The sequence below is a fragment of the Sciurus carolinensis genome, unplaced genomic scaffold (genome assembly GCF_902686445.1).
Source record: "Sciurus carolinensis unplaced genomic scaffold, mSciCar1.2, whole genome shotgun sequence".
Classification (NCBI taxonomy): Eukaryota; Metazoa; Chordata; class Mammalia; order Rodentia; family Sciuridae; genus Sciurus; species Sciurus carolinensis.
Genome location: NW_025920125.1, coordinates 1,711,337 through 1,783,425, shown reverse-complemented (window position 1 = coordinate 1,783,425; position 72,089 = coordinate 1,711,337). Strand labels below are relative to the sequence as shown.

At 40.2% G+C, this 72,089-nt stretch overlaps 1 long non-coding RNA gene and 1 pseudogene across 1 annotated transcript; one reads left to right on the top strand and one right to left on the bottom strand.

Moving 5' to 3' along the window:
- Positions 1-26,974: 26,974 nt before the first annotated feature.
- Positions 26,975-31,229, bottom strand: LOC124973896 (uncharacterized). Its single transcript, XR_007106718.1, has 3 exons — positions 31,098-31,229; positions 30,098-30,152; positions 26,975-27,108 (listed from the first exon to the last, which is right to left on the bottom strand). It is a non-coding gene; the product is annotated as an uncharacterized LOC124973896 (long non-coding RNA).
- Positions 31,230-53,040: 21,811 nt separating this feature from the next.
- LOC124973917 (tRNA methyltransferase 10 homolog A-like) lies at positions 53,041-54,056 on the top strand (annotated as a pseudogene).
- Positions 54,057-72,089: the final 18,033 nt, after the last annotated feature.

Below are 72,089 nucleotides of genomic sequence, written 5' to 3'. Positions count from 1 at the left end.
CACAAAAAATATAGCACTTTAATATTTGTACAAAGGAAAAAAATAATTACAAAGAAGAAAACAATAAAATTACCTAGTTTATGTTTTCATTAGACAGAACTACACACTGAAGTACATACTGACATATTTCATGGCTGTAGTATCCTGGCTGATTTTTTTTGGGGGGGTGCTGGGGATCAAACCCAGGGCCTTGTTCTTTCAAGGCAAGCACTCTACTGACTGAGCTATCTCCCCAGCCCCTCCTGGTTGATTTTAAACACATCATAAAATAAAAGCTATGAAAAGTGATTGATTTCCTTTAGCCTGATGTATAAAACAAGAACAAAAACCTTATGGTAAAATAAGACAAAGGAACTGTGGAATACTTTCAAAGGTTAATAAAAACAGTCATTAATCTGATCACTATATTTATAAGAAAAAAAAATACCCCAAATTTTGTTCCAGGACTATGACTCCCCTTGTACATTTAAAAATGTGAGAGGGTACAGAGTAGGGAAATGACCATTATCAGCTAAATGCGAACAACAAAGGCAGGAGTGGACTCTAAGACCAAAGGAGTCTACCAACACTTCACTTCCAAGAAGTTGTTTCTGGATGGCAGAGGGTGCAAAAACTATGAACGTGTACTTCAGGAAAAGTTTAGAACAGCAATTTGCTGCAGTGATTAAACCAGGGAATACTACAAAGAAAAACTATTCTAATTTCTGTACCATTGTCATCTGATGGATAATGTTCAGCAGATGGCACCAGAGATACTGCAGGAGAGAAGAGTTCTGCTTCCATCTAGGGTACTGTTTGGCAGGTGTCTCCAGCACCAGACTCCTGCTCTGCACCACAGCCACAGCTTCCTCTGCACCCTCCCTCCTGAGACTACAAGTCTGTAGAACACAGGTCCTGCTGAAATACCTTCTAAAAACATGTGTCCCTGGTACCAGAGAGGGTGATGTTCTAGCAAATTTCATCAATACCCTTTTTCTGTTGTCCAATGAGTCATAGACAAGCCCTCTCCAAAGAGGCCTGCATCTCAAACCCTGTGAGGAGTGCTTTCTTGATTACTCAATCATAGCCCTACAAGCACAGGGTGCTCTGGCATCAATTACTATAATTTTTCACAGCTTCTCTTTATTTCTTACTAGGCAACAGCCTGTGATAGTAATTCTTTAAATTAAACATTTTCTGTTCTCATTACTGTCTGACTTCCCTTTCCTCACTGGACCCAGATTATCAGAATCCTGAACACCACCAGAAAGACAGTGGTCAGCAATAAAATGATCTGAAAATAAAATATGATCCTTGATAAGCCAAAGCATTAACACTCCCCTGAATTTGACTTTAACTGCTGCATTACACAAACACTCCCTTCCTTTTGGAGAGAAAAGAGAAGTTTATCTTAGTTTTGTGGAAAACATATAAACAATCATCAACAGGTATCCTCTGTTAAAAAATATTCCATTCTGATCTCAAAGAAGTCACATGCCAAAAGTGACTAAGACTACTGAGGGCAACACCTATCAAAACTGCCATCCTTAAGTTCTTGACCTGGAAATTCACCCCACAGTCAAAGTTTTAGAAAGGAGGATGCTACGGGAATTTCAATTACTGCAAGCACCTTGAATAGTTTGTTAAATGAAGCACAAGATCTTTCCGGTGTCCATGTTTTTCCCCTCTATAACTCTACAATTGATAACACACATAGAAAAGGAAAAAAAAAATCCATTGACAAATTTCTTAAACTTTATCAAATAGGCAAGGTAGGCAGGTTAAATACAGAAAGCCAAAAGGGCAGGGAAATTCCAAAAAAAAAAAAAAAAAAAATTCAAGGGTTGAAATTAGTAAGGATTATTTTTTTTTCTTGTCAGTAATATTTCAAGTTGAAGAGAATAAGACAATTAAAAAGACTTCTGGGGTAAAAAAAAATAATCCCAGGTTTCTAGGAGCACAGGCTGAAAACCAAATATATAAGAAGGCATTAAGGGATTCTTTTAATTTGTTATATCACCTATTCAGCAGAAAAAAAAAATAAAAAAAATTTTGGAACACAGTAACAGTCAATGACAATAAACCACACACTTTTGTTACTGTGATAAAATATAATACAATGAGAACTATGGAACTGTGGTAACTGCCAGAAAGCCTGTGTCACTCAAGAGAATGTTTTTGTTTTGGTGTTGAGCAGAAGGTAATGTTGCAGAGTAACAAAAGTACTCTTAAAGACAGCAAAAGTTTTTTTTTATATGAACACATAAACATTTATTAATGCTTCATGTTTCATACACTCTATACATGTAATTGTATATAATATTTTAGTGCACCTGTCTTTTAACTCTTCCCCTCATGTAAAGTAAGGAATTATGTCTGGTGCCCAATGATATTCCTGTCATCTCTCTCACCTGAGCCTAGAATGAAAATACATTTTTATATTCTTAGAATGAACTCAGACACAGTCCTATTGAGAAAAATGAATACACATAACTTCTTCAAGTAGTAGGCTCTTTCTCAACCAAACTGGAAAGAAATTGATAAGAACTCCAGTTTTGGTTTGCCATAGAGTTATTTACATGACTGTTAATTTTGTCCTTTCCTCCTTCAACATATTACCTCTAAGATTTTAAGACAGATGTGTGTGTGTGTGTGTGTGTGTGTGTGTGTATTTATCTCCTGCTTTACTTGTTGAAACATTAACCTTTAGGCACAAATTGTCTAGTGCATTCAGTGAAGTTTTAGTAAGTTTCTAAATCAACTTTGTAGGGAAAAAGGTCCCCACCATCACTTCAAATTGAGTATATGATGCTGGGCTTGGTGGTGCATGTCTGTTATCCCAGCCATTGAGACTGAGGCAGGAGGATCACATGTTTAAGGTCAGCCTGGGAAATGGTGCCAGACCCTGTCTCAAAATAAAAAAAATAAAATAAAAATGGCCGGGGATGTAGTTCTGTGGTAAAATCCCACTGGGTTCAATTCCCTAATACCAAAACACACAAACAAATTTAGCATATCTGAAACCAAAAACCTCAACATGGCCTCTCTCAACTTTCACACCACCTTTTGTTAATTTCACTGGCCTTTGTGAAAATCCCTTTCTGTCACTATCCTTAACATTTTTTCCTAGATTACTATAATGAAATTCAAGATGATCTGAGTTCTCACACCTTAAAAGGATACCAGATACCTAAACAACCAAATGGTCTCAACATTCTTACCTGTGCTCCTTTTATCGCTGCCTTAACAAACTGATTTCTGGTTTAAAACCACAGTGTATTTTATCTTACAGTTATGTAGGTCAGATGTCTGATATAGGTCTTGTTGGATGGTTAAAAGTAAGGGTGTCACAGCAGGACTCTTTCTTTCTGGAAATACCAGGGAAGACTGTGCCCTTGCACTGCAATATCTGGCTCTGGCTCACAGTTATCCTCCAATTCCAAAGACAGGTAGAAATGGGTCCTTCTCATTCTACTCTCTCTCTCTGGCTCTGTCAAACTTGTTTCCCCTTCCACTTTTAAGGACACGAGTGAGGATACACTTGGCTCATTAGGATAATCCAAATAATCTTTCTACCTTACTGTAAACTGGTTAGCATCCATACTTCATCTGCATCCTTAATTTCTCTTTACCAAAGATCACAAATTCACTTCTGGGGATTAGGACATGAACCTACTGGGGGAAGTAAGGGGCATTATTTACCTACCAGACTACCCAAACCATATTTGTCCTCTACTCTTGAGTGGAACACTGTTCTGCATGGGGAAATCAACACAATTCATCTTAAATAAGTACACTAGCTGACTAAATTCATCCCTACATCTCCCATTTCTCATTCAGGAAACGGGTGAAGAACTAAAATCCTGCAAGCAAGTGTAGTGATAAAGATGCTTTTATTATTGCTTGATGAAACCTGGAATTCATTTTTGCTTATTCATAATGCATGGTCATACTCTTAAAATGGCCTAAAGTCCTCTAGCTGAAATAACAACTGCACCACAGATAAACTGTACAAGACAATGAAAGGCCTGACTCTCAATTTTACTTAAGTACCAACTTGAAACACAACAGACCATCACCTTTTGGTATGATAATTGTCAAACCATGCAAACATACTATTCCCATTTTAAAAACTCTGCATTTCTGATATCTTAGACCACTGTGAGAAATTGTACCTAAATATAAACTTCAAGCTTGAAACTGCTTAGGGTTCATTCTAATTACTGAACTTACTTTTTGGATAGTGAAAAGCTACCACAAGGGTTTATTTAATTCACCAAAATACAGTTCTGCATGAGTAAAGATCCTGTACAAGTCAGTTGTCCACATAGTTTCTTCACTATAGGCATTTACTAGTCTATATGTAGCAGATTCAAAATTCTCAAAATGTTAATGTTTTGAGATTCCCATAAATCTCCCTGGAGGTAAATGCTTTTTTGTATCACTTAAAATAAATGAGAAGATTACCAGACCAAACACACACAAACACACACACACCCAAATATTTAGGAGCAGGACTTTATTTTAATAATATTCCCTATTAACAGAAGGCAATAAAGGGTTAGAAAAGAAACACTGACCTTTACAAATAAACTTTAAAATAACAATGAGAAAAGGCCCAAAATCAAACATATTTGAGATCTGAATTCATATTATTTACCACACTATTGACCAAAAACCTATTGACTTACCTCAATTTTATGAATCAAATTAAATAATAAACATATTCAAATTTAGTATTTTTACAACTGAATATAATTAAGAGTAAAAGGACAGCTGAGCATGGTGGCACACGCCTGTATTTCCAGTGGTTCTGGAGGCTGAGGCAGGAGGATCATAGCTCAAAGGCACCCTCAGCAAAAGTGAAGTGCTAATAAGCAACTCAGTGAGATTCTGCCTTTAAATAAAATACAAAAAAGGGCTGGGGATGTGGCTTAGTGGTTAATTGCCCCTGAAAATCTATCCCCAGCATGAATCCCCTCAAAAACAGTGAAAGGAATGAATGGGCAAATAGCTGGTGTTCAGATTCTAAAGATTAAAACCAACTAATCCAAGTCTTACCATAGTATATTGGTTCTAATTCAAACACTTCTTGGTGGCTCAAAGTTACTATGAAGAATAGTAACAATGATGGTATGTCAGGAACACCTCATGGGATGGGGCTGAGTGGTATGACACTCACCTGGCATGAGTGGCACCATGGGTTAAATCCCCAGCACCAACAAAAAAGAAAGGAACACCTCAGAGATCATAGACACAGTATTAATACTCCAAGTGTTAAAACTCCAAACAAGTAATTTCTCATTTCTTCTTTGTGTGACCAGATGATTCAAATCTCCTCCTTTATTTTATCTAAACTGTATGAAGCCCTATCTGGGTCAGTCGGTTCTGGACTATGGAAAAACTATTTTTCTTGTTATTTGAGGTTACTCCTCTTATTTTTTAACTCCTCCCACTCACTATTTACAATACTGATAAATAAGGTATGGTTGGTCCACAGTGGCCTCTGCTTAAATACATATGGCTCCTTTGTGAGGTCCTTCACTTTCTGCTGCAAAGTAAGTAATCTCATAATCTCTGAAAAAACAGCACAAAAATAACATTGCCTTTAATACTGATTATTAAAGCAAATATAAGAAAGCATATAAAGCTTTGGGGTGTTTCCAGTATATTAGTGCATTTAAATCTTCAAAAAATTTCATATACACTGTATTATTTTCAATGGTATAGCAGGAGAAACACAAATTCAGAGCCAGTCTGAGCAAATTAGCATGACCCTGTCTGAAAAAAAAATAATAATTTAAAAGCAGGGGGCTGGGGATGTAGCTCACTAGGACATCACTTGTTTCAGTCCTCCTCTCTCTTTCTATTTCTCACAATCACACACACATACACAAAAGGGATAACCAAAAAACATGTAGTGAGGCTCAGAAAAACCTACAGCAAAGAATGGTACTCTGCATGATGAGAACTTTGAACTTAGGACACCAGCTAGACTCAAAAGCAAATTCTCTTTCTCTATTTTTTCTCCTATTCCTTTTTTTTATTCCCAAGGCAGGCCACAGAAGCTAGAATTCCTCTTCCCCAAGGTGGGTCATAGAACCTAAAGCTCCTCTCCCTAGGTCAGTCATAACAACCTGGATATTTTACTTTAACCTCCCTTTGCCATTCTGGGTTAAGGCATGTCATAAACAAGTTCTTGGTCCCACCTTGTCTGATAGAAGAAAGTAAAACCCTCAATCCAGAAGGGATCTTACCCTATAATGTGGAAGGACTGTAACAGGGACATAAAAGACAAACCTGAACAAACAGGTTTTCCTGCTTTCCCCTTCAGTCTATTAAATCGTGTCATACCTTTTTGTCTAGTCACACTTCTACACAGTTGTACTATTTTTAACTATAGAAGATCGTACTGTAAAGTCTATTTAAAATAAATTTAAAACATTAACAGTAGACAGCTATACAGTATTAAGGTTTGGACTCTTAAAATAAATGAAAAAAAAATCATACATTTTCACCCCTAATAATAATTTCAGTTCAAACTTTATTCTCCCCTACAGGGAAGGATCACCTATTTTTAAAATTTTTCTTCTTTTCCTTCAGTGCCTCAATAATTATAATAGTAAAACAACAGAACCAACCAAAATGCCCATTAGTAGAAAATATTGTTAAATAAAATACACAATCTAAAACTGTAGTTATATACAGCATACTTTGAGGCTGCAAGTATTTTTAAAAGAATGGAGTGGTTCTTTATGTATTGATATGGAATTTAAGAGATATACATTCAGGTTAAAAATGCAAGTGAAAATCTGCAGTGTGCCTCATCTCTACTTAAATGAAAAGAAAATTAATTCACATTTACTTGTATGTATATAAAGTAATAATTTCTATTAGATTATTTCAGAGATAAGTGGATACCTCCCAGTAGAAACATTAGGAGATTAAGGAAGAGACATCATCAAACTACATATTTCTGTACCACTTAAAATTTGAATCATGTAACTATTTCATCTGTTAATTAAATCAATGAATAATTTAAATGTGCTTAATACCTAAAAGTAGTGTTTATGATTACCTTTATAAAGTAGAGGTCAAGGAGAGTGACTAACTGATTAGCCTTACAAGCTTACTCTACATTGATGCATTTTAGCATTCCAAAAAGCAAACATCTCCCCCATTACTATCACCAATCTATACTAAGTTTATGATCCTTAACAGCAATATATTTTTATTACCAAAGCAAGAATTAAGGATCTAAATTAATACAATATTGACTGTGAAGGCAAGTAAGAGAAAAAACTAATTTCTGCATGATAACCATTAACAATGATAGATGATCAAAATAAATCTGAAATTGTATATGAATTGTTCAGGTATCTAAAAGTGATGTATAATCTTTGTTGGACCTTCCTGATATCACCAAAAGAATGAAACAGCACAGTAAATTGTTTTACTCCATCTTTCATATCTATATAAACACAAAAGAAATTGTGAAGTCAACTTATTAGAATATTGTAGTTCATTAAGAAGATTGCCCACCTCAAGATCATGGAAAATAAATCAAATGCAAATTGTTAATGTTAGAATTTTTATATACAATACCAAGAAATCATATGCATAAATTGATTTTTGAATAAATATTGATACTAATTTATACTCAGCAATCTGAAAACTAATGAACTCATACAGGAGTCTGGTTGCTACAGACACAAAACTCCAATACACTTGCGGTGGGGAATGGGTGTCAAGTAAGTAAAAGACAGAGATGGGGAAACATCCAGCAGCTAAAATCAAACACTACTTAAATGCCAAAGAAAGGGTTAATTTACTGGGGATCATTTCCATACCCATTTACCCATATTTTCTGAGCATCTACTGAGACATACAGAAACAATAAAACACTGTTTCTGCTTTCCAGTATCTTATACTCCAATTATAACTGTTAGAACACTCAAAATGAAATTAAAAATAGAAAGTATCAAAGATCACATAACTATAGAAACAAAAACAGACTTTACTACTACACAGACAGGAAAGGCAGGAGTGGGGCATGACTGTGTATGAGCTAACTTTTTCCATGGAAGAGAGAGATAAGAAAAAAATTCTAAGAAATAAAAATGCACAAAAAGCCAAAAAAGTAAAGTAAAACTTAAAGTTTACTTTCTTTTGAGGTCATATGTTGAAATCTAAGTTTGATCATAAGAAGAACTAAGTTTCAAAAGTGCAGAAAAACAAACACATAGTGGTCAAGAACACATACTTTAAAGGAAGACAGGCTTAAAATTCGATTCTGAGTTCTTCTACCATTAGAAAATCTGTCGAGTTTATGAAATCTCCAACTCTCACCTATGAAGTTGGGATCACAGCAAATACCAACATAAATTAGGATGCAAAGGAGAATAAAGCACTCAGATAATGACTGACATTAATAAACAGCCAATGATTATTTCAGGATTTTTGTCCTATCATCACACAAAGACTATGATGGTCAAGGACACATGTAGACCCTTTAATAGCAGTATGCACAATGAATGGAATGACAAAACCCTAGAGATTAGGAATCTCTGATTTGTACATAATTGCTGAAAGAATGGAAAGAAGCAAGAAGAATCAGGAAGCACAATACAATAAGATGGCAACAACATATTTTTGAGGAGAGAGTGAAATATCCAAGGTGACCTTTTGAGTAACAACAAACCCCACCATCATATGTAACAATAATGCACCAATAAAAACATGGAATAAAAAAGATGACTTTTTGATTTTAAGCCTGAATGACTAATAAAATATCAAGTTCATTAATATAATTGAGGAAATTGAAGGAAAAAGAATAAATTTGCAAAGATACTGATTTGAAATAATGAAAGACAGCCATCCAGTGTTTAGGAAGAAGGATACTAATAAAAAAGAAAAATCTGAAGATTAGGAAAGAAAACGAGACTGGTCATGCAGAATGGGGAGCCTTGGCAAGTGGGAAGAGAGGGATGGCAGAAACCATGGGGTTGGGGATTCACCAGAAGAGAAAACTCAACTCTAAAAATAAAGATGACAACCAAAACCTAGGTAAAAGGTAAAATTTGGAAGGGAAAGAGAACGTGAACAAGGGCCCCAGGAGGATGATTTGGAGGTGTTGACTTCTAGAAGGCATGGAGAAGATAGGACTTCACAGCACTGCACATTCCACAGCTCTTCAATGCTCACTATCACTTCAGATTACAAAATAAACTGACCTATAGTAATATGATTATTGCAGGAAGCTTGTAAGAGTTTGCAATTTACAGAAGTGTTACTTATTCCAACCCAATCCCCAGTAGAACAGAGCTAATACATGATAATGATTTAATTACCTATTTTTCAGTATCTAGAAGCTCAAGGAACTGTAACTCAAGAAAGTTCTTCTGTTCCTTGACATCCATTGGCACATCTAACTCTACCAATTACTCCTCTTGTTAGAAACCACTTTCCCATTCTCTGACAGTGAATTCTCAAACCCTTCCTCTTCTACCAGCAAACTATTATATTTTTAATCTTAACAAAAACAGAATTATCAAGGAACAGAATCTTTATGCCATTGCATGATAGCTACTTAATACAAATCAATTTTTAAATGGCAGTCTAGTACTGTGCCTTAGGGATTTAATAAATTTTGTGTTCATTTCTCTAACAAAGAAAAAAATTCCAGTAGATTTTAAACTCTAGAGAGCAACACTGATGCTTTTTTAAAATTCATAGGACCAAAAATAGTTTATTTGATTCTGAGTACTCATGAGTACCTGCACCGAAAAGAATACTGAGGTCAAACTGGAAAATAAACTTTCAATTCCTTTCCACCAACAATAAGATAGCTCTTAATTTTTGAAAATACTCAAAGCACCAATATTTCCCCAGCCTCATCCCCCTTCATAGCTAAAAGTCAACAGTCTTAAAGTACTGTATAGAGATTTAGCTCTGCTTGAAACAACTATAAAACCCACTAAAAACCAACATAAGCTAAGAGATAATCAGTTGCAGATATGCTACTTAGATATGACTAATTGTCATTGTGAACTGCCAATAAAAGCTTAAATCTTTTACTCTCTGTGGGTTTCTTCTCAAATACATATTGGTCATAATTTATTAACATCAGTATTTTCCTTACTTTTTTAATACTATGCGATTGTCACATCTGTTAAAAACCTAAAACAAATTAAAATAATATATCATGGCACACATCTTACTGATGCATTTTAAGAGACTGTTAAAAGACTAAAAATTAAATAAGCAATTTCTGACTTTCTATACTTTATATGGCCCTCTTTGTGTTCTTTTGAACATATTAGCATATTATAATTTCAAATAAATCAATTAAAAATGCTTAATGAGATTACTCAAGTTTGTAAACAACAGTTGTGAGAGCTACAATTGCAAATTTATCATAGCACAGACCAGTGACTAAAGTAAAACAATCCCTCACTTTTTGGTTAACAGCATAAAAGCAAGTTTAATATTTTAATAATACATTACCAGAAACATCATATAAAAAGATACTATTTTAATTTCTGGTTATTTATCCTTTAGACAATTTTCAGTGCACATTATTATTTGCATCACTATTTTGCCATTTTAAAGAAAGAAAAGTAAGATGAACAATTTTATAAGGTAATCTGTATAAATCATCATATCTGCTTAAAAGGAGGAACAAAAAAATCCAAGTTCTTGGATTAAGTACATGTGAGTATATGCAGACATCATTATTTAAAAAGTAATGGGATCTTGAACAATTTAATCTCTCTGAGCATGTTTACTAATCTATAGAACAGGGAAAATGCTACTTCTTTTGGTGTTATGGGATAGCTACTATTATCAAGAATAAGAACTACAATGCTATGGATGTTTTGGAATCTTTTCAAGCACAGTTCCCACATAAAATGCTACACAATTTAGAGTAAGATTTCAGACTATAAATGCTTAGAAGTACACTGTTTATAATTTTCACAGTTCTGCTTCCCTTGAAATTTCAGGAAACTAGCACCAAGATGAACACAAGAGTACATCTTTAAAAACACAATGTAGCAATCAAACCAACAAAGCCTCCAGCTCTCTGCACACAAAATACAGAATGCAACAGGGATTTGGTTCCTGTCTTAATAGTAAGCAGTGTAGTATCCTTCCACTTCTGGGTTAACTTGCTTTTAAAAATATTTAAACCAGGTGCTTCCCCCACACCATCAGTGGTTTTCTGCTTTGCCTTTCTTTCAAAAATTGGTCACATTATATTCAAGGGATTAAATATTTTCATCTGACCATATGGTAAATTAGAAAAAAATGTACTCAAAAAAATGTAAACACTTTAGTAACCTTCTTTATAAAGTCATCCAGCCACATGTAAACTGACCATTAAGCTTTGTGTAAACAGATTACTCAACCTGGTTCATATAAAAGTATCACATCTGGCCTTAGACATTCTGAAATTTCACCATGTTATGTTTCAAAATACTAGCCTTTTAAAAACAACTGATAATAGAAAATTTATAATCCAAGATCAGCAATAAGAAAAAAAAAAACTTCACAGTTGTGCAGCTTTTAAAAAAAAGAGGCATGTTAATAAAGTAAGGGATATTTGTGGTTATAGTTGGCCAATAAAAGAATATACAATATATGAAAAAAAATATACTACACATGGAAAAAAAAAAACCCTGAATGACAAAAACACTTTAAGTCTTGTTACCCAGTAAAACAGGAAATCTGAGGGGACAGGGGAGAGTCCAGTTGATTCCTTTCTTGGCAGCTTCATTTTTTTCTTAAAGAGCTAACAGTAATTTGAAAAAAAACAACTATTCTTAAAAATGCATTCCTCCCAAATTCTACCCCAAATTCTTCTAATTTGTTTGAAACATAGTTAATATTTTTAAAAAATAAAGACAGGAAATATGGAAACAAGTAATAACTGAAAGGAAAATCCTGAGTTCTACTGCTGGGTCCTCCCTAAGCTGGTGTTTACAGCATCCCAAGCAATAGAACAGGTACAGCACTAATCACCAACAGGAGTACAGTCACTCACACAGCCAGAAAAAGGTAGAAAACATAGCGCCTTCTCTCAATGTTCTGAGTCCCTCCCCAACCCCAGGCATTGAGAGCCCTAGGTCGTTTGGATTCTTTTCCTTTAAAACCAACAGAGTAGGGCTGGATGGTGGCTCAGGGGTAGAGCACTTGCCTAGCATGTTTGAGGCCATGGGTTGGATTCTCAGCACTACACATAAATTAGTTAATAAAACAAACATGCATTGACAGCTAAAAATGAATTAAAAACAAAACAAAACCAAAATGAGAGTCACTAGAGGATCTGAAAAGGCTGGGGCATATGGCAGAACCCTGTGCCCCAGGCTTGACCTCTCAGGTCCCCATCCCAGACCCCAGCCGCAGGACTGACTGAGCACTCGCAGCCTGACCTTTGTCAGGTCCCTGGGCTCCCTGTCCTCAACCCAGACCCAGGCGCAGGACTGGATGAGCACCAGGAGTCCCTGGAGTCCAGTCCAGCTATGCCCAACCCCTGAGGCCTTGCTGTCTAGGATCCCCGACCTCAAGGCCCAGACCCCTGAGGTCGGTCTCCAAAAGCACTCCCACTGCCCCAGGACACATCAACCAAGGCCACACACAGGGTGGAGGCCTTACCCCAGGGTGGCCTAACACAAGGGAGGCAGCCTTACCCAAGGGAGGCGTCATTACTGAATGCGGTGGTGGCCTTTCCAGAGGGCGTCGACTTTACCCAAGAGCAGCGACCTGATACGAAGGAAGAGTGCAGTCCTGCACATGGTCCAGGTACTAGATCTCCTCTAGCTGTGAACCAGCCAGAAGTCAATGCTCCAACAGCTCTGGCGCTCACAGAGTGATCAAGTCGGGGACGGTTCCTGCCACTGCATGGGCTGAGAGCTGGGTATGGCCAGAAGGCCGCGGCGGGTTGGGCATGTCCCTGTGTGGCTTCACCCACTGTGAACTCGCCCTGTCTGGAACCCCAAACCACTGAGTTCTGCTCTAGGGCCCCGCCTTTGGAGAGGAGAGCCCGTGAGAGCAAAGCCCTTCCTCTAGCCCTCCTGCCCAAGTGGGGATGCCTTCGAGCATGCTGGCACTGCATGGTCCAGGGTGAATTGCTGCAGAGGTCCTGGGGATGCAGGCACTTCAGCATCCCCACCACACCCCGGGACTGGGCTACCCGGTACTGGGCATTGTCAGCTTACTTTTCTAGGTCAGAGACATGCCTGGCAGGGAGAATTTCGAGACGCTTATTTGGAGGTTCCTCGCTAAAAGGTCTAAAGTGTTCTGGGCTTTCCCATGATGGGGTCGTTTTAAAATGTCCCCTTAGGGGACAAGTGCTGCACGGTCCGCCCCCCTTGTGGCAGTTGGCGGCCCTTGGTCCTTGATCTTCTCAATGTGTGCACTCCATGGAGCTGCCCACAGTATGCCCTATGAGCGGGGATCAACCTGGGAGCCCCCTCCACACCCCCACACCCGCCAGTCAGTGGGGGTCCATCAGAGATTTCCTCCGCTACCCACAACAGTGCTTGCTGCGTCCCCTGGGCCTGGGCAGGTGCAGTTGCTGGCTGGGCTGGGCCTGAGCAACAGTTCTGCATTTTGCAGATCTGTTTTCAGGGGGCGGGATGCAGGAACTGAAAGCCTCGCCCAGTGCTGTGGGGTTCCAGGCTAAATTATCTGAACATGTTGTCCAAAATGGGAACTATCACATAGTCCTTTGACAAGAAAATTAGTGGAACTTTGTGAACTATAAGAACACCTGATGCTTAGGCATGAGGAAAAGCTAAATGAATAATACCAATTAATTCCATGAACTTACAGTTGAATGAAAGAATCCAGACAACAGAAGAACAATACAGAGTCTAAATGCAGCACACCAGCACTGTTGGTCTCTGTGGAAAAGACAGGCGACCAGCTACTTCAGTAAGTTGTGACTGGGTTTATCATGAAGGAACCTCTGGGTTGCTAAAAGTTTCATGTCTTTGTTTTTGGTGGTTATTTCATGGTTGTGTTCATCTCACAAAAATTCATAAAGCTATACATATATAATTTGTGTATTTCTATGCATGTGGGTTTTATTTCAACCAAAAATCTACTGAAAATTAATTAGCAGGTCAGTTTGCAGCATTGGATAATGTGAACTGAAAGTTCCTTTGATTACCAGCAGCACTTACAGAGTCAAAGGCAAAGAACCAGACATCAAGTGTGGGTGTGTAATCCCATGGAGCTGATGATCCTCAGGGAAGAGTTAGTGAGCACAGTTGTCTTTGGTATTTCTGGGAGATGGGTTCAAGGAACCTTCCCATCCCCTCCCAAATACCAATATTCTGAAGTCTTATATAAAGTTGCATGTAATTTACATATAAACTATCTTATTCTTCAATATATTTTAAATCATCTCTAGATTACTTATAATACCAAATATAAATGCTATGTAAACAGTTTTCAGACTCCATTGGTTAGGGAATATTAGTAAGAAAAACAGTCTGTACAAATTTGGTACAACTACAATTATTTTCTAATTATTTTTAATTCTGAATTTTTTGAATTTTTGAATGCAAACCCAATGTGTCAATTAGTGTTCTGAGTTATTTGCATGTGTCAATTCACTGAATTCTTATAAATCTGAGGTTGGTGTTATTATCTCTGAAGATTAGGGGGTTGTTTAATTAATTATCAAACAGTCATTAGTGGGGGAATCTACATTAGAATCCAGCCAGTCTGGACCTAAATTCTGGGTTATTAATTATAATTTAAGACTGTTCTTCAAGTTAACTGTATCATAGTATTCAATAATTCTTTAAACAGTCATCACTTAATTCAGTAAATGATCACAGCCAATTATAAAAAGCTTTCCAAATGATCAGTCATATTTGTAGAGGCCAAAAATGAAACCCATTCTTGAAATTTATTTGGTTTAGAATTACAAATGAGCTTTTTTTTTTCTTATAGGATAACATACTATTATGTTGAGATACTGGCGTGGGTCATTTTCTTTGACCTAGGAATAGAATGACATCTTTCATACATTAAGTAAAGAATACAGTACGATTAAAGAGAAGTGACTTTTTAGTTAAGAGTTTATTTTGCCTATGTTCTCAAATGATATCCATGCTACATTTAGCATAAATACTCAATCTATAAATTATTTTAAGTAAGGAAACATGTCTGAGTTCATTTACTTCCCATACCATGATTCTTTAAGAAAAAAACAAAACAAATAAAATCTCTATTTTTGATAGTGATTATTAATTGGTGTAACTGACTTTTTTTTTAACTGCTTTTGCATACCTCTTGGTAAAACAAAACTCAAGAATTATTCACACAATCAACTTACATTGACAAGCCTTCCTATATTTTCAGGTTATATACTTAAGAAAATACTCATGGATATTTAGTGCTAAATAAAGGTAAAACATTGATTAAAGCTAAAAAAAGATTCTCTTCCTAGAGTTTTTATACAGAAAAGGAAACATAAAATTTGAAGATAAGTACTTTGTAAAAAAAAATAAAGAAGACTCAGGGAATGTGTGGTAAAAATGGGTCAGAATTTCAGATAGCACGTTAGTCAGCTTTACATTAGGTACTGTAACTGAATACCTAAGGTCACCTCCTTACAAAGAAGAAAGGTTTATTTTGGCTGACTGTTTTGGAGGTTTTTTTTTCATGACTGGTTAGACCACTGTTTACCGGCCTGTGGCAAGGGAATGTGTACCATGGCAGCACTGTGGCCAAACTTCATCTCATGACTGGGACACACAACTCCATGGTAAAGATCTTCTGCAGGACCCACTGCTTCAAAGTTCTGCCACCTCCAATGAGCACCAGCTAGACACCAAATCTTTAACACGAGGACTTTGGGATGACCCAAACCAGATCCAAACCACAGCAGATGGGGGTCAGAAAAAGCCCCTTCAACATGATTAAATTTTGGTCCAGATCTAAAGGTGATAAGAGAGAAAGCATATGGAAAGACTGGGGCACAGAATTGTATGCAGAAGGAATACCCATTACAGAGTTCTTGAGGTCACACTGTTGGAACACATATTAGGAACAGCACAGAGGCCTCAAGCAGAGTGAGTTGGTGAGGAACTGCAAGACATGAGGTGAGAAAAACAACAGGTTCAGACAGTGTTGAGAAATACATACCTCATTAGGGGCTTTAACCCGGAGCAATATGGGAGGGCTTTTTATTGTTCTGAGAGTGAAATGTACTGGTTTGCATGTTAGTAGGGTGACACTGGCTTCTGTGTTGGGAGCAGGCTGTAGGCCACAAAGATCAGAGGCAGGGAAAGTGATGAGGGGGTATCCCAATAATCCAGGTGAGAGGTGATGGGTGATGCTGACTATGGTGGTGGCTATTGAGGTGTTGAGAGTAGCAAGACTCTAAATAAATTTGGAAAATGAAGAGAAATGGAATTATTGAGAAGCTAGAGGTGGATTGTAAGAGAAAATGAACTGACCGCAAGGTTTAGAGTTGAAACTGTGTTGTTTACACTGCTGAGGAAAAACTCAAATATTCAAGATTTGGGAGGGTTGGAGGTCAGATGTTCTTTGTGGAACATGCTGAATATACATGATCACTGAGAAAGGAAACAGGATAGGGACATTTTGGTTGACACACTCAAAAACACTAAATCCTAAGGGTGACCTGGATCTTGAGTCCCAGAAGGGTCTTTTCTGCTCACATCACACTGATGGTCCAAAATTTCTATTGTGCAAGATAATAAGCACATCCATCTCCCCTCCTTGCCTTCTGAACAAAAACCAAGGTCAACATAAAGAATCATTTGTCTTGCTAAGGGAAGAAATGGTCTATATGCCTGCAGGTTCTAGCTGATACTCATAGCAGGAGCTGAGGAAGGACAGATGGGCTGGATCCCAGGGGTGCTACATCAAAGAGTGGAGCATCAAGCTGGATAAGGGAAAGCTGGTGCAGAAGACATCTCTCACGTCATAGGAATTAACACTCCACCAACAACCTGGGAGATGTACTACGATGTTGCTAGATTGGCTTTTCAAAGCCTAGAGAAACATTGGTTCACTCTAGGGTAGGATTTACAGAACTGCCACTGCAGACAGTAAGAAAGAAGTGGGCACAGAACTAGTAATTCTTGGAATGATGATCTTACAAGGGCCAGGGCACTCACACCATAAAGAGACATGATCTCTTGCCAACTCTCTGGGCCTGATGAAGTTCTTAGTCTCAGAAACAAGGACTAAAAGAGAGGCCAGTTTACCTCAAGGGAGTTCCCTCCAATAGCAAGTCAAGCCTAGGCAAAAATCATTCCTGCTAATCCTTTCACCTAAAGATCTATGACCATGTACCTGGAGAACAATTGCCCTGGCTAGAAAAGAATGGGCAAGCATTTCAAGATGGTCCTATAGTATATAATTTGATACCAAAGGACTGAAGCTCCATAGCAGACTGTTCAAGTGGCTGAGGAAAATGGCAGGTCACAAATGGAGTCCCGTCCCAGATGCTCTCTTGGTTCTACACACCCACCACTCAGTTACATGCCACATCTCTGTAGTTATGATGGAAACAGAAATGTTCTGGATTCTTGGCTAGCAGCATGAGTTCATAAAGTGGGAAACATAAATGGAATTTTCTATAACTTCTACCTTCCAATTATCCAAGTAGTAAATCCAAAACATGGTATTCTGGAGGGAATGATAAAAATCAGAGGATGTGAGGCTGTTTGTCTACATCATTTTCCATGTAATTCACCAGTGTGGACCCTAAAAGTGACTCAGGAAGTTGACAGTGGACAGAAAAAAACTCAAAACAAGTAATGTTTCCAACTGTAGCTCCTAAGCCACAATACAGGATTCTGGCCTTAGGAGATTAACACAGACTCAAATACAGGTGCAGCATCCCAAATCCATAAATTTGAGACCTGAAATTCCCCCAAATCAGAAACATTTTGTAGAAACATGTGCCACTAAAATGGAAATTTTCACATCTGACCTCATGTGACAGGTCATAATCAAAATGTAAGTGCACTAAACATTAGTACAAAATCACCTTCAGGCTGTCTGTATAAGCTATTTATAAAACAAACGAATTCTGTGTTTAGACTTAGGTCCCATCCCCAAATACTACATATCTCTTAGTATATGTAAATATTGCAAGATACCCAAAATTCCAAAACAATTCTGATCTCAAGCTTTTTGGATAACTTCCACATCATTTGAAGTCCCTGACATGGCACAGGTGTTCTTCTCCATCCCCAGAAGAAGCAGAATCTGGAGCAGTTAATTTTCCAGTGATAAGGAAGAGATAGTTGATCTACATTCTTGCTCTGTTAACCCAGCTCTCCATTTTCATGCACTCTTAAGTGACCTGTATAATTGGACCTCCCTCAGATCATCACATTAATAATGCATGTGCATGCAGATGAATGAATAAACAAAATATGGCATACATATATAATGGAATGTTACTCAGCCATTAAAATAAGAATGTTTTTGACATCTTCTGAAAAATGGATCTGGAGACTATTATCCTAGGCAAAATAAGCCAATCCCCAAAACCAAAGGTCAAATGTTCTCTCTGATATGTGGATGCTAACACACAAGTGTGGGGGTGGGAGAAGTTCAGGAGATTATATAAAGGGGCATGAGAGGAAGGAAGAGTGGATGGGAAAAGAGAAGACTGAGGAGTGATTCTGACATACTCTCCTATGTACATGTGCAAATATCTCACTGTGAATTTGTATATCATGGACAACCGCAAGATGGGGATCCTAATAGAATAAAATGTACTCCACATTTGTATAAGTAAGTAAAATTATTATCTACTGTCATTTTAACTAAAAATAACAAAATAAAGAATAAAGAAAAAAAATTATGTTGATGGAATTACCCTGATGAGAACAGAGAAGCAATAAGTGACAGGTATTTTGGAGACCTTGGAAAGACATCTGCATTTGAGAGGTATAATATATATCTAGCAAAGATTCAGTTGATGAAGTGCTTATGGGCCCAGCAATCTAACAGGTGCCCATTTACAAAAAAGGAAAAATCATGACATCTTTCATTTCCCAACACTGACAAGAAACCCATTGCCAAAATGGCCTTTTTAGGTTATGGGATCTGCATATTCCACAATTGAAAATGCTTCTCTGATCTGTGCATTGAGAGACAAGGGAGATGGATAAGCTAGCACTGGGCAGCAGAACAATGAAGATATGCAGGGTACTGGATAGAGGGTCCAAGAGACAGTATACAGGGGACAAATGAGTCATTCAAGCAGGCAGCCAGGAGCTTCAGGAGCTCCATGACTTCTTGATTGGTGGGGGGGAAATAGTACCTCACCCTCAACCACCCTCAACTGCCACAGATGAGGTATGTGTGGGGCTCTCCCTTCCAGCTACCCAGGAAGACAATTTACAACTTAGTTTATAAATAGTTGCCTCAGTGTCTAGTAGAATCTGCAAGTGGTTTGTAGGACAACACTTACAGAGGGCTCTGAAGGTGCAGAGCAAAGAAATTCTGATAGACAGAGCTGTGGAGAAGTAGTGCATGTGGTTCTCCACTTTGTATGAAGAAAAAATTGGCCAAGGGAATAAAATATGTCAGTCCCCGGGGAAAATCAATAGTTTCTTCTCAGTCAGGAACAAGGAGATGAGTGGAATATCTGGAAGGTCAGGGACAGGGAGGTCTGAGGCAGAAACATGTTATTAGATTGGTAAGAGTTAGTATGGAGATTGAAGGTCTTAATCTTCCATGGTAACACCTCCCAAAGAGTACACACACACAAAGACACCATGGAAAAGGCAATGAATTTTCACCCAGATATGATGACCAGCCTGCCTTCTGCCTTCCCAGGACTGACAAAATAGTCATTAATGGAGTAGCATTAATGGAGGGGTTGAGGCATTTGTTACACCCAACAGCACAAACTCCCATTAAAACCAATATGTTAGTCCCACATCCCATGTATATTCTGCTGCCAAAAGAAACATATCTTGATTCCTTTAATATAATACATTTGTCAAGGAAACTCACCAACCATAGGACCACTCTAGGAGGGGAAGCAATTCAATTTGGCTGGAATCAACATATTCAAGGTATGAGTTTGTCTTTCCTGCCTTCAGATCCTCAGCCAGTACTGTGTGAGGGCATCTAGAATATTTTCTGTGCAAACAAGTCCTCATCCAACTTACTGGACCCAGGAACCCACTTATGAAAATAACTATGGTAACACAATCACAAACTTTATGAAGAGGATGGAATAGTATATAGTCCATAAACTGATATGCTGATGGAGGGATGGAGGGACATGGCTGAAAAACTAGCTTGGAGGTGATACCCTGTCAAGGTCAAGTGCCATCCTGGAAGGCAACATATGCAACATTACATAATGCTTTGTCCTCAACAGTTTGAATACATTGAACTAAAATGTTGAATTAGAAGTAATTTCTTTTACCATGACTCCCAGTGACTGACTTGTATAATTTGTACATTTCCTACCCCCCCAATTTAAATTATGTGGATCTAGAGAGTCTGATTTCCAAAGTGAGAAGGCTTCCACCAGGAGACACTCTAAGAGTCCTCTTAAACTTTAAACTCTGACTACCTTTCACTTGGGCTCCTCATGATGAGATACCTTCCCTGATGAAGTCACTGACACTGATCACTGGAAGCAGTGAGGCTGCTACTAGATCCTGGGGACAGGAAAGGATATATTTGACACCCAAGTGGCACATTAAGGTGACTTCTAGATGTTCCTGGCCAAAATTTGACAGCAAATCAATAGGTCACCACCCAGAGTATCTGAAGGCCATGGTGGTCAGACGCTCAGATGCTTCAGTGATGAAGATTGAATCATGCCACCAAGTAAATCAGAGTACTGTACAGGGATGGAGAGGACAGGTGTGAGAGTAGGTAGCCACTGCACTTAAGACACAGCAAGTGGATTCAAGCTGTGGGAGTACAGACTACAGCAAATACCATGGTATGCCACTCCCTTTCCTCCCTTGAGGATGAGGGTATTCACTTTATTCCCTGCTGAGAGCACTGGGATCTGACAGAACTCAGAAGAATCCATTTCTCAGATTTGCCCTCAGAGTAATTCAACCCAAAGTCATACTACAAGGGACAGCTCATATTCACCCAGCCTGAAAGCAGGACAAACTGGAGGGCAATCTAGCACCAAGCTCTCTGCAGGATGGGCTGCAGCATCAGTCACAATTGCAATTCAACTGTATTACTGCCCTGAAGTTTGACTTCTTCCTCTGCCCAAATCTACCTCACTTGTAGTTCAAGATAATGTTCTCAAGATCACACCAGAACAATGTGCACAGAAACTCCTATCCCAGGGTCTGTCTCCTGGGGAACATAACTCATAGCAAGGGCATGTTGAGATGAGTCCCAGTCAGTTCAAGGCAAGAACTGGTGGTGATTCTGGGTATACTGGTGACCATGAAGCTTACTCTTGACCTCTGCTAACAAAGACAGGATACCGTGGGGAGTCTGTACATTTCTTCTCATAGTCTTTGATCATATTACTCCATTTTGGACCTGCAATGGGAACGATCTAGAAAAAAGCAAGAAAGCTTTCTTAAAACCACCTGTGAACTGAATTGTGTTAGAGGAAAGACTGGAAATGCTAACAAGGAATTTGATGAAAGGTGTGCCTTTGGCAATAAATTGCATTTTTTTTTTGTGGCACTGGGGATTTGAACCCAGGGTCTTGTGCATGTGAGACAAGCACTCTACCAACTGAGCTATATCCCCAGACCCAATAAATAACATTTTTAATGGTGCTGGTAGTAGTCGAAAGATTATAACAAAATGAGAATATCAGTATCAATTTTTATTAGTGCCATGAACAAGATACACTGTATTTAAATTAACTTCATTTGCATTAGTATTTTTGTAAGTAGTCTCTCTGGAAACAATGACATTCCTATGTATTTTAAAAAGAAGGACTAAATACCTTGCCAGTGTTCTCAAGAAAACAACCATAATTTGATACACGGGAAAACATGTCACATTACCAAAGGGTACTCAGAAATTCAGGAACACGATTGTAATTCTGAATTCCAACAAAACTGTAGAATAAGTTAGAAGAACATTATAGGGAATGGATTAGGTTTTACAAAAGTTGCATGAAAATTAAAGAGGAACTAAAAGTAAAGTGTTTAAAAAGTAAATCACCACTCTCCCTCCAAAATGGATAGAATAATAATGAGGGATTGATTATGTCTAGGTTAATTTTAGCCACTTAAGGAATGGCTTGGCAGTTCTTCAGCCAAAACATGATCATTCCATTCAACATAAATTATTGTAAAATTTAAAATTATCAGTTAGTAATTTCTATTAATTGATTATTATTAAATGAAAATAAGGGAATCTGTTTCATGTATGAGTCTTCCCAGAAATTTCCAACATTTTTTGAATTAATCTAATAATAATTAGATCATGGTGCTGGGAAAACTGGAAAAACATATATAGCGAAATGAAATTAAACCCCTATTTCTCACCCTGCACAAAGCTCAACTTAAAATGGATCAAGGACCTAAAAATTAGACCACAGACCCTTCATCAAATAAAAGGAAAAGTAAGTCCAAATCTTCATCATGTTGGCTTAGGACCAGACTTCCTTAACGTGACTCCCAAAGCATAAAAAATAAAAGCAGGAATCAATAATATGGACAGATTAAAACTAAAAAGCTTTTTCTCAGCAAAGGAAACAATCAACAATGTGAAGACAGAGCCTACAGAGGGGGGGGAAAATCTTTGCCACAGTCACTTCAGATAGAGCATTAGTCTCCAGAATCTATTAAGAACTCAAAAAACTTGACACCAAGAATACAAATAACCCCATCAATAAGTGGGCTAATCAAATGAGCAGACACTCCACAGAAGTAGATCTATAAGCAATCAATAGATATATAAAAGAATGTTCAGCATCTCTAGTAATAAGAAATGCAAATCAAAACTACCCTAAGATTTTACCTTACCCTAATTTGAATGGCTATTATCAAGAATGTAAGCAATAAGAGGTGTTGGTGAGGATGTGGGGTAAAAGGTACACTCATACATTGCTGTTTGGGTTGCAAATTGGTACAGCCTCTCTGGAAAGCAGAATCTCTCTGGAGAGTCCTTAGAAAATGTGGAATGGAACCACCATTTGACCCAGCTATCCCACTCCTTGGTCTATACTCAGAGGAATTAAAATCAGCATACTATAGTGATGCAGCTATCAATGTTTATAGCAGCTCAATTCACAATAGCTAGATTGTGGAACCAACCTAGATGCCCATCAGTAGATGAATGGATAAAGAAATTGTGGCATATATACACAATGGAATATTATTCAGCCATAAAGAATAAAATTATGGCAATTGAAGGTAAATGGATGGAGTTGGAGAATACCATGCTAAGTGAAACAGGCCAATCCTAAAAAAGCAAAGGCCATATGATTTCTACATAATGGGGAAGGGGAAGGCAAGAATGGAGGAAGAATAAATTGGGTAGAGGAAAATGAAGGGTGCAATGGGGACACAGGAAGGAAAATAATAGAATGAGACAAACATCATTACCCTATGTACATGTTTGATTATGCAAATGGTGTGAATCAACTTCTTGACAACCACAGAAATGGAAGTTGTACCCCATTTTGTGCTATTAATCAAAATTAAAAAAAGAAAAAAATTATGTCAAATGGAATTTTTGACAGAAAAATGATTTCTAAATAATTGGGAGAACAGGAAGTCTTATCATTTCTAAACAAAATATACTTTGTCCAAATTTTAGAAAACTAGATTGTTGAATGATAACTCTGAAAGTTAAAATGTGAAACTTTGAAAAGAACATAAGCAGTGATTTACTTCTTGATTTCATGTTGCGGGTACTACTAACTGTGGATGAGAGAAAGCATAGCCTGATGATAGGGAAGCTGGCCTGCAGTCTGAAATCTGGATTACTTACTAGTGTACAGCACTGGGTTATTTATATATACAGCTTATTTTCACTTTATTTTTTCTGAAAATTTGCATAGTCATATTTTCTAACTTGTAAGATTACTGTTGAGGATTAAATGAGATAACTGGATAAAAAAGATAACTTGAGTTTATGTCATATAAGACCTTGATGAATATAATTTTAATATGATCTTTAATGGTACTGACATGCTTAAATAATGATTTGTATTTCTCTGCAAAGTTTAGATTAAACATTTTCGCCATAAATTTGCTTCTCTGTTAATTTCTTTCTTTTCCTCTCTGAATTATGTGTTTCTTCTTACATTGCTGCAGTTAACAATTCCCTAAAAATTATTTTTTTAAGTTATTTTCAAGATACATCACAAAAAAAGATTCAATTTTGCCCTCTGAATGGTCTGACTCCCTAAAGTGCTGACAGATATGTTCACTGCGGTGCTATTCTTCTGGTCATGGGCACGGTTTCTGTGGTAGACCACCAGGAAACCACTCACAGTGCTGCAGACATCTCTCAAACTTTGAGCTCTTGATTGTTTTAAATTTCTTTTAACTCTTTACAGGAGACATAAAAGTCTCTAAAAAGGAATTTTAGATGAGAGTAGATTTTAAAAGCATGATTCTAAAGGAGCCAAGTAGTTCAACAGTTTAATCCTTCCTGATTGTGTGGATGTACTACATGTCCTGTTTTTATTAAAACAGTTTACAATACAAAATTCTTAATGATAAGAATAACACAGGTAGGGCCATAAAAATTTCCTACTAGCAAACTTCTATGGAGAAGAGCATCAAGGTTAGTTTTAATAGGTATATGTTCCTCTAAATGAGTGGACCAAGGCTGGGACAGAATGAGTAATATGCAACAGTGAAGTCACTAAGGCAACCTGTGTTCCAGGGAAACAGAGCATAGCTGCCTGGAAAAAGAACTATGTAAACTTTAATGCATACCTTCTAAATTACAAGCATGTCAGATACTGTAACACATCCTCTATTTTTCAAACACAACCCCGAGGAACATATGTAGATCATTGTTGTTTTTCAAAAGGGGGACTAATTCTGAAAGCACAAGAAGTAAATTTAAGAATCAATAAAAGGGACATATTCAAACTAAAAAGCTTCTTCTCAGCAAATGAAACAATCAATAACATGGAGAGAGCCTAGATTGGGAGAAAATCTTTACCACATGTACCTCAGACAGAGCACTAATCTCCAGGACACATAAAGAACACAAAAAAACTTAACACCAAAAAACAAAATAACCCAATCAATAAATGGACAAAGGAACTAAACAGACACCTCACAGAAAAAGAAATATGAATGGTCAACTAACATATAAAATAATGTTCAAGGTCTTTAGCAACTAAAGAAATGCAAATCAAAGCTACTGTAAGATTTCATTTCACTCCAGTCAGAATGACAATTACTGAGAATACAAGTGACAATAAAATGTTGGCAAGAATGTGGGGGAAAAGGTACATTCCTGATAAGACTGCAAATTGATGCAACCACTCTAGAAAGCAGTATGGAGATTCCTCAGAAAACTTGGAATGGAACCATTATTTGACCCAGTTAGCCCACTGTTGTTTTATACCCAAAGAACTTAAAATCACCATACTACAGTGACACAGCCACGTTAATGTTTATAGCAGTTCAATTCACAACAGCTAAAGTCTAGAACCAACCTAGGTGCCATTCAACAGATGAATGGATTAAAAAATGCGATATACATATATATGTATGAATGTGCATGATGGAATATTGCTCAGCCACAGAAAAGAATGAAATTATGGCACTGAATCCACGGAGCTGGAGAATATCATGCTAAGTGAAATAAGCCAATCCCAAAAAATTAAGCTGCATGTTTTCTCTGATATGCAGATGTTAATTCACAATGAGGGGTGACCAGGGAAGAACAGAGTTACTTTAGGTAGAGGGGAGTGAAGGGAGGGGAGGGGGTATGTGGTAGTAAGGACAGTGGAGTGACTCAGACATTATAACCTCATGTGCATATGTAACTGTACAACTGGTGGTATTCTACATCATGTATAACCAGAAGAATGAGAATCATATCCATTATATATGATGTAGCAAAGTACACACTACTGCCTTGCATAAATTAATTAAAACACATAAAAATTTAAAAATAAGGTGGACTAAAAGTGAATTTAGGTGCGGGGGCATCTGGAATTACATCCAGTGCTTGACAAAGATCCTCTGGAGGATGATTGCAAAGGCTCATCCTGAAAGGAATTGCCGGATGTTTTGCTCTGAAGCATGTTTTTTTCTCTGATAATCTATTACTCATTTCAGTTTGAACGGATTGCTTAAGGGGATGAGGTGAATACAACAAAAATCCAGAAAATATTACCTACAATCTGAAAAACAATGGGTCTTTACCACTAACAAAATTAAAAATAATTTTGCAACCATACAATGAGTCCCTGAAAGCCTCTGGAGAACATAATTGTAGATCTGCCTTTGTCTCCAACAGGCTGGTTAAATTTTAATGATGGTTTTGCTCATGTGTGGTGGTGAGGTAAGAGAATAAGGTTTCACAACATTCCTTCCTTCCTACAAAGAATATGTCACCCCTATAATAAAAGTTGGTACACAATTACAATTGGGACCACTGCCCTACTGTAACCCTTAACTCAGCAATTTAGATATTAACCAGATGGACCTAGTAGAGATGGTCACATGAGATTACTTGTCTATTGTTTTAACCGCAGGAATAATAACCACGAGAATAATAAGAATAGTCTTAGGTCACATAGAGTTTAGATATTAAGGAAGTAAATACTGTATTAGTTCATCAACATAGTTAGATATTCTTAAAACAATTGTGATTAGGTAAGGATAATCTGTAAGGTTACTGTTTTCTCATAATTTTCTGTTCCTTGTTAAAAACAATTTCTGCCTATGCTTTGGAAACTTCTTTAATATTAACCACAAGACTGCCATTATAGCCTGAAGAAAAATGTATATAAACCCAGCCTTCCCCAGAATAAAGTGGGATTGATTGCACCAGAATTAGAGTCTGTGTCTTTCATTCTCCATCCATCGCCGATGCTGTCTCTGCACACCCCGTTTACCGGTGTGGAACCCATGGACTCCTGCTAGGGCTGGACCCCGACATTTAGGACTTTCTGGAATTGCCATAGCAAACCTTGAAAACATGAAAGGGGATCTTCTTGTTTCTGAGAGAAAATGAATCATCAGCACGTTTTCTTTTTTTCTTAAGTACATTTTTCATCATTTTCTTCTTCTATACTATACATCAACCAAGACTCTGTGAGAGAAAATCTAATGGCAATTTATACTGCAAAACCAGGTAGAAATTTCAAAATTCATTAGCTCTGAGGTGAGTTATGATACCTAAGGTAGAAATATATTTACCCCTTCAAAATCCTATTTGTCACATTACCTTTTAACATGTAGGTTGAAAAGAACCAATTGTGGCTACCAAATGAAATTATTTAGTTGTTAAAATAAAATGTATATAATTTGGGATCTTGGTGATCCATTATTCAGGTACACAGATGGCAGTTCAGGTCACTGACTTTTGGTATAAAATTCAACCATTTGGTGTTTAGAAAGTGTGTGGTAGCCCACATTCCATGAAGTAAGTGGGAAATTACTTGCATTATAGCAACATCTTGCTATTCTTTGTTAATGGAATATCAGATCGACTGTTTTGGGTCATTATCAGGACAGCTGTCCCCATTCTCAGCTTATTTGGTGTACAGAATCTAGGTGAAGGAAGTCCTCTGGCTCATTTTTTACCCTAAAACAAGTAATGTGAGGCTTGAAATGTACAAATCATTCTGAAAATTAAAGCCAATCATTATGAGAAAAAAATAATGTAGTGAAGATCTTGAGCTCCTTGATTATGGAATCCATCGTAACTACTGAAAAATAGATGGAAAGGAGTAAATCAGTGAATGTCTGAACCTTTTCACCCATGTAGAGGTGATGACCAGGAATGGTCAGTGCCTCTCACTGGGTGGCTTGATTTTTGTCTTGTTCTGGTCCCCTGGAGATATAAGGACAGGCAGGGATGCCCTAGGATTACTTACTGTTGGACTTCCTAGTCACAGTTTGGACTTTTGATGTACATGTCTTTAGAGGTTCATTGAAAAATCACAAGAAAATATAAGATCTCCATTTTTTAAAATAAGATTTATTTCAATAAGAGATTATCACAAGAATTTGTTTTATTCTCTCTCTCTGTGCAGATATGTGTGTTTGGGTGATCCTGGGTATTGAACCCAGTGCCTTATGCATGCTAAGCAAATATTCTATCACTGAGTTATGCCCAGTCTCCAGATGACATACTTAATGACATTAAACACGTATTCAAGGCTTTAATAAATGAGTATGTCAGAAGATTTTATTTCATAAAATTTTTACCTAAGGAAGAAAGGGGTATGCTTATAAGCATCAGAAATGTTAATACCAATGACCTTTTTAAAAAATACTTTTTCAGATGTTGACAGATATTTTATTTTATTCATTTATTTGTATGTGGCACTCAGAATTGAACCCAATGCTTCACACATGCTAGACAGGCACTCTACCACTGAGCCACAACCCCAGTCCCACCAATGACCTTTTAAAAGTGAGAAACTTATATAAAAAATGGCTTTGACTTTTTCTGACTGGAAGGCTTGGAACTACTGGATTACCAGCAGGTTTATAAATACCTGCCTACATCCAGGAAAAGTAGCACATGGAGGCCAGCAACAGGTGTTATTCAAGGTTACAAGCACTTCATGAGAAAATCTGGCTCTATTTAAGGACATGTGTGCATGTGCCAAAAGAATTCAAAGTCCAAAAAATAACTGCAAATTTAAAGGCCTGCCTTTAGAAAGTATGAGAGACTAGTGTGCTTTGAGGTATCAAATTAAGAGATCTAAAGATTCCCAGTATAATCTCTAAAATGCTGGTATATATGGAAGATAAGAGCTTATCTTAAATAATGACACAAACTCTGAAATTTGTATAATATTGAGACATTTACCCCATGAAAATTTAGTGTATAAGAATGCATTTCAAATATGAGGGTAAAAAAATTATGGTTACTTTAATAATGATTTAAACTAAAATTGAAAACAAGACAATATAATGTGTTTGGGTAGAGAAAAGTGCTCTATGATATGCACAATTATTATGATGTTTGTGTGTCAATGCCAATGATGACCACCAGTCACATTTTTACTAAAAAAAAAAAAACTATCCTTGAATGTGTGAAAAATATTTGGGATTTTGGACTTCACTTGGACAGCAATGAACTACCTAGACATATGTAAACAAACAGCTAATGAACATGTGGAACTTCACAGGACATTTTCAACTGCAAATATCAACACCCTTCCAGATAAGTGCAGGGTGACAGCCAGGATCAACTCTTCTTAAGCAAGGTGGGGTGAGAAAAGCAGTCATCCAGAGTGCTGTCAGGGCCATGTTGAATCTACAATGTCCCAATTAGAATTGAGGGACACAAAAATAGTTAATTATATTAAAATTATTTTTACAGGGTGTTATTGTCAGTCAATCCTGTTTTCCAGATGTTGAGGTCATCAAGGGCCTGTCTACATCTCAATATTACATTACCATCCATTGATTTCAGAAAGAGAGGTACAAGCAGCAAGTTAAACCTTCCAAACCTACTTTGCAGAGCTCCTGAAAATTCCCAAAAGGGATAGGTAAAAAACAATCATCATCATTTTACTTGAACAAAGTACAAACTGGGAGCTACTAAACCAGCTAATATGAAAATCAAAATCAGTTTTAGAAATAAACTTATGATTCAGTTTTTCTCTTGGTCATTTGAGTTTGCTTTTATAATCTGAAGTGACCATGATACATTCCTCCCTTGCTGAACTTGATGAAGTTTTGCATGATATTCAAATCTCCTCATGATTGTATTTTGTAAATATTAATGCCATATATCATTTGGACTTTCTAGAGTCCAATAACTCTTGGTTCATAATACTTTGTCTCTCAATGACAAGCGTCAGTGTTCTGACTTGATTGGAACAAAAAAGCATGAGGAATGTGTGATTATTCTGACTAAGTGCTAGGAATATGACTCTGGCACTCCCATCTTTCAAGGTATGGTGGACAGATCATCAGGAACCTGTGTGCTAACTCACCGTCCATTCCTTCAGAGTATGTCCACAGCATTTTGTCTTCAGTCTTGGCATCAATCTGTAACATGAACATAAGTACTGAGATCATGCCTTTGATGTTAATCAAAACATGAAAATGTACAATTAGAAGTTAACTGTGAGAAACAGAGTACCCTTCCTTGACCTTGAATCCCATTCTGACTCTATGAGGATCCCACAGTGATTGCTCTCCATACCAAGGGTTTTAAGAGACATATCTACAGATGCTGGGAACCAGAAAAAAAATCAGCAAGAAGCCTGATATCCTTGTCCACAAGTGTTTTGATTTTCACATGTATCAGGCATTACAGTGATTTAAAAAAAATAAGAATTGATCAGCTGTGTTTGTGAAAGGGATAAAATCTCAAAAATTAAACCAAAAGATTTCAAATGGTTTTACTAAAATTTGATTCTCTTACATTTCTACATCATTTCCAATGCATACTTCTTCCTAAGGGAAAATAAATGTCAGCCTGAACAAGCAACCTGAAACCAAACCCATGTAATGGTCCCAGAATAGACCATGAAAAAATTTTATCAACAATAACCTACATTTACTACCAAAATTCAAAAAAAAAAAAAGTTACAATCATCTGACTGTAAAAGGAAAGCAAAGTCTGAGTTCTGGGGCAGTGTCAAATTCCCATCAGTACTAAGAATTTTAAATGCCATCAAATAATTTATCAAAAGGATGCAAACACTTTCAAAGACTTTTGTTTTCATAGACTCTGACTTGTAGATATATATCCATTTCACGAGGATTGGCTAATCCCTCTCTTAGTTTAATTCACTTCTGCACACTCTCAGAAAGAATTTTAAATATAAATAAGTTGTTTTGTCTGTTGAAAATAAGAAGCAGGGGAGGCACACTTTATGGCTCACTCCTTGCATCCTGAGGAGTAGAGAGGCAGTGGTTGCCCTGGAAATGGGAGCTTGTCCTTGCTCCCAGGTAAGGCTGTGACTGAAGGTGCTGACATACACAGACCTGTGACACGGAGCAGGTGTGACAGCAATGATGGACTTTAACTTCCACTGATGAGCGTTTCATGTGCCACACTTCTGCTGTTTCATGCTCTCTGAGTACTACACATAGTAGGTCCATTATTTTGATTACTGTAGCTGAGACAAATAACTCCAGAACACACTATGTATCATGTCTGGCCAAATGAGTATAGACTATTTATCCACTGCATGTTTTTTTCACCTGGAACACAACAGATAAAATTAATGGCAGCTGTCATAAGCTAGAACCATTAAAACCACCAGAACTCTTCTGTCTTGCTTCATAATAAACACCATAGCAGGTGCTGAACTGCTTCTTAAATTACCAAACAGAATGTGTTCATGACTTTGAAAAACAGTTGCTTTCATCTAAATAAAATGGTTCATTGTCAGGAATATTTTAAAACTACACAACAGAAAATAAAAATACAAAAGGGGTAATTTTTCCTGTTCATTTTCCTTTTAAAACTGCATGAGGCCATTTGTCTGATGTGATGACCTGTAGTCTGCCAGCATATCAACAACTTTTTTGAGTGCAGGTTGCTCACTGTCAGGCGCCTATCATCCACCATTTGCCTGCCTGTGGACGGTTCATTGCCTGTCTTACACCTATCCATCACCTAATGCATGAGGTTCACCTCCAGATCATCTGACAACAGTCAGCAAACTGATCCCTGACCACCAGTTGAGCACCAGCTGCCTGCTGTTGCCTGGAAGTACTCTGTCTCAGTACCTACAGGTTTGATTACATGTGACTGCTGCCATTTTGAGAGAACAGGCAGAGCCCGTAGGACCCCTGGCTGGACTGACTGAGTCCTGTATCCAGGATCCCTCAGCCCAACTGATCACTTTCTGCCTGTGGGGCCCTCACATCAATTGACTGCTCCCTGACACCAGGACTACCAGACCAACTGACTGCACCCTATCACTGGGACCCCAGACAAACTGATTGCACCTGGCCTCCAGGATCCCACAACCACACCAAACACACCAGACCTCCAGGACCCCTGCCTGACCAACTATATCCCACCTCCAGGACCTCCAGCTGACCACATCCACACCCTGAGTTGCAGTTCCCCATTTGCAACACATTTTGAAGCCAAAGAGGCCATCTTGGATAATCCTGGATGTCATGGCTCCGATCTTTCAGTGGGGCAAATCCCATCCTGAGAAGCCTGCTGGAGGATTGAAGCTCATTGTCAGGTATCTCTCATGCATCAGGCTACTGAACACTGGGAGGTATGTTATTATATGACTGTTATACTGTAGATTTTCTTCTTTAGAAAAAATTTAAGTTTTTATTTTCTTACTTTTCTTACTCTCTTTTGCTTTTGTTTGCCAGTTCCCTCAGAGTCTCATTCTTCTTCTTTTGCATGCTAACATCCAATTTCTTTTGATTACATTCTCACTCATTCTATTATCTAGAACTTATGTATAATCTTTTCTTATCCCATTAAGAGCCACATTCTACATCCCTCTGCATCCTCTTTGTCCTCCATTAGAAACTACAGAATTTATTGCAAATCTGTTTGTTTTATTGAAGATAATATTTTAACTCATTCTGTATATTATAACAATTTTGTTATTGTCCTCATAGGGGCTATTTGGTCTAGGATTGAATAGTGTCTGAATTGAGCACTGCTAATATTGATCTCCCCTTAAAGAAAGGGTTTTGGAAACCTATAGGGTCACTGTAAGCCTATTGAGGGAAATCTGCAATATCCCAGATCTGCACAGCTAGAAGGGAAGACACATGAACAACATGAAAAAACAAGGGAAGAAAATGATCCGAACAAATCTAGATTCTATATTAATAGAATCCAATGACAATATGTTAAAAGAAATGTCAGAAAAGGACTTCAGATTATGCATGATTAAAATGATTTGCAAAGCAAAGGATGAGATAAGAGAGCAAATGCAGGCAATGAATAATAATACCTGTAAGCTGAAAGAGCAACAGCAGGAAGCAAAAGATCATTTCAACAAAGACATAGAGATCCTCAAAAAAACCAAATGGAAAATCTTGAAATGAAAGAAACAATAAACCAAATAAAAAACTCAATGGAAAACATCACCAAAAGACTAGACCACTTGGAAGACAGAACCTCAGACAATGAAGACAAAATATTTAATCTTGAAAATAAAGTTCCTCAAACAGAGAAGATGGTAAGAAATCATGAACAAAATCTCCAAGAACTATGGGACATCATGAAAAGAACAAATTTAAGAATTATTGGGATTGAGGAAGGCACAGAGATACAAACGAAAGGTATGAACAACCTATTCAACAAAAAAAATCAGAAAATTCCCCAAGCCTGAAGAATGAAATGGAAAATCAAACACAAGAGGCTTACAGAACACCAAATGCACAAAATGACAACAGATCCACAGCAAGGCACATTATAATGAAAATGCCTAACATTCAAAATAAACATAGGACTTTGAAGGCTGCAAGAGAAAAGCATCAGATTACATATAGGGGGAGACCAATACGGAAAGCAGCCGAAATCTCAACACAGACTCTAAAAGCTACAAGGACCTGGAACAATGTTTTTCAAGCTCTGAAAGAACATGGTTGCCAACCAAGAATCCAATACACAGCAAAACTAACCCCCAGATTTGAAGATGAAATAATATCCTTCCATGATAAACAAAAGATAAAAGAATTTACAAATAGAATGCCTGCACTACATAATGTTCTCAACAAAATATTCCATGAAGAGGAAATGAAAAACAACAATGTAGGCCAGCAAAGGGAGAAACTACCTTAGAGTAAAACCACTCAAAGGAGAAACCAAGCCAACTTAAAAACCAAAAATAAGCCAAATGACTCAGAATACAAATCATATCTCAATAATAACCCTGAATGTTAATGGCCTAACTCATAAATCAGAAGACATAGACTGGAAGAATGAATTAAAAAGAAAGACCCAACATTATACTACCTGCAAGAGACTCATCTCATAGAAAAAGACATCCACAGACTAAAGGTGAAAGGATGGGAAAAAACCTAGCACACACATGGACTCAGTAAAAAAGCAGGGGTTTCCATCCTTATATCAGATAAAGTGGACTTCAAGCCAAAGTTAGTCAGAAGGGATAAAGAAGGACATTTTATACTGCTTAAGGAAACCATAAATAAGGAAGACATAACAATAGTAAATATTTATGCCCCAAACAATGGTGCATCCCTGAACATCAAACAAATTCTTCACAAATTCAGGGAACACATAGACCACAACACAATAATTCTGGGTGACTTTAAGACACCACTGTCACCACTAAATAGAACGTCCAAAAGAAAAGAACCAAAGAAACTATAGAACTCAATAACACAATCAATAACCTAGACTTAATAGACATATGTAGAATAATCCATCTACCAATGAGTGGATTCACTTTCTTTTCAGCAGCACATGGAACCTTCTCAAAAATAGACCATATGGTGTGATCCAAGATGGTGGACTAGAGGGTGACTGCATCTCTAGTCACTCCAGAACCCAGGATTCAAGAAGGGGAGGCATTGAGAGACTCAGACTAAAATAGAGCCACGGAGCCAGCCACAAGTCCCTGAGCCAACGGAGAGCTTCGACCCGCAAGCAGACTCTGGGATCAGGGCAGGGCAGCCAGAGACTTCTCCAGGCCACCCTGCCCCCTCAAACCACAGGCTCCTTCCACGGGGTGATCATAGATGGCAGACTAAAGGGTGACTGCATCTCTAGTCGCTCCAGAACCCAGGATTCAAGAAGGGGAGGCATTGAGAGATTCAGACTAAAATAGTCATGGGTGAGTCTCGCACACCTGGGCAGCAGGCGTGGATAGAGGTGGCTTCTTGGAGCAGGGCAAGGCAGCTAGAGTCTTCCCCAGGCAGCCCTGTGCACTCTGGCAATGGGCCCCTCCCATACAGACAGCTTCTCCAGCTTCTCAGAGCAGGCCTCCCAGTGAGAGCCTATCTGATCAGAAACAGCTCCAAGTCCCGGAGCCAAAGCGGCGTGCTCTGGCCCGCAAGCAGCTTCAGGGACCAGGGCAGGGCAGCCAGGGACTTCACCAAGAAGCCTAGCCCCCTGCAGCAGGAGGAGCCTTTCAAAGCTAGTTTATTGGAGCAGACTGCCCAGTGAGAGCCTTTCAACCCAGAGCCAGCCACAAGTCCCTGAGACAACAGAGAGCTGTGACCCACAAGCAGCCTCTGGGATCAGGGTAGGGCAGTCAGAGAATTCTCCAGGCAGCCCTGCCCCCTCCAACAGCAGGCTCTTTCCATGGGGCGATCCAAGATGTTGGACTAAAGGGTGACCGGATCTTCAGTTGCTCCAGAACCCAGGACTCAAGAAGGGAAGGCATTGAGAGACTCAGAATAAAATAGAGCCATGGGGTGAGTCTCCCTCATTGGGTGAAGCTCGGCCTGGCTGCAGGCACGGATAGGGGCAGCTTATCAGAGCAGGGCAGGGCAGCAAGAGCCTTCCCAAGGTAGCCTTGCATGCTCCGGTGGTGGGCTCCTCCCACACTGCCACTGCACGGTGCAGGCCCCCCAGTGAGAGCCTTTCTGCACAGAGCCAGCTCCAAGCCCTGGAATCAGTAGGGGGCTAGGGGCAGCTTTCTTCGGGAGCACTGCATTATCAAATTCCTCCGAGACTTCAGGCTACTGAAGGCTGGGAGGTGATACACTGGAAATCTACAGGGACACTATAAGCCAATAGAGGAAATCTGCAATATCTCAGGGTCCCACTGACATCTGACCAGTATGAGAAAACAAGAGAAGAAAATGTCCCAAACAAACCTAGATACTATATCAATAAAACCCGATGACAGCACAGCAGAAGAAATGTCAGAAAGGGAGATCAGAATGTACATAATTAAAACGATCAGGGAAGCAAATGAGATGAAAGAGCAAAGGCAGGCATTGAAGGAGGAGATGAAAGAACAAATGCAGGCATTAAATGATTGCACCAATCAACAGTTAAAAGAACAAATACAGGAAACAAGAGATCATTTCAATAAAGAGTTAGAGATACTGAAAAAAAAAAAACAGACAGAAATCCTTGAAATGAAGGAAACAATAAACCAAGTTAAAAACTCCATAAAAAGAATAACCAATAGGATAGAACACCTGGAAGACAACCTCAGACATTGAAGACAAAATATTTAATCTTGAAAAGAAACTTGACGAATCAGAGAAGATGGTAAGAAATCATGAACAGAATCTACAAGAATTATGGGATATCCTCAAAAGGCCAAATTTAAGAATTATTGGGATTGAGGAAGGCTTAGAGAAACAAACCAAAGGAATGAACAATCTATTCAATGAAATAATATCAGAAAATTTCCCAAATCTGAAGAACAAAATGAAAAACCAAGTACAAGAGGCTTATAGGACTCCAAATATGGAAAATTACAACAGACCCAACCAAGGCACATTATTATGAAAATACCTAACATACAAAATAAACACAGAATTTTAAAGGCCACGAGAGAAAAGAATCAAATTACATTCAAGGGGAAAACAATAAGAATATCAGCAGATTTTTCAATCCAGACCCTAAAAACTAGAAGGGTCTGGAAGAACATTTACCAAGCCGTGAAAGAAAACAGATGCCAACCAAGAATCTTATACCCAGCAAAACTTACTTTCAGATTTGACAACGAAATAAGATCCTTCCATGATAAACAAAAGCTAAAGGAATTTACAAAAAGAAAGCTGGCATTACAGAACATTCTCAGCAAAATATTCCATGAGGAAGAGATGAAAAACAATGATGCAAATCACAATGGGATGAACTAGCCTAAAGGAATAGCCAAATAAAGGAGAAACCAAATCATGTCAAAAAACAAATATGAGTCAAATGACTAGGAATACAAATCATATCACAATAATAACCCTGAATGTTAATGGACTGAACTCATCAATCAAAAGCCATAGCCTGGCAGATTGGATTAAAAAGAAAAATCCTACAATATGCTGCCTGCAAGAGGCTCTTCTCATAGAAAGATATACCCAGAGACTAAAGGTGAAAGGAAGGGAAAAAACATACCACACACACAGACACAGCAAAAAAGCTGGATTATCCATCCTCATTTCTGATAATGTGGACTTCAAACCAAAACTAGTCAGAAGGGATAAAGAAGGACATTACATGCTGCTTAAGGGAAGCATAAATTTGCAAGACATAACAATCATAAATATCTATGCCCCGAACATTGGCTCATCTACGTATGTCAAACAAATCCTTCTGAATTCCAGAAATCAAATAGACAGCAACACAATAATACTAGGCGATTTTAACACACCTCTCACCACTGGATAGATCGTCCAAACAAAAATTGAGTAAAGAAATCATAGATCTCAATAACACAATCAACAATTTAGACTTAACAGACATATATAGAATATACCATCCAACAAAGAACGAATAGACTTTCTTCTCAGCAGCACATGGATACTTCTCTAAAATAGACCATATTTTATGCCACAAAGCTACTGTTAGCAAATACAAGAAGATAGACATACTACCTTGTACTCTATCAGATCATAATGGATTGAAATTAGAAATAAATGACAGAATAAAAAACAGAAATATCTCCAGTACCTGGAGATTAAATAATACACTATTATATGATGAATGGATAACAGATAACATCAGGAGGAAACTAAATAAATTCTTAGGAGTAAATCAGATCAAAGACACATCATATCAAAATCTCTGGGACACTATGAAAGCAGTACTTAGAGCAAGATTTATTTCATGGGGTGCATTCAACAAAAGAAGTAGAAATCAACAAACAAAAGACTTAGCAATACAGCTCAAAGCGCTAGAAAAAGAAGAGCAGACCAATACCAAAAGTAGTAGATGACAGGAAATAGATAAAATCAGAGCCAACATCAATGAAATTGAAACAAAAGAAACAATTGGAAAAATTAACAAAATAAATAATTGGTTCTTTGAAAAAATAAACAAAATTGTTAAACCCTTAGCCACACTAACAAAGAGAATGAGGGAGAAAACTCAAATTACTAAAATTCGGAATGAACAAGGAAATATCACAACGGACACGAGTGAAATACAAAACATAATTAGAAGCTATTTTGAAAATCTATATTCTAAAAAAACAGAAAACCTCAAAGACATCAACAAGTTTCTACAGACATATGAATTACCTAAACTGAACAAGGAGGACATACATAACTTAAAAAAATCAATTTCTTCAAGCAATGACATAGAAGAGGTCATCAAAAGCCTACCAACAAAGAAAAGTCCGGGACCAGATGGATTCTCAGCAGAGTTCTATAAAACCTTTAAAGAAGAGTTCATTCAAATACTTCTCAAAATATTCCATGAAATAGAAGAAGAGGGAACCCTCCCAAACTTGTTCTATGAAGCCAAAATCACCCTGATACCTAAACCAGATAGAGATACATTGAGGAAAGAAAATTTTAGACCAATATCCTTAATGAACATCGACACAAAAATTCTAAACAAAATTTTAGCAAATTGCACACATAAATATATTAAAAAGATAGTGTACCATGATCAAGTGGGTTTCATCCCAGGGATGCAATGTTGGTTCAACATCCAGAAATCAATAAATGCCATTCACCATATCAACAGACTTAAAGTCAAGAATCACATGATTATTTCAATAGATGCAGAAAAAGCATTCGATAAAATAGAGCATCCCTTCATACTCAAAACACTAGAAAAAATTGGGGTAGTGGGAACATTCCTTAACATTATACAGGCCATCTACGCTACGCCAATGGCCAGTATCATTCTAAATGGTGAAAAGCTGAAAGCATTCCCCCTAAAAACTGGAACAAGGCAGGGATACCCTCTTTCACCACTTTTTTTCAACATCGTCCTTGAGACTCTAACCAGAGCAATTAGACAAACCAAAGGAATTAAAGGGATACAAATTGGAAAAGAAGAACTCAAACTATCCCTGTTCACTGATGACATGATTATATATTTAGAGGAACCTGGAAATTCCACCAGAAAACTTTTAGAACTCATAAGTGAGTTCAGTAATGTAGCAGGTTACAAGAGCAATGCTCATAAATCCAATGCATTTTTTTATACATAAGTGATGAATCTTCAGAAAGAGAAATTAGGAAAACTACCCCATTCACAATAGTATTGAAAAAAATAAAGTACTTTGGAATCAATCTCACAAAAGAGGTGAAAGACCTCTACAATGAGAACTACAGAAAACTAAAGAAAGAAATTAATGAAAACCTTAGAAGATGGAAAGATCTCCCATGTTCTAGATAGGCAGAATTAATATTGTCAAAATGGCCATACTACCTAAAATGCTATACAGATTCAATGCAATTCCAATAAAAATCCCATTGATGTACCTTGCAGAAATAGAGCAAGCAATTATGAAATTCATCTGGAAGAATGAAAAACCCATAATAGCTAAAGCAATCCTCAGTAGAAAGAGTGAATCAGGGACATCGCAATACCAGATCTTCAATTCTACTACAAAGCAATAGTAACAAAAACTGCATGGTGTTGGTACCAAAATAGACAGGTAGATCAATGGTACAGACTAGAGGACAGGGTCACAAACCCAAATAAATACAATTTTCTCATACTAGACAAAGGGTCCAAAAGTATGCAGTGGATAAAAGATAGCCTCTCCAACAAATGGTGCTGAGAAAACTTGAAAACCATATGCAAAAGAATGAAATTAACCTTTATCTCTCAACCTGCACAAAACTCAACTCAAAGTGGATCAAGGACCTCGGAATCAGACCAGAGACCCTGCATCTTATAGAAGAAAAATAGGTCCAAACATTCAACTTGTTGGCTTAGGATCAGACTTCCTTCACAGGACTCCCATAGCACAAGAAATAAAAGCAAGAATCAACAACTGGGATAGATTCAACTAAAAAGTTTTCTCTCAGCAAAGGAAACTATCCGTAATGCAAAGAGAGAGCCTACAGAGTGGGAGAATATCTTTGCCATTCATACTTCAGATAGAACACTAATTTCCAGAATATATAAAGAACTCAAAAAACTCTACACCAAGAATGCAAATAAACCAATCAACAAATGGGCTAAGGAAATGAACAGAAACCTCACAGAAGAAGATGTACAAGCAATCAACAGATATATAAAAAAATGTTCAACATCTCTAGTAAGAAGAGAAATGCAAATCAAAACTACCCTAAGATTTCATCTCACCCCAATTAAAATGGCAATTATCAAGAACACAAGCAACAATAGGTGTTGGCAAGGATGTGGGGAAAAAGGTAAACTCATACATTGCTTGTGGGGTTGCAAATTAGTGCAGCCACTCGGGAAAGCAGTATAGAGATTCCTCAGAAAGTTTGGAATGGAACCACCATTTGACCCAACTATCCCACTCCTAGGTCTATACCCAAAGGACTTCAAATCAGCATACTACAGGGATACAGTCACATCAATATTCATTGCTGCTCAATTCACCATAGCCAAATTGTGGAACTAACCTAGATGCCCTTCATTGATGATTGGATAAAGAAACTGTGGCATATATATACAATGGAATATTACTCCGCACTGAAGAATGATAAAATTATGGTATTTGCAGGTAAATGGATGAAATTGGAGAATATCATGCTAAGTGAGATAAGCCAATCTCAAAAAACTAAAGGACGAATGATGTGGCTGATAAGCAGATGAGAACATATAATGGGGGGTGGGAGGGCTTAGCATTAGTGTTAGGGTTAGGTTTAGGGTTAGGGATAAGGAGGGTGGTAAGAATGGAGGAAGGAAGAACTGTGCAGAGGGAAAAGAGTGGTGAGAGGGGTGGGGGGGAAGGGAAAAAAGTAATGAATCCAACATCATTGCCCTATGTAAATTTATGATTACAAAAATGGTATGCCTTGACTCCATGTACAAATAGAGAAACAACCTGTATCCCATTTGTATACAATAATAAAAAAAAGAAATGTGTGGAAGAAATAGGAGCATGAAGAGAGAAGGGCAATGGACAAAGAGATATTGATGGTTATTTTTATGTGTCAACTTGGGTGAGCCACAATGCCAAAATATTTGCTTGAACATTATTCTGTATATTTCTCTTATAGTGCTTTCCATGAGGTTAACAATAAAACTGATGGACTTTGAGTAAAGCAGATTGCCATCCATAAAGTGGGTGGGGTTCATCCAATCAGTTGAAGGTCTTAATGAAGGAAAAGACTGACCTCCCCAATCAAAGAGGATTTCTGTCAACCTGAAAGCCTTTCGACTTGAACTGCAAACTTTGGACTTGCCAGTCTCAACAAAGCTGTGAGTTCATTCCTTAAAATAAGTCTCTTTATATTTGCCCACCTCCCATTGGGTCCTTTTCTCTGAAGAATCCTGATTAATAAATACATTTCTCAGGTCTTTTACTATTTATATTAAAGGGGGAGACAATCTTAAAAAAAATAGACCATATGTTATGACACAAAGCAGCCCTTAGGAAATGCAAAAAAATAGAGATACTGCCTTGTTTTCTATCAGATCATAATGGACTGAGAGCGGAAATCAATGACAAAATAAAATACAGAAATTACTCCAATACCTGAAGAGTAAATTATATGCTATGGAATGAAACATGGATAACATAAAACTTAAGGGAAGAGATAAAAAAATTCTTAAAGGTCAATGAGAATGATGATACAACATATCAAAATCTCTGGGACACTATGAAAAGAGTACTAAGAGGAAAATTCATTCCATGGAGTGCATTCCAGAAAAGAATGAAAAGTCAACAAGTAAATGATCTAACATTACAGCTCAAAGTCCTAGAGAAAGAATAACAGAATAACAGCAAAAGTAGTACAAAACAGGAAATAATTAAAATCAGAGCAGTAATCATTGAAATTGAAACAAAAGAAACAATTCAAAAAATTGACAAAACAAAAAGTTGGTTCTTTGAGAAGTTAAACAAAATAGACAAACCCTTAGTCACACTAAGAAAGAGGAGAGAGAAAACTCAAATTACTAAAATTCATGGTGAAAAAGGAAATATCACGACAGACACCACTGAGATACTTAACATAATTATAAGCTACTTTGAAAATCTGTACTGCAACAAAGTAGAATCTACCGAAGATATTGACAAATTGCTAGAGATATATGCTCCTCCCAAACTAAACCAGGAGGGCACACAAAATTTAAACAGATCAATATCGAGCAATGAAAGAGAAGAAGACATTAAAAACCTACCATCCAAGAAAAGCTGAGGAACAGAGGGGTTCTCAGCTGAGTTATACAAGAGCTTCAAAGAAGATCTCCTTCCAATAGTTCTCAAAGTATTCCAGGAAATAGAAAAGGAGGGTACCTTACCAAACTCATTCTATGAAGCTAATATCACCTTCATACCCAAACCAGGAAAAGTCTCATCAAGGAAAGAAAATTTTAGACCAATATCCTTGATGAATACAGATGCAAAAATCCTTAACAAAATATTGGAAAACCTATCCAAAAACACATTAAGAAAATCATGCACCTTGATCAAGTGGGGTTCATCCCTGGAATGCAAGCGTGATTTAACATCTGTAAATCAATAAACATAATCCATCATGTCAATAGACTTAAGGATAAGAATCATATGGTCATTTCACTTGATGCAGAAGAAGTGTTCAACAAAATACAACACCCTTTCATGCTCCAAACACTAGGAAAAATAGTGATAGTAGGAACATACCTGAACATTGTAAAGGCTATTTATGCTAAGCCCATGGCCAACTTCATTCTTAATGGAGAAAAACTGAAACCATTACCTTTAAAAATGGGAAAAAGATAGGGATGTCCTCTTTTGCTACTTCTATTCAACACTGTCCTTGAAACTCTAGACAGAGCAATTAGGCCAAAAAAAGAAATTAAAGGGATACAAATAGGAAAAGAGGTTCTTAAATTGTCACTATTTGCTGATGACATGATTCTAAATTTAGAGGATCCAAAAACCTCCTCCAGAAAGCTTCTAGATCTCATCAATGAATTCAGCAAAATAGCAGGCTATAAAATCAACACACATAAATCTAAAGCATTTTTATATGCAAGTGATGAAACAGCTGAAAGGGAAATGAGGAAAACAACCCCATTTGCAATAGCCTCAAAAAAAAAATAAAATACTTTGGAATCAATCTAAGCAAAGAGGTAATGATCTCTACAATAAAAACTACAAAACATTGAAGAAAGAAATTGAGGAAGACCTTAGAAGATGGAAAGATCTCCAATGTTCTTGGATAGGCAGAATTAATATTGTCAAAATGGCCATACTACCAAAAGTGCTATACAGATTTTATGCAATTCCACCTAAAATTCCAATGATGTACCTTACAGAAATAGAGCAAGCAATCATGAAATTCATCTAGAATAATAAGAAACCCAGAATAGCTAATACAATCCTTAATAGGAAGAATGAAGCAGGGGATTTCACAATACCAAAATTTCAACTCTACTACAAAGCAATACTGACAAAAACGGCATGGTATTGGCACCAAAATAGACAGGTAGATCAAGGGTACAGAATAGAGGACATGGATACAAACCCAATTAAATACAGTTTTCTCATACTAGACTAAGGTGCCAAAAATATGCAATGGAGAAAAGATAGCCTCTTCAACAAATGGTGCTGGGAAAACTGGAAATCCATATGCAAAAGAATGAAACTAAACCCCAATCTCTCACCCTGCACAAAAATCAACTCACAATGGATCAAGGACCTTGAAATCAGACCAGAGACCTTGCATCTTATAGAAGAAATAGTAGGTCCAAATCTCCACCTTGTTGGCTTAGGATCAGACTTCCTTAACAGGACTCCCATAGCACAAGAAATAAAAGCAACAATCAATAACTGGGATAGATTCAAACTAAATGGCTTTCTCTCAGCAAAGGAAACTATCAGAAATGTGAAGAGAGAGCCTACAAAGTGGGAGAATATCTTTGCCACCCATACTTCAGATAGAGCACCAATTTCCAGAAAATGTAAAGAGCTCAAAAAACTCTACACCAAGAATACAAATAACCAAATCAACAAATGGGCTAAGGATATGAACAGACACTTCACAGAAGATCTATGAGCAATCAACGAATACATTAAAAAATGTCCACCATTGTTAGTAATAAGAGAAATGCAAATCAAAACTACACTAAGATTCCATCTCACTCCAATTAGAATGGCAATTATCAAGAATACAAGCAACAGTAGGGAGAGTGTGCGGGGAAGAAGGTACACTCATACATTGCTGGTGGGGATGCAAATTAGTGCAGTCACTCTGGAAAGCAGTGTGGAGATTCCTTAGAAAAACTGGAATGGACTCACCATTTGACCCAGTTTTCCCACTCCTCGGCCTACACCCAAAGGACTTAAAATCAGCATAGTACAGAGATACAGCCACATCAATGTTCATAGCTGCTGAATTCATAGTAGCCAGACTGTGGAACCAACCTCGATGTCCTTCAAATGATGAATGGATAAAGAAACTGTGGTATATGTATACAATGGAATATTACTCAGCTATAAAGAATAATAAAATCATGGCATTTGTAGGCAAATGGATGAAATTGGAGAATATCATGCTAAGTGAGATAAGCCAATCTCAAAAATTCAGAAGTCGAATGATCTCACTGATAAGTGGATGATGACACATAATGGGGGTGGGAGGGGTGCAAGAATGGAGGAAAGAGGGACTGTATAAAGGGAAAAGTGTGGTGGGAGTGGTGGGGGAAGGAAAAAATAACAGAATAAAATAAACATCATTACCCTATGTAAATGTATGATTACACAAACGGTATGCTATTACTCCATGTACTAACAGAAACAACATGTATCTCAGTTATTTAAAATAAAAATAAATTTTTAAAAAACCTGCATGAGTTTATGGCAAATAAGGCAGTGCCCAAAATTCAGAGGGCTTGGTGTATTCAGGATGGGGGGCGTTGCCCTGTGAAGCCCTTCCTCCAGGGAAAACCTCCACTGCTTATAAAGTGACTCAACTAACGCAAATGTCCTTCCATGTGCTACACAGATAACCAGATTGAGAGTGATCAGCACCACGTGAGGGTTAAAAAATGAAACCCATCACATATTTCAGAGGAAGTTATTCCCATGGAAGAACATCCACATAACAGAAGTCTATTGAAGGCCCAGGGCAGTTGTTATTTGGTAGATTATGAATAATATGTTAAAGTTAAAGATGAGAGGGCAGCTACTTTGTTAGTTTTAGATGGTACAGTGTGGGTATACTAGTATGAAATATCTGAGGACTTGAATTTTTTTTAATTGTGGATGGAAATATAGGTTTTATATTATTTATTTTTTATATGTATTACTGAGGATCAAACCCATTGCCTCACATGTGTTAGCCAATAGCTCTACCACTGAGCTACAACCCCAGCCTCAGCACATCTATTTTATTAATTTCAGATAGTTCAGTATGGATGTAATATTGACTGTCCAGAGCTCAACTCTTATATTGGTGTTAGCAGCTACAGTATGGATATATTAGTATAAAGCATCACAAGGAAGCTATTATTTTCATGTTATAGGCCACAATGTGGTTATATGTACTTTAATGTCACAAGAGTCTATATTAGCATTAGGAAACATGACACAGCTCTTATATATGTGTTACATGAAACCATATGGATATCATATTGATTTTAATAGTGACAGTATGGCAAATATATTCATATTAAATGCCATAGGGCAGCTGTTAAATTAGTGCTAGATGCAACAATATAGATATTATATTGGTATTTCAACCTTGGACCTTATATTAACACTAAAGGACACAGTGCAGCTATTTTATTATTGCTAGAGGATGCAGTGTGGACACCACATTAATATAAGAAGTCACAGAGTACCTACTATATTAGTTTTAGATCCAACTGCATGGATTTCATATTATTATTAAAGGCCACAGTGGTGGTTATTATATTAGTATTAGTGGCCAAAAGTTGTACATTACATTAATATTGAAGTCTACAAGGGGGTCTATGAGTGTTAGATGCTTCAGAATGGATATTCTATTAGTATCAGAGGTCACAGTGTGGGTATTCTATTAGTACTAGAGTCTGCAGTGTGGATAATATGTTAGTGTTGAGGCCACAGTTTGGATAATATATTGATACCAGAGGTCACAGTGTACACATCATATTAATATTGAAGGTCCCATGACTGCTGTTGTATTAGTGGGAAAGGCCACTCTGTGGATGCTGACTTAGTGTCAAGAGGCCATGTATGGACTCATTAGCATCAGAGGTCACTATGGATGATGGATTAGCATTAGAGGCTACACATGGAGAGCACATGAGCATTATCATACCACCACATCAGTGTCAGGACAATGCTGGGTCCTGGAAGGTAGCTGGCCCTCAGGTGGCCACTGGGTGCCAGAGTTCAGAAGGATACAGGTGCCTTTCTTGATGTTCCTGACAAATGGACAGAATTCAGTACTATGTCCAGATTATTCAAGGCCATTATTTTAGAAATTCAAATATAAATGAAACCCATTCACATGATTTTTTCAAACAGTGATGATTGAACAAGTTTTTGAAAACTATACTGACTATATTAACTATTACTATATTAATATTTAACTATATGAAAATATACACACACTGAAACTCTTAAGAAAATTAACCTATAATAGTCAAAAATTAAAATTTGAGGCAACTAAAAATTTCTTGGAGACAGAAGAAAATCTATGTAATCTTAGTGTTAGTGATAGGGTGTGTGTGTTTGTACTCTAGTACTGGGACTGAAAGCAAGTCCACACACATGCTGGAAAATCTCTCTAAAAATAAGCTACCTCACCAGTCCCTGGCAATGAGTTTTAATTCACAATACCAAAAGTCAATTTACAGAAAAAAATGTTGATAAGATAAACTTTAGAAGATTAAATTTTTACCAAGTGTTTTATTGCATGCCTACAATCCAAATTGCTCAAAGGCTGAGGCAGGAGGATTGCAAATTTGAGGTGAGATGGGGAGATTCAAAAAAGGGTGGGATGTGGCTCAGTGGCTGAGCAAAGTCTGGCATGTGTGAGGCCCTGGATTCCATCCCTAACACCATACCAAAAAAAGTTATACTGTAAGAGAGAACAAAATGACAAGCCCAACACCAAGATAAAATATTTACAAAACACATTTCTGAAAATAAAGTTTTATTCAAAATACAGAGAATTCTTAAAAACTAACAATTAAAATCCCAAAGTAAATTGTTAAATATCTGAACAGATGCCTGACCCAAGAAAATACAAAGATGGCAAATAGTTATACAAAATGATGTTCAGAATTTCATACCATCAGGGAATCACAAATAAAACCATTCTGAGGTAGCATAGCACAGTTATTAGGGACTGCTGGATTCTAAGAACAGGTACTACATAAACAGCTCCAGGATGCGGGAGCCTAGCACCCTCAGGCATTGCTGGGAGAACACATGGCACAGCCACCTTGAAGGACAGTGTGCCAGTTCTTCTCAAAGCAAAATCAGTCTAATCTGTGACCCCACAGTGTACCTATAAATTGCTGCATTTAGAAAAGTGCTTTGAAAAGCATGTAAGAACAAAATTAGCATGTAATTTTGCAACAGAGTTCTGTGATACTGATCAGATCAAAAGTTGAACTGTTCGTCCATAGCTGAATGCACAATTGAACTACTGACATACACAAAGATACAGGTGCATCCTACCTGGTGTGCTGCTAAGTAAATAAGATGGGCCAAAGAAGCTGCATCGTCCAACTTTCATGACATTCTAGAAAAGTAAAACTTGCAGTCAGGTGAGAAGATGCATAGGATGAAGGCCAGGAGGGTCCCCAGTTCAGGAGCCTCCATCCACATGGAGTCTGGGATCACCAACCTCTGTGTGCATGGTTGTGTTCAGAAACTAAAGAACTCCCTGAACTAATTCTTTTAGAGATTTCTGTGAAGAGCAAGTCCTGTAGGCATGATGGATTATTACTTCAGTATCTAGCTCCTTTGCCCACATGATGGGCAGGGGGCTGGAAGTTGCAAGATGAAGTCATCACTTGGTCTTTCTCATGACCATCATCCATCCTGAAGGTGCCCTAGAGCCCAAAAAAAGTCCCTATTAGAGCAAAAGACCCTCTTACCACCCCAGAGATTCTGCAGGATTTAGGAACTCTGTGCAAGTAACCAAGAAAAAGAACCCACACTGGAAAAACAATGATCCTAACACCCTGATCACTCAAGGATATGAAGATTGTAGGAATGCTGGGCCAGGAATTGGGGGTGGAGACCAATGGGTATTTCTTATTTTGTCACAAACTGTAATCTGGAACAGAAATTAATTCATTGCTCACAACAGAACAACGAAATAATGACATGGTAAAAAATAGGAGCTAGGTCTCCCCCTGATGGGGAGTGAAGTCACACAATAGCAAAGGGAGAAAGTAGAGTGATCTATGTTATAATGGATCAGAATCCACCAACTACACATCATCACAAACTCACATTTAGCTTGAGATACACACAGATGGTCTCAAATTAACATAGGAGAAGGTAGAGATTAGAACACATATACTACCTTGCATTGTCCATTTTGAGGAACATGATGCAATGGGCAGTTTCTTGGTCCTGAAGCCATGGAGAAGCAGGTGTTAAGGCTGAAAATAGGACCGGGGTGAAGCCAAGCCTGTTGGCTCTGCTGCATGACTCAGTGGAGTGAGGCAGACTTGGAGGGAGTGCTGCTGGATGCATCCACTGCTGTCCTACTGCCAGCACTGGCTGTGAGCAACTGCAACTGTGAAGGCTTGATGCAGAGCCTCTCCTGGCTGTATTACTGCAGCCAACTGTGCCATGTGGATTTGGGGTTCTGCTGGCTCCTGTATGAGGTGGTATCAATGCCTAGGCCAGACTCTACCAGGTCCACTGCCTCTTTCTGCTGTCCCGCTGGGTCAACTTCCCTGTCTGAATCCTGGATGCAGGCTCTGTGGACCACAGGTGGGTGCTGCGTGCCCCAGAGTGCAACTGCAGCATGAAGGATGACCAGTACCTGTACCTGCCCACCCATGTGCACACCATCCAACCTCAACGCCATACCCCAAGGCCAACAAGTGGCTCAAGGGTGAGAAGTACAAGCCTGTTGATATTCTCACCAAGGATCAGGTGGGCAAGGTGCTGTATGTAGGAAAAGAAGGTGCTACAAAAGGAGAAAAAGGAAAGGTCCTCTTGAACCTGGTTGACTTGCTAGTGTAGTCACAGGTCCTAGCCCTGGCAGATTGTGTAGTGCATCAGTGTAATCCAGGTCTGAGCCTTGGTAAACTGTGTAGTTGACTGGCACAGCCCAGGTCTAGGCCCTGGCATACCGTGAAGTTGACTGTTATAGTCCAGGTCCAGGCCCTGGCAGATGGTGCAGCTGGCTGGTGCAGTCCAGGTAAGAGCCCTGGCAGACTGTGCAGTTGAGGAGAGTAACACCTTCCCCTGCATGCCTAAGGCCCTGGGTTCTCTCCTCACTATCACAAAAACATAACAAAACAAAACAAAAAACCCTTCATCCTTTTTCATTGGGTGAAACAATCCCCTTGACAGATGTCCCCCATTGGTCAGGTGACTCCTACACTCTCTTCTAAGGCCAATCCTATTATCTTTTTTAATTTTGTGTGTTTTTCTTCTCTTGTTCTTTTCTACGAGTAACATTTTTGTGAAGATTTTTAAAACATTTTGAGCCAGGTGTGGTGGTACACACCTCTAATATGAGCTACTCTGGGAGGTTAAGGCAGGAGGGTCACATGTTTGGGAAACCCACCTGGGCAGCTTAATGACAAGTCTCAAAGTAAAAAGGGCTGGGGATGTTGCTCAGTGGTGGAGCACTGGCAGTGTGAGGGAGGCCCTGGGGTCAAACCCCATCACCACAAAATAAAGTAAAACAATATTTTAAAATAATTATAGTCTCCCAGGAAGTTGGTAAAATAATACATTTTGTATACTCTTCACCCAGTTTCCTTAAGTGGCACTGTTTTACATAACTAATACTAAACCAGGATATTGACAGTGCTGTGACTGGTTATGAAAGGGAAATGCTCTTGTAAAAGAAAACTGGTTTTGCCATATGTGTATTGACAGTGATTGGATGTGAGCTTGGAAGGAAAAGCAGGTTCTGATCTCAAAATATATAGCTAATTGTAATCCTGTTGATGTTATACTTCAGGTAGCCTGAGAACAGAGATCTTTGGAAAGAAATAATTTAAATATGTAGTTGGTGCTTAAGCTAGGTTATGGCAATCACACCTTTTAAGCTAAAATATCAGAGGAATGAGACTACCTCCCTCATCTTGGTGGCCTCATGCTATTTAATAAAACCAGGAGATGAAACAGAAAAAAAATCCCAGATGCAATGGGTAGGAGCTGGGGCTGTAACTCAGTGACAGAAAACTCACCTGGATCCTGTGATGCACTGAGTTTGATCCTCACCACCACATGAAAATAAATAAATGAAAATAAGGGTATAATGTCCATCTGCAGCTAAAAATAAATAAATAAATAAGAAATCTAAAGTATATATATGTATAAATATATATATGTATACATACACATATATATGTATATATATGTACATATATATATTAAAAATCATTTTAAAAAATGCAGTGGGCACATTTAATTGCCAGATGAAAGTTTTTTTAATAGAAATTTGTGTATTAATTAATTAATTAATTAATTAATTTTGGTACCAGGGATTGAACCCAGGGATGCTTAACCACTAAGCCACACTCCAACCTTTTTGCTATTTTATTTAGAGATAGGGTCTAAGTTGCTTAGGGCCTCACTTTGAACTCAAACCTTCTGCCTCAGCCTCCCAAGCCACTGCGATTAGAGGTGTGTGCCACCATACCCAGTCAGAAATAAGTTTTTGATATCATTTTCTAATCCAAGGCATCAGGGCTCTTTAAAGAAGTGGCAGATACTAGAACCAAGAGAATAAATATAAAGCCAGGGTAACATTTAAGTATCAGAAAGAACTTTGGGACAAAGCAGGAAAATATGCTAAAGGACAACAGGAGATAAAGGAAAAAAGATCCCAGTGGAAAAACCCCAAAAGTTAAACTAAGAATGAATTGAGGAATGAGGAATTATAGAATTGGATAATAAATAACAACCTAAGGTAACTCTCCAATGTCCATAGTGATACAAAAAAGTAATTGAATAGATAAATAAATGGGTTGACTGGAAACCATTGTGCAGAAGGATTTCAGATAATTTGGACACACACTCAGCCATCAAGGAGGTGGAGTTAACTCCCTGTTCCTTATGTGCAGGCCATGCAGGGTGACATCCTCCAGAAGATCACAGACAATGTGGACACAGAGAGACAGAAATTTCCCAATGAGAAACCTGAAAGGCCCTGCCTCAGCCAGGTGAATACAGTTAGTACTAACAGGATATTCCCCTTTGGGACCTGAGATCTCAGAGATGCTGTCCACCTCTGCAACCTGTCTCCCCCAGAACCACATCCCCAGGATATATATATGAAGATAAAAAGTAAACACAATGGAGAACAATGTAAAAAGTACCTGAAAGGTCCTTCTCAAACTTGTTAAGGTCACCAGAACAATGAAGGTCTGAGAAACTGTTCACCTACAAAAAGAAATCTATAGGGACAGGAACTGAATGTGATTTTGGATCCTGGATGGGATCCTGGAACAGGAAGAGGCACAACTGAGAATCCAAAGGAAATGCAACCACACTTAGTGATAGCACACTAGTGTTTGTTCTTCATGACACCTTTCCTAGGATGCTAGCCTATTTGAGGCAGTGAACATAAAGCATATCAAAAGAAAAACAAGAATGAGACTACCTGGGAAATCTCTGCACTTTATTTGCAATTTCTGTATAAAGATAAAATCTATTAAAAAATCAATCCTTAAGACATGGTTATATGTTTTTAAGCACTTGGTTGTTTATACAATTATAATTTTTGATAAGTGACATTCTAACTAGTTCTGTATTTTACTATGTATTCAAAAAGTATTTTAACAGAAAATTAAACCATTTCATCTAATATATGACTCAAGATGGTGCCACTTTTATAGGTTTTATGTTGAAATAAGAACACACGTAGGTCAACTTATATTTTTATGAAGTCACTAGGTACTAGGTGCTGCTTCTAAAAACTTGACCACTTTGCACTAAAATAACATTTTATAGACTCTTTCAACTCATGACTGAAGTTCCTCAACAGAGGGACTTTGACTGTGACTAGATCAGTTATTCCAATGAATCCTTGTCCTATTTTTATTTCTATTCACACTCTTTAGCAGTAATAGATTCAAAATGTTCATTTGATTAATAGTCAAAGAGAAGAAAAAGATAAACAGGATTGGCAACCACAGTGGATGATGCCTTGTGAGAAGAAGAGGTTAGAAGGACACCAGAGTCCATTGCCTCCATGATGTTCTGCAGGAAGTGAAGAAACTGGGGATACAAAGTCCATGGATGATCTTAGATGCTGCTATGTTTTGGAAAATTACTTTTCCTTTTAGAAATCACAAACCATTACTGGAGGTCCAAAATCTTGAATGGTTCCAAATTGAGTGAACTTCTAAGTGATTTTATTATCACTCTATCTGGTCATAAAATTTATGATAACTAAAGATCTAGTTGCTGGGATGCAGTTCAACAAAAGAGCACTTGTCTAGCATGCAGGAAGCACTGGGTTCAACCTTCAGCACCACAAAAGAAAACAAAAAAATGAAATATGTCTTATTTGCATAATCAAGTACAAAATGAATAATCACTTCTAGCAAAACTTCTTTCTAGACCTGAAAGAGTGGACACTATCAAAATAAAAATATTCTGGTGTAACTCTCGCCTCTGCCTCTGGGAGTTGAAGTTTCCAAAGGAGGACTCACAGGCGGTTTTGGAACACACCAGGGACTTTCTGAACAAACTATCACGTTCCCCATCAGCTCAGTTTGAAACACCAAATAATGTCATCTGAAATGTCACCAGCATTTATTGAGACTTCTAATGTTGAAAGGAAGCAAGACTTAAGTGAAGAACAGGAAAGAGAGAAACCAAGATTAGATGAAGGAATTGAACCAGTATCAAAACGACAAATGAAAAGGCTGATAAAACAGAAACAATGGGAAGAACAACAAGAACTTCACAAACAGAATTGGAAAGAAAAATGCAAGAGAAAGAAATTAGAGCAACAGTGTCAACTGGAATCAAATTCAGATGGAAATGACAGAAAACGAGTTCGAAGAAATGTTGCTCGTAGTACACTCTGCCTTATCATTGACTGTAGTTTTGATGATTTGATGGTATTAAAGAACATTAAAAAACTTCATAAGCAAATCCAATGATGCTATGCAGAAAACTGACGAGCACTGCATCCTGTGCAGTTTTACTTGACAAGCCATGGAAGCCAACTAAAAAAGAACATGGATGAAAATGACAAAGGATGGGTCAACTGGAAGGATATCCACATCAAACCAGAGTACTATAGTGAACTCATAAAAAAGAAGACCTGATTTATCTTACATCAGATCCACCCAATATACTAAAGGAATTAGATGAATCAAAGGCATATGTGATTGGAGGATTAGTGGACCACAATCATCATAAGGGATTCACATATAAACAAGCATCAGATTTTGGAATTGATCATGCACAGCTCCCCCTTGGAAGTTTTGTGAAGATGAATAGTCAAAAAGTTTTGGCAGTTAATCATGTATTTGAGATTATTCTGGGATACTTGGAAACAAGAGAATGGCAAGAAGCATTTTTCACTATCTTACCCCAAAGGAAAGGCGCTATTCCCACAGACAAAGCCTATGAAAGTTCTTCCCATGAAAAGCAGTCTGCCATAGTTAAAGGTGGATTGGACAGTGATTCCAGTGAAGGGGAATATAGTAAAAATGAACCAGAGTCACCACATAAAGACAAACAACAGGATAAGGAAAATATCACTGAATCTACAATGCCATCTGCACCACACTAACATTACCTGTTTTTCTTTTAGTAAAGAAAAATTAGGAGAATGTGAGGTGCTTTGAAGAATATTCAAATTGGAAACAAATTATTTCTCTTATTTCTTTTGTGAATTTTAAAAACTCCTTAGAGCTAAATGATAAACACTTTAAACTCTGTAAGAATTTTTGTTTGATAAAATTATGTATCTTTTTAAATTGCTTTTTAAGCTTAATTAAGAACTTTAGAGAATTTTACTTTATTAGTATACCCTATTTCTCTTTTATTTGCTGCAAAGTCTTCTTCAGAATGTGCCTTCTGACCTTTCAGTTCATATCAATGACCTTTATATCAGTGTCTTTCTAATCTGTTGTGTATTCATTTATGGAAGCAGATATTCATAAATGTCCTATAAGTCTATTAAAATGTTATATATGAGAGCTTATCCTCCATTTGCAGCTTTTGCATTGTTTATTTAATTAAAAAATATACAGTAATCCTAGGAGGAAATATCAGTTTGCTACTTAATAATTCATTTTTTGTACTGCAGAGTGCACACCTGTGCCTCCTTTTTCACCTTTTCATGGTTCTGAAGTAATCACAAAACAGTTGAAAAATCTCTTTAATTCATTTTACTAATTCCTATAATGGTAACAAATTATTTCAATTATAAAGTTGAATTTTTGCCTAATTTAAAACATAATAGTCCTTATGACCTGTCCTTTTCTTCCATATATATTTTTAAAAAATACTTGTTGGCTTTTAAGGTGAATATCATGCATCTACCCTATAAGAATATTCAAAATAAGAATAAATTTATGTTTCTGTAAATAACACATGCATGTATAAAAATATGCATGCAGTTGTCTGTCCATATCATGTATGGTTCTGCTATTAACTGATAACAGGACTGATTTGTATTATTCGTGTGAATGGTTGTGTTGAACACATAAAAGCAATTTGAATTTCATTAACACAAAACAGAAACATTCATTTGGAAAGTTTAGCAAAGGAGTATGGGGCAAAAGGAGCTGTTTTAGTCTCTAAACAGTGATTGTAGAGAAGTAGAGAAGTTGTGTTTAAAATAAAGTGATTGTTCTCCGTCATAGCTAAAGATGTCAGGAAACTTCACTGAGTTTTGGCAGAGTAAGTTTCTTTTCTTATCTTTTTTTTTAATATGTCATAGTTGTATTTAAACAGTTACATAACATTTTATAAGTTATATATTAACATATACACATTTAGTAGAAAGTTTATTATAGAATTGATGTTTACTATTTTCATTGCTTTATTCTTAGTAATCTTTTATAGTTATTTAAAGTAAAATCTGTTAGCAAGGTATGTCAATAAAGAAAAGTCCCTACACTTCTAAAAGAACAAAAGCTTATGTTATAATTTGTATTTTTCTGAAATTCAGATTTTTCTGAGTACATTTGGTTTGCTACTATAAAATATGCCTTTTACTTAAATTATTCCTTATGGAATAGAGCACTGTTTATAATTATGAAAGGTAAAGAAAAATAATTTAGGTTTAACATAGTTTAATTTTCATTAATTGTAAAAACATGCTGTTTTTGTTTCCTTGGGGTGCCATAAGAAATCACCACAATTAGGTGGCTTAAAACAACAAAAATTTATTCTCTAACAGTTCCAGAGGCCAAAAGTTCAGATTCAGAGTGTCACAGGACTGTGCTGCAAATGCCCTAGAAAAGAGTCCTACCCAGCCTCTTAGCTTTTGGTTGTTATCAGCAATGCTTGGTGTTCCTCAGCTTGCAGGTGGATTATTCCAATCCCTGCTTTATTGCAAAAGTTCTTCTGTCCTGTGTGTCCCATGTCTACATTCAATTTTTTTTCTTAAAAGGATACCAGCACTGCTTGTTCATTGTAATTCAATATGACCTTATTCTAACTTGACTATGTTTTGCAAAGACCCTGTTTCCAAATAAGATCACCTTCATAAGTAGTACATATTAGGACTTGATATATATTATTGGGAGACACAACTTGACCCATTATTTGCCCCTATCTTGTCTAAGCTGTTGATGACAAGAAAGCAATGATTACCACCATATTTGAAATAACTGATTTCTGAGGTACTTCAAAATTGGTTTAAGAATATTATTTCTTTTTTCTCATCTTAATATATAATTTCAATACTCTTTGGTTTATTTAGATGTATCATTAATAATATTAAAGTAATTTAAAGTAAAAATAAATAAATAAAAATATTCCATAACAGTGGATTGCACACCTAGACTATCATGAACAGTAGTGCCTCATCATAAAGCATGTTCATCTTAAATGTACATCAAAACAACAAAAAGCCTTTACTGACTGTTAACAAGGGAAAATGGACATGGTCTAGCTTAGGAAAGGACACATTAGAAGCGTAGGATACATCAAATCCTCCATGACAAGCCAGGCACTTTGACACCAAGTGCTGTTACCCCAGCACTTGGCAGGTTAAGGAAGAGGAATGACATATTTGGGATCCACCAGGGCAATTAGGCAAAATCCTGTCTCAAAATTAAACATTTAAATGGCTGGGGATGTATGCAGCTCAGTGCTTGCCTAGCACATGTTACAATGGTCACTTGGTTCAATTCTCACTGCCAAAAAATAATGCAGGCCAGACATTTGATCACAGAACAGGGCAGAAGTCATTATTCCAACCTCCCAAAATGATCAAACTAATTTGCACTGCGTTTAACTCATAATATAACATGTCAAACCCCTGCATGTACTAATTCAAATTTGATGACCTTTCAAATAAAATAAAAATGACATGTTCTTTGTTAATAAATTCAACAAATATGAGAGGTAGACCTGATTTTGATCTGAAAGGCATAGGGGCACTGGTATTATGATAAAACCCAGTCATGGCACTTCCTGTGACAATAGGCCCATTCCCTTGATGGCAAGGAATAAGAGAAAAACTTCCTGATGAATGTACAACTGTAGGAAGACAAATGGATACACTTTCTAAGTTTGAAAATTAGAAAAGAAAATGATTTTCAAAAGATTGTCTTTATAAATATGTCAGAATTACAAAAAGCAACTGCTGTCTTATCTCTTAATATTATAATGATTTGAGTCCTGAGGAAATTTTATAGAGTGGTTTTTAAATATGCCATATAATAGCTGACATTGAACATATCACCATTCTGCTTCTATCTTCTAATAAGGATTTGAAAATATTTCTTAGAATAAAGTCATCAGAATTAGGAAGATTTATTGTGGTGTGTGTATGTGTGTGTGTGTGTGTGTGTGTGTGTGTGTTTGCACACATGTGTGTGCATGTGCGAACCAAGCAAGGGTTTCTGACAAGCTAAGTAAGTGTTCTGCCACATGACATTGTGCACACAGTTGACCCACCCTGAGCAGCTTTGGTAATGCCCCAAGTAGCTCCTCCCTTCCCTGCCATGCCCCAACCCCCCAACCCACTCTGATCTGCCCCATACTCCTTGCCCTGCCTTGCACTGCCTTGCCCCGCCCCACCCTCCCTGTCCTTGCCCTGACCCAAGGGTGGCCTGACCCGAGAGCATTGACCTTACCAAGAGAGGTGCATCACCATTGGCAGTAGCTGCCAAAGGATGAGTTGAGCACGTGGAGTATCTGATCTCCCGTCCATCTGTCCAGCCCCCGAGGCCTCCCTGTCCCAGATTCCTGACCTCCAGGTCCAGAACCCTGGGGTTGGCCTCAGATCATGCTTCATCCGCCCCAGGACACACCAATCTGATACCCCACAGAGGGTGGAGGCCTTCCCTGAGGGCGGCCTGACCCAAGGGAGGTGGCCTTCCCGGAGGGTAGCGGCATTACCCAGGTGGCCTTACCTGTGGGTGGCGGTAGGTGGCGTTACCCAGGGGCAGCAGCCTTACTGGAAGGAGGCTGCCTGTCCAGAGGGCGGCCTTCCCCAAGGGCAGGGCGGTGGTCCTGCGACTACAGCGGCACGTGGTCCAGGCAATATGTCTCCACCAGTGCTGAAGCAGATAGACGCCAACAAGAAGTCGAGGCGTCCAAAGCGCCGGCACACGCGGAGTGGGCGGGTCTGAACCTGTGCTGTGCATCCTCCTGTCCAGCCCCTCCTGTCTCAGCCATCTGAGAGCTGGGCATGTGCAAAAAGCAGGGCGGCCTGGGCATGCCCCCATGTGACTCCGCCTGTTGTGGGCTTGCCGCATGTGTCTGAGTCATGCTGAATTTAAAAACATCCTTGTTTCACAGCTGCAGCTCTTTGTAGTAACTCAGTAACAAGAGACTAAAGGAGGAAGGTGCTTCTTGTTCAAGAGGAGAAAATACTTATTTCTGATCAAATTTCTATACATTAACCACCCACTACCAAAACTCCATTAGGCATTCATGCTGGTGTGCAGACGGGACCCAGAGGGGTGGGCACAGGAGGACAAGTGACTGTGATGGTCATGCAGGCAAGTCCAGTCGGGTGGCACCCCCACAACCAGACCCCACCAGAGGCCCCAACCCAGGGGTGCTGAGGCCCACACATGGGGATTCCACGAGGGATGATTGGGGCCAGCGGATCCAGGTTTGTCTGGAGTGAGCTTCACGTGCACCCTCTGGCCCTGAGCCATTGTAGTGACGTCCACCCGTCACACTGACCCTGGGGGTTCAGGGCTGATGTGGAACCACGCAGTGCAGAGGGAACCCCAGCTGCTCCATGCTCCGGGAATTTGTTAGCCTCCAATGAGATACCTAAACCTATCTCCCAGGAGTCCTGATGTCTGATCAGGTTGAACGTCTCAAATCAGATGAAGGAGGAGCTTTTTAAAAAGGCTCTTTCTTCAAGTCTGGGAGGAACTGACTCGATAGGGTTTGGAGAGCATTTGAGGAGAAACTCTCAGGCAAGCGAGGCAGTCCTGGTGCATTCAGGTCTTCAGATTTCTCTTCATAATCTATAACCAATATAGATTTACCTTGCTTGACAAGGTAAAATGATGTCTACTTTGGCTCACAGTGAAAGTGCTAGTAGTCCCCAGACCACACCAAGGGGACACATGCTGGGCTCTCCTCCCACAGGTGACATGGGACAGGAGGCCCTGCAGACATCCAAGGAGAGGGCCTCTGTGGGCCTCATTCACAGATGTGCAATGCACAACACCCTCTCTCTCTGATACTCTGTTGCTGAAGAAGCAAGGGGCAAAGGCTGCAGCAGGCAGCTTCTACAGCACTTGCTGTCCAGAGAGGAAGAGTGAGTGAACACAAAAGAGGTTTCTTCCTGAGTCCACCATCTTGTGTCTGCTCAAGTATGTGTGCAGACTCAGGGACCAGACAAGTGTCCCCTCCAACAGTGCTGATGTTGTGACCAGCAGCTATCTGGGCACCTCTGTTCCCAGCAGGGAACAGAGCAGATTTTTATCAATGTCCTGGCTCCACAGGTAAGGTAGGCAAAGGAGTGTAAAAGCAGGTTTTCAGGGTGGAGTCTATAATGTAGAATACACAGTTAATGCATTGTGCATTTGTAGGTACAGACCCCAATATTCCCCCCCACAAAAAACCCACACTGGCTTTCTGAACTCAGTGTCAAGAATAAAGTACCTGGAACTGCCCCAAAGAGACCGAGACCCTAGTAGCATCAGCAGTTTTCTTTACCACTCCTGGAAGTTTCCACAGTGCCCCAGAGCCACCCGAAAACCCCCAGAATGTAGGCAGGATACACTCCTCAGGGGGTACAACTTTGGCTAGAGGATGAAAGAGGCACAGGGAAGTAAAGAACCAAGGAGGATGAAGGCATCCTGTGACACCACTGCGTACAAATGCAGGAGCCAGAATGGCATGGAAGGACACGCTGGAAGGAAAGGTTTCACTCCATGGGGCACAATACCATGTGGTGAGACTTGGATGGCCTTGCATTTCCAATTAATCTTGGAATGAGAGCCCAAGGCAAGAAGCCAGCAGTGCCCAAAGAATGCTAAAGACCAAACTGATTCAGAGAAACAAATGCCAGCAAGGGACCCCACAGCAAAGAGGCAGACACTGTGAGCAACACTTCTGTTACCATGAGGCTTGCAAGGTATGTGTGCAGGTCTCCACATTGGCACCATCTGCCAATTCCTCAGGAGGACAGAACAAACCAGTGAGGCATGAAGATTAGATTATGTAATGCTCAAGGATTGCTGTTTTCAAAGAGGAAACAAATGGAATGAATTGATTTGCTTGTCAAAGTCATGTCACTGAAGGATACACATTCCCTCCTCTTGTGAAGGACCTCATTAAAGAGGGGAATGATTTCCCAGATGCAGAAAATGAGAGACCACAATCCACTCCATTCATAAGAGCAGGTCCAATTTCCAGAGTCACATGGATGGATCCTATTCTGGCCTCCCTGCTTGAAAAGTGACCATTGAGGTGCTACCTAAAGGGCACCAACATGGCCTGAACATAATTGCCAGCCTCTAGCCAGAAGATCCAAAATCTGTGTGCTTTGCCTGAACTCTCTTACTTCTGGGGAAGCAGCATCTAATTTTGAGACCAGTGGGGACATATTTACTATTCAGAGATCTAAACAAGAGCTTCGATAGAGTGGGGATGTGGTCTAAAAATACATGCAGGAAGGAGAATACAATGCTTTTCTGGAAACTCTCTGCCATTCTGGGCTTTTGGAAATATTTTGTGTAATGTATGCAGTAGATTTGAGAAACAAATGAACAAAAACCCCAAGCCTGCTGCCTGTTCTATTCCCACAGGTTTCCCTGCCTTGCTAAGATATCAAGTTTGAAATATCAGGTCTTTATTCAACATGTAAATGAAACCTGCTGTACCAGATATTTCCCATTTGCCTCTCCAGACCTGCTTGTCTACCCTTCTCCATATTGCCCTTTGCCCTGAAGTGCTGACCTATATGAACTACACCAACTTGCTGCATTACCTTCTAGCTTTCAGTTGGGTACAGCTGAGGGGAGACAGCAGCAGGAGACAAGGACAGGAGGAGGATAAGGTTGATGCATCTCTTACCCCAGCTCCCTCCCCGCCAGATCATCTTAGGTTGGTTGTGTCTTTTGATAAAAGACCTTCTTCTCAAGGTTGCCCTTTCCACACAACCCTCTCTTTCTGGGTTCTACAATGTTTCCCTCCTCTGAACCTTTGGATCTAGGAGTGGTAAAGGCTATTACTAGTCCCTTGGGTATTATATGTAACCTTATGGTTTCCCTGTGTCCTGCCCAAACCTTGCAAATAGTCCCTTTATTAAGTCCTCCTCTAATTGTCTTTTTAAAAAAAGGAATATAAAGTACCTGATGCAGCCCTGCCTGCTACCCAGGCAAAGACAGCAGGTGTCAGCATGGTCACCCCAGCTGCCTCTGGATAGCACCCCTTCCTCTGATGGTGTTGTTGTAGCTCACTTGGCTTCATCTAGCAGACAGGGCAATGAAGAGCAGCACAGAAGTTGACCTAATGGCAGCGACCCTGCCCTTCACCCCAGAGGAGACCCCGTTGCATCCCTGCCCTTCAGCCAAACTCCCCTGCAGGTGTTCCATGTCTGGGCACTGCCCTGACAGCTGCAGTGGTGACTCCTCAGACTCCTGGCAGCTTCTTTTCAAACCAGCTTTAAGTTCCCCAAAGCACCAGGCCCCAGCATGATTCAGGCAGGCATGGTCCCCAAAGGACTTCATTCCAAGCCCAAACAAGTATTTCAGGTTAGCACAGCATTCCCCTGTATTTCAATGCCAGGAGCAATCTTTCCCCAGCTTTTACAAACCTTCTTTTCTAACAGAAATATTTAGCTCACCCAGAAAACATGTCCTTACCATCGGTTCCCCCCAGGAGGGCCCCAGTCCTCTCCTCACTTCCCTCTGGGAAGCAGGGTTGAGGTGCCAGGCACTCTCCCCTGAGCTCTTCCACTAGCCAGGGGTTTGGCTGCACACAAGAGAGGTGGACTCTGGCTCAACTACCCAGGAAAGGAATTTATTGGTCAGAGAGGCAGGACCTCCAAGAGTCAACAGGAAGCCTGGGGATCAAGCTCAGAACAATAAGCACTGCAGCTGAGAACACTGCCAGGCACTGCCATGGGAAGTCTGCCCGGGACAAGCACTGGCACTGCCCCCTGTGGAGACTCACCCGCACCACCTCTGCAACATCTGGAGCCTCCTGTCTCTCTGCTTAACTCCTCCAACATTCAAGGCTGGGGCCATACTTCCAATTGGCCAAATGCTAAGTGCTCCTCATGCCCAAGGTGGCAGGGAGGGATGGGGTCCATGGGGTATAAGTGATTCAGCTGCCAGAACTCTTCACAGTGAGGGAACCCCTCCCAGGCAAAGTTGCCCTGTCTAAATCTTGTCCCTGGCTTCCTGGGTTCAAGGTACAAGTTCCCTTTATTCACTCCAGCACCCTGCTTTGCTCAGTGAGCACCATCTGAATAAGCAGCATGCTGGTACTGTTCAAGGTGCTTGGTGACATAAGAGAAACCTAGATGCTGCTGTCCCAGCTCTCAGAGAACACAGGCATTGAAGAAGGAGGACAGCTGCACCCTGACACAGAGGCAGCAGTAAAACACACGCTCCACACTGAAGACTTGGGAGAGCTCTGTGGATGCCCTGGACCTGCCTCCTCAGGAAGTTATAAGGCAGATTTGGAAGGGGAGACAGTGTGAATCAAAATGCATCTTCAAACCTGGGCATGGCCCAGTCCCAGGACATGACTTATGGAGCAAACCTAACTCCCATTTCTCTAGGAAAGAAGCTCCTCCTCTGAGTCCATGGCACACTGTCCCTCACAAGGCAAAGCACTGGTGAAGGGCTCAACACCGTCCTGTGCCAGGTGCTGTGCCCATGGTTCCTGTGTCCCTCACTCGGGTGTCAGGTGTGAACATGCTCAGTAAATACTGACCACCAAAACTCCATCTTACAGATGTGCAGTGGAGGCTTGGGACAGTAAGAGAGTTGGTCTTAAGTCAGAAAGTGGGACCTTCCCTGTGGCTGCCTAGAAGAACTGGCACGCCACACCCAGGTTGGAAACTAAACACAGACATTGCCTTCAGGACACAGTGCTGCAGGCCTACTCTGCCCAAGGACAGAGGAAAGAAACTTTGGCAGGTAACAGAGCTCAACACCTCTCCTCCAGCAGTTGTCTGCACTTCCTGCAGTTGATCTTAGGGAGGCAGGCCTGACCTGGCCAGAAACTCTGTGCCCAATAGGGGAGGTGTCTCCATGTCAGGCTGGCTGCTCTTGGGCACAGGCCACCCTCACACACCAGCCAAGTGACAGCTACATGATCTAGAAGAGAGGCCTGGCAACCTGGGCCCTCCCCCAATGGCCTTCCTTCCTTGTCCCTCTCCTCTGCTTGTTCTTTGTAACTGACTACTCTGAGTGCCACTGGGAGGGGAGAGAGGAAGGCCACAACTTTGAGCCTTGGGTCTCCAGCCCACAGCCTGCCACCAGTGATCCTCCCCACATTTTCTCTGGTGCCTGCCTGATGGTGGGTACACATGCCAGTGGTGGCGTAGACACTGAGTGGCCAGGAGGCACCTCTCCAGGTGTCTTAGCAGAACACACCAAAACTACCACTGGGATGGCCCGCAGGGGGCCACAGTGATGGGGCCACAGGAGCTGTGAAACCAGCAGCCCTGCCTGGCACCCGGCCTTCTCCCTGGGCTTGCAGGTGTTATGGGACACAGCCACACAGGGCCATGAGTGAATGGAGGTAGCAAGCCAGCAAGCCCAGCTAGGCAGCAGGGAGAACAGGTCTTTCTGGACCACACTATCAAAGTGGAGTCTCCCGGGTAGTCCTTTCTACTTCAGAAGAACCCCAACCCAGAAAAAGAACCAGTAGGGTCTCTCAGGTCAAGTAGCATAGATCAGCAAGTGCAAACACTCTGTGTTTTGGGACTAGCCAAGCTGGCACCAGCATCCTGTGGCATTCACGAGTGCAGTAACAGAGGAGTGTGCTATAGCTGAGCAATCATAGCTGTACACTGATGCTGAAGTGAAGCTTACCCACATGCAGCATGAGGCACAAGCACCAGCTTTGCTTTGGCTTTGCTGCTTTGATTAATCCAGTCAGAGCACATCATGATAATATGATGCATCTAACAGCAGATGCCCCACTTCTGACAGGTATCCATGCAGGATGTACCTCCCAAGTCCCAAAAGAGAAGTGGGTGCGACTGCCCTGGTCACACCAGGCCTCCAAGATGTCATGATTTGCAGAGAAGCGCTATCTCCACAAGTGATGTGTGGAAATGCCAGCAGCACACCCTGTGTGAGCACTGCATTGCATCAAGGAGAACATCACCAACTCATCTGGACTGGAGTTTATTGCTTTAATATTGCTTTAGTCAAATACCCACAGAAGAGTTTTACTTTAACACAAGCTTGCTACCCTACTCATAATCCAGTTTACCCCTTTGTGACTCACATGCCGGGCACCAGCTGGCAATAGCTCTTACCATCAAGCTTGGCAGGACTTACTATATGTGTTCTACATGATGTGCTGAATCAGGTGTCACATACATACCAGGAAGACACCAGGGCAGAACTGATGTCTGCACAGGCTGCACACACAGCTGGGAAAGCAGCAAGGGTAGCCTGAACCTTGTGGCATTTTATTGTCCCTTATGCTTTCCATTTCACATTAGGCTTGTCCCTTCATTTCTTCTGTGCCCACCACTCAATCCTAAATTGACACTGCAAAACCTCCAGTGAGATCAAATGACATGCTGTGGCCCAGCCAGATTCCAGGTGGTTTTCTTCTCATCCTTTGTTTAAGGTGAAGGAAACAGCGGTGAAGCGCTCCTGTACAGATTTGGGAGCCTACCTGGTCTTGAAATGCTGTGAAGAAGTCTTTTATGAAATTTCATTTCAAGGAAGAGGAAAGGCTTGACATGACCACAGGTTGATATAAACTAATTCACATGAGATGAATCCTATTATTACTTTAACTTCCTGACTCTGTAGAATATGAATTAAAGTTATTAGGAGAACACATGCTCTAAAGGGCAAATGTATCTGGGACAAACATTTTCAAGAGACACACTAAGCATCTGTCTTTTGAACCACTGCCTGGGAAAGACCCTGATTCTGGTAGCTCTTCAAGTGCAGCTGAGATATCATCAGGACCCAGTGCTTCTGCTATTAGACCCCAGATGAGCCATGGATACCTGGTCAGAGCAGCACAACAGCATATGTGTTAAACCAATGACCATGTGACATGTCCTACCATCAAGTGGCTATGTAGATGGAGCCTAAGAATAATCCAGTTATACTAAGAAGTTCAATTCCTAGTCAATTAACCTGATAGAGTGTCTTATTTTGATTCTTTTAAAAGTATGATTTCTGAAGTACTTAAGAACATACATTGTTCATTTCACCCCCACCTGCTGCTGATGGCTCCCTGTCTGCATCAGAGTCCCAGGACTTAAGGGTCACAGTAAGCAGCTCCACATTCCTGCTGACCCTGAAGTCAGCCACAGACTCACTGGACACACGAAACCTCCACCAGGTCCTGTGCCATGTACACTCTAGTGACTGCAGCATCTTCATCTAAAACCAACCATGTAAAACACAGGGCCATGCCACAACACCTCAGGGCAACTACAGGACACAACTGTATAAAAGAGCTCACACACTCAGAGCCCAGTGCAAACAGACAAAACATGACCACAGTCCAGGTCACTGAGTGCCCATCATGGAAGAGGGCACTGGGTTGTCACAAGGAGAATGCTCATTGGCATCAGAAACATGGAAAAACTATGACTGTGGCACTAGGACCATGTGGTGCAGCTCAGCCGGGGAGATTCAGAGTGGTCCCAAGGCCAGATCTTCAGCACCTCTGTGTATTCAACACAGGACTCTGCCACTACCACACCAGAGCACACCCACAGCAAGAGCCCCACAGAAGGAGCTCAAAGGGAGGTTGGAGTCAGACAGGGGAGGCACGATCAACCAGTAATCTGCTCCTTTGGCTGCAACCCATGACACCAGTTCCTTTGCTGAGTTATCCTGCCAAACATGATGCCTGGACCCAAGAAGGCCATGGGGGCCACTTCCCAATACCCTGAGATCCTCTCTGTGAGGTGCTCTACTCATCCCCCCTCATGTCAACCATGAGCTCAAAGGCAGGACTGGTTGGTCTTTTTATTCTTCAGTACTGGGGTTGGAACCAGGGCTTCAGGGAACTGGTCCTGCCTCTACCTCTGGTTATGGCCCAGCTTTCTATAAGTTTGTGTCATGAGAGGAGTCTTGCCACACTGTCCAGGCTGGTGCAGAACTTGAGTTCCACCTGCCTGAGTTTCCTCAGTGGCTTGATTACAAGCACATTAGGCTGCTTTGTTTACTTTCTGTACCCAGTTTGATGGTGCCAAATGACCATGTGAATGCATTAGAGTTAGTTAACTCCCTTGATTTTTCCATGAAAAGATGACAACGATGCCCTTCCTAAATAGGTCCTGAATTGCTACATACCTGCATTTCTCTTTGTGAATTTTAGGGGTGAGGGGCAGAGACATATGGGGGTACTGCCCACACCCCATGCCCAGAGGTTAGGGTCTTGACTCTAGAAAGCACAAAACCCACCAGGAAATCTCAAAGGGTGTGAGAATTTAAATTCCTGCATTTCTGCTTCACTTGATCATTACAGATCCTTTTCCATCTGCTTCGCATTCCAGTGTGACCAGCAGAGAACTGAATGAAGAAGACCCATCAAGGACATACTCATGGCAGAGCTTAGATCAACCCTAACCCAGGACTGGGGCCTCATCCTGATGTCAACTCCAACCAGGGCCCAGACCCAGCTCTTCTCTGTCCTTGTAAGCAGCACTGAGGGACCCGGGCACCACAGGCATGCATGTGGCACCCCGTCACACCCGTGGTTCAGTGACTACACTGGATTGTAAGTCAGGGAACTGGGCTTCACTCCTACTTCAATACCAAGTTCCTCAGACTGTGCTGTCCATGGGGTGTCACAGCCCTCTTCCCAGAGCAGTGGGTTTAAGCACAAAGGCCAGAGATTTCTACCCTTAAATTGACTCTTCTGTTTGGAAAGAAAGGGATCTAAATTTCTCAAAAATAAAATCCTATATTAATCCCAAGAAGGACCAGAATTTTAAAATCAAATAATCCAGAAATAAAACCCTGAGGAAGGAAAATGCTGCCCTCTCACCATGCTCCCTGTTGGACTCAGGGCATGGACTCTAGTCAAGAGAAAACAAGCCCAGACCATCAAGTGGCACTCTGAACTGAGGGATGAGGAACCTCTGCACCCTGTGTCTGAGCTAGACCCTCCCTCCTGCCTGACAGCCTGAGCTAACCCATCCATCACCCCTGCCTGGCAGCCTGAGTTAGCCCCTCCCCCCTGCCTGGCAGCCTGAACTCATCCATCCATCCATCCTGCCTGGCAGCCTGAGGTAGCCCCTCTCTCCTGCCTGGTGGCCTGAGCTACCTCATCCATTCTTCCTGCCTGGCAGCTTGAGTTAGCTTCTCCCTCCTGCCAGGCAACCTGAGCTAGCCCCTCCTTCCTGCCTGGCAGCCTGAGCTAGCCCATCCATCCCTCCTGCCTGGTGGCCTGAGCTAGCCCATTCATCCTTCGTGCCTGGCAGATTGAGCTAGCCCCTCCCCACTGCCTGGCAGCCTGGTCAGTCACTGAGTCCAGAGCATACAGGGCTAGTTGGCTGTCCATGTGCCCCAAAGCTTTGTCTAACATTTATGTCTTAAACATCAAACTGGTATAAAAAGTGAGACTGGACAAACTCCATAGAGTAGAAGGTGAGTGCTACTTTGTGCCTGGGGTTGTTTGAAGCAGAGAGGGAAGAAGGAAGTGTTCCAGGGTGGTGGAATCTCACATTTAGCCACAGTTCTGGCTACACTTGCAGAACACACCAGTGGCAGACTTCAGATCTATTCATTTTACTGAACATAGATTGATTTTCATTTTTGATTTTACAAGTTTTCCCCCCCTACCAATCTCCCCTCTCTTCACAAAATCTAGAGAATTTAGTGGTATAAGGGAAAGAATTATCAAGTTTTGAAAATAGAGAACCTGAAAGGTAACCCTCTTTCCCCTTCAGCCTCTGCACCTTGAGCACTGAGTCACGGCATCCATCCTCACCTGCCCATCTGAAGTGGTCGATACCAAGATTCATCTCAATCACAGTGCTCTGAAGACAAAATGCCGGTACTGTATGCAGTGACATCAGATTGTGAATCAGAGATGAAGGGACAAACATTCCATGCTGGATGCACTGAGGGAGGGCATCTGGGGAGCACCAACTGAGACACTGGACCATGTGGTGAGTGCCTCTGCCACCATCTTGGAACCTGGATTTGTGTGGGTGATCAGAGCCACTGAGCCAGGAGCTCACACATGCCTCCACACTCTCTGCACACACCGTGCATGGTTGCCTTCCCTCCACAAGCTCAGGCTGCCCCAATGCTCCAGTTACTGTCTGCTTTGCAAGGTGCCCAATCTGCATAAGCCATGATAGTAAATCAGCCTAGCAATGAGGGAAGGTGACACACCACAACCAGGGCTGAGATAAGCCCACAGGGCAAGGAGCATGGCATCAGGTCCTGCAGGGCACAGGGTGTCCCTCCAAGTACATGAGAGACAGCAGTCACCTCCTGCAGGCCCTCTCCAGTCTCTGCTCCCAGTCCTTCTCACTGAACCTCAACTGCTCGGAGGGCAAGGCCACTGATGAGTCCCCACCTCCCACTTTCCTGCTCTGGGCTCTCTCCTGCACTTTCTCCCTCTCTCTAGGCTGGGTTTAATTTGACACCTCCAGCTTTGGCAACAAGGTGGGTAGCAGAGCAGACACAGTGGAATTCATTAGGTGCAACACTGCAGGTCTCACTCTCTGTGTGATAATGACATCGGGGGTAGAGAAATGAGACAGCCACCACATGCGATGAAATAAACATGAGGACTGGCAACAGTGAAAACCTAAGTAAAGTGTCTCTCATGTACTTGGAGGGACACCCTTTGCCCTGCAGGACCTGATGCCATGCTCCTTGCCCTGTGGGCTTATCTCAGCCCTGGTTGTGGTGTGTCACCTTCCCTCATTGCTAGGCTGATTTACTATCATGGCTTATGCAGATTATGAGCCAGGAAGAGACCTTCCCTTTTCGCACAATGTAAACCAACAGCTTGCAAAGCCTCCCCCAGTCTTCTCTGCCTCCCAAAATCCAAAGGCTGAGCTGAGTGCATGAGGCAGAGGTGCAGATGGGAAAGAAGGAAAGAAAACACAATCAAATTATTATCATTTTAATATACAAATTTCATTTATCAGTTTAATTTTGGTGGAGACTAAATTTATCACCCTTCTTTTCAGCCAGGAGGTGTGAGGAGCCTGGGGTGCCAAGCACGGCACTGGAGTGTCCTCTGCACCCACTCCAGAGCTCTCTGGGATGTTCCTTAGCATGCGATCTCTCTCTCCTCTGAGCAACGTTACTCTGCACCTTCAACTACCATGACTCCATTTCTCCTTGTTGTGAAAAAAGATGCAGGAGGAGGAGGGAAGGAGAGCAGTGTGCAAGGAGCAGCAAGGATCCCACGCATGCACTCTGCTCCTCTCCAGGCTGGGAGGCCAGGAGGCTGACAAGGAACTCTTAGGCTCCTGTTCTGGAATCACTCACTTGGACTGCACTCACTTGGTGTGGTGTGTATACCAGGGGTGAGGCCTGTTCCCATTACCAGCTATCCAGAGACAAAGAGGTGTCCACAGGCCACTGCAGGAAGGCCCCAGATGCTGAGGGACTTCTCCCAACACAGTGCAGAAGGTCAGGGGGCTGGGGGAGGAACTTGGAATGCTCTGTCCAACACAGCTCTGCATCTGCCCATCTCCAGAGAGGGCTGGCTCCCTGCAGCCAGACTCAGGTGAGGCCAGCTGCTATGAGTGGCCCTGCCTTTTCCCTGACCTACTCTGCAGATGCACATGCCCAGAGTGACAGTTTCTCCTCTGTGTTTTCCCAGGAACCCTGGACTCTTGCTCAGCCTTCCTTACAGAAAGGACCCTGGAGAACAAAGCCATACACCATAGCCACATCACTATTTTCTTTGGTTGCAGACTTCTCCAGAAAAGAACCCCTGAAGCTGGCAATATTACAAGAAGGGAAAAGAAAGTCGTGGTCTGGGTATCGGCAAGCACTGAAGAGCATTCCCAAGGCAGAATGTGGGGCTGGATCAGAGCCAAACAGCAGGGCAGAGGCCACAAGTTCATGTATTCCTTCCACACCCCAGGCAGGGGTGGGGAAAACAACTTTGGGTGTGGGACAGAGCCTGCCAGCAGGCAGAAGACCAGGGTAGACACATGCAGCAGAGTGGGGGCCCCTCCTTCTGGAGCCAAGCAGGGCACAACCAGGCCCACCACATGCACAGACACTAAGTCCTAGGCACCACCCATGGACTGGGTTGCCCACTGTCCCTACTACTGGAAGAATGCTGCTAGACCGGGTGCCATCCTTCATAGAGTCCAGGACAATTTTGTCAAGGAAGAATTGGGTTTAAAGCCTACAGACTCCCCCAAAAGTTTTGTCTGTTCAAAAACAGTCACCGCTTTCCTTGCCTAGAGGCAGGAATGCAGGTGAGCTGGTCCCCCAACAGCACCATCACACAGAGGAGAGGGATCCATTTAGGAGGGGCTTCAGAGCACTTTACATTTAAAAGACTAACTGTGTTTCAAGCTTGAAAATATGATCAAGGGCAGGAGACACACACTGCCCATTTTTTCAGGACCACAGAGGTAGAGGGATCCAGAGGGGACCAGCTAGGGCTCCACATTCCAGAACAGCCATGAAAGCCTGGGTCCAGGAGCCCTTGGGAGTAAGAATGCTCCATCTGGGTCTGTGAATGAAAATTAGAGGGGCAGAGAGCAGTGGCCAGGCCAGGCCAGCTGCCCCCACATGGCCCAAGCTCTCTTTCTCTAGGAGCAGTCCTAATGGCCACCTGCCCCAGGGCTGCAGGCCCACATGTAGCCTGATGTGAGTACATGCTGCCTTGATAGTCTCTGTGGTCATTACTGCAAAGCAGATTTCTTTCCTCAAATTTCCTCACCTATCAGGAAGGAGAAAGCTGAAGACCTTCCCACAGAAAGAAGGTGTGGACACCCACCAGTCCCAGGTGCTTCTGGATGCAGTGGAAAGAGGCATGGCTTTGGAGCAGGAAACCAGCTCAATCCCTTCTCCACTGCTGACAAGGGTGGGGACCCCAACAAAAGGGTCAACCTCTCTGGGTCTCAACTTGACCCTCTACAGGGTTAGGGGAAAGGCCATGTGCCACTGAGAACATCCTGTGTGACAACCCTGGGTCACACCTGGTTTATGTCAGGAACTAGGTGTGAAGGATGGGACCAGAGGACACTGCCACCTTCCAAAGTCCCCTGCCTGAAGAATATGGGCAATGAGCTAGGCCAACCTGGTGACATTCCATAAGAACACCCTGCAGCTTGAGGACCCTGTGGTAAGGCCTAGACCCATCCCCATGACTCACAGCAGGGAACTCAACACACCCATATCTGGAACTCCCTCCCCCCTTTGAATGCCCCCAGCCCCCAGGCAGTGTCCCACACCCTGGTGACCACACAGCTGGGCTGTGGGGCAGCGGGATGCTCAGCAACAGCCCCCACAGGGTCCAGCTCATTGTTGCAGCACAGAACCCAAGCATTGGTGGTATTTTGTAAAAGTTCCCCAAGTGAATTTAATGTGCCGCCAGGATTGAAAACCACTCTGTACCAAATACACTTGTTATTGAAAGGTTTATGTGTAAACATTAAAAAAAATTATTACCACTTTTATTACCAAAATGACTTGTCAGGAGGGCTAGGATGCTCACCTTAAAAGGAAAACTTGCAGCCTGCCTGAAGGATCACACTGGGAGTGGCTTATGAGGTCAAGTTGGTGGCCTCCCCTTTAGGAGCAGGCACAGTGAGCACAGCCACACAGAAAGCATCTAGGCCTGCAGTCTCTGTGATTGCTCCTGGGCTACAGGATGCCTGGGGTCTGGAAAGTCAACTCCTCTCCCTGCTCATTCCCTGCCCTCTTTGATCATCCATCCCAGTGTCCACTGGTTGACTGGTCTCATTTTTAATCTTTAATGTGAAATCCTATCTGTTTGAAGTGCTGCAAATACT